The sequence below is a fragment of the Lytechinus variegatus genome, chromosome 14 (genome assembly GCF_018143015.1).
Source record: "Lytechinus variegatus isolate NC3 chromosome 14, Lvar_3.0, whole genome shotgun sequence".
Classification (NCBI taxonomy): domain Eukaryota; kingdom Metazoa; phylum Echinodermata; class Echinoidea; order Temnopleuroida; family Toxopneustidae; genus Lytechinus; species Lytechinus variegatus.
In genome coordinates this window covers 25732939-25805027 of record NC_054753.1, presented here as the reverse complement: position 1 = coordinate 25805027, position 72089 = coordinate 25732939, and the positions used below count along the sequence as shown (strand labels likewise).

General features: G+C 36.7%; 1 protein-coding gene and 1 long non-coding RNA gene across 3 annotated transcripts in view; both read right to left on the bottom strand.

The window, feature by feature from the left end:
* The window catches only part of LOC121428107 (D-glucuronyl C5-epimerase-like), a 14435-nt gene extending 8020 nt beyond the window's left edge, over positions 1-6415 (bottom strand). Inside the window, exon 1 of one of the 2 annotated variants that reach the window (XM_041624696.1) lies at positions 5828-6415. The gene's annotated coding sequence lies outside the window, so the exon portion shown is untranslated. Of the gene's footprint in view, positions 1-4977; positions 5328-5827 lie in introns of those variants that run through there. The other variant, XM_041624697.1, reaches the window with a different exon arrangement.
* Positions 6416-24715: 18300 nt separating this feature from the next.
* Positions 24716-55540, bottom strand: LOC121428106. The gene is made up of 2 exons (XR_005971735.1): positions 55060-55540; positions 24716-25084 (listed from the first exon to the last, which is right to left on the bottom strand). It is a non-coding gene; the product is annotated as an uncharacterized LOC121428106 (long non-coding RNA).
* Positions 55541-72089: the final 16549 nt, after the last annotated feature.

Here is a 72089-nt window from a genome sequence, read left to right as displayed (position 1 = left end):
TACAGTGAAGACCATTTTCAATTTTCTGAGAAAATGAAATTTCATTGATATTTTACCATTCGCTATGTAGGAATGCTGCTCGCATATGACGTCACAAATCAAATAATTGAAATTCTAATAACTTTTTAATTATTTGATGAATTTTTCTCAAACCTTCGGCAATATTTTTTATTATTTTTTCTGCTATTTTAACAATAAACTTTTTGTCAGGGTGAACTTCCCCTTTAAGAGTGGATTGCACCATTGGGTGTTAATAACAGTACACCAGGTGTTTGAGAACAACACCTGTCAGTGTGTAAGAGGACCCCACCCTAAAGGTGCTAATAATACACCATACAGTTTACATGAAACCTTAAAAATTCACCCAAAAAATAGGAGTCATACATTTTTATTGCATGTACAACCTGAGATGCGGATGACAATACAATTTTATCAAATTTCCCGGTCTCCAAATACGCCATGGGAATAACAAAAAATATTCCTGCTCTGAAACACAAAGCGATGTACTCAAACCATGGTCCATGGGTGGGGGTCATAACATTCTTTGATGATCTAAGTTTAGATACAAGCTATAAATAGAAGGCTCTCTTCTAACTAGTTTCCTCTCTGCATTTAAAGCAATAATCTAACGCAGTAACACAGTAAAATATAAGCCATGTCATTCTATATGCTATAAAAGCAAGTTACACAAATGTATTTCCTATAATCCAGGTGGTAAGTATCAACATAATTTCAAAAAGATAAAAGAAATGTGTATTAAAGTGACTGAAGTTGGCAATTGGCGTGTAAATTCCCAAACACCATTCAAAACAGTTTTACAGAGATTACAAGTATAAAACATGTTCATTTTAGGAATGATATCTTGATAATAATGTCAAATCATGGAATGTTCACCATAATTCATTTAAAAACCTTCATATTCCTGCTTCTCTATATGATCTATCCATCTCAACATACTCATCTGCCCCCCCCCAAAAAAAAAAAAAAAAAAAATGGTCAAATCAGTCAGTCGAGTTTCCTACTTCCTTTAACTTGATCCAGGGTGTTAGATTTTCCTTCTAAATGTCATTGCCAACTGCAAGTTTTATGGTATTGTTATTAGGACATGAAGAATGATCTATGAACTCCTCGCTCATAACTTTTCCTTTCTTTGCACCAGCGTGTTAAATCAGTCACCACACTGGGTCGTACTACCAGCACGGTGAGTGAACGGAACCTTGTGTGAGATAAATAAACAAGATATATTTCAACTTTTGCACTTGTGCTTGAGTGTAAATAAATAATTGCAGGTGCCTATCCTGGTGTTTGCTCTAGAATGGAAGTATGATTAGTTTTAAAGGAAAGAAATGTAAGTCAATCTTGGGCATTCTATAATACGCACATCGATGTAGGCCTACATTGACAGGAAAACATCAAATGATCATGAAAATCAATTTTCTCCATCACAATTCTATTTAATTACTTTTTAAAAGCTAGAGTGGAGAAAATCATTCTATTTACAATTATATCTAAAATTGCTCCACATCAATGTACATTCTTGTGATCATTTCATTTGTTTATCAATTAAAGTTTCATTTCCTTGAAGAGGTAGCATGCGTTGGTCATTTTGGAGATAAGAATTTCAAGCACAAATACTGCAGTAAATAAGAAAGGAAGCAGATGTAAAAAAAAGAGAGAATATACAGGCGTACCATATTAAGTGTGATTCTAATCATTTTCCATAATAATCTATTCACAGCATAATTGGTTTAAAACTGTCTGGGTAGGTTTACTTCCTAGATTTTTCATTTCACAAAATGCTTAGAAATTACCAAAGCAGGTCCTATTAAAATTATGCAGAGAAATTTATATTCTCGACTTGTGCAATGATGGATGTGAGTAATTTCTTATGTAAAACACTACTGAATTTGAATAGTCACATTAAAAATTATTTGAGACTAGGTTATGAATTACGTTTGAGGTATTTTTATTCTACAAGCTTGGTCACTGTAAAGTATTCATTGTAACTGAAATGAGTAACCTATCTTCGCATTTACCCTCTTTATTGAGATTAAAATTAGTTGTCTATCCTCCCATATTTACTCTTTGTAAGTTTGCATTTGGTGACATTGGTCTGATTGCGCACATCAAACCAGCAAATAAATACCACTTAAATCTCTCTCATTCGCTTGATAAATGAAAATTAGTTGGAAAGATCAAGAGGTCGAAGCCTTGGGACTGCGTTTCATTATCATTAATTTTCGATCGAGGAAATGTCAAATGAATCTTCATCATGCACTTCATGAAAGAGTGTATCTCCACATGATGGTTTAAGGTTTTTTGTTTTGTAAAATAGTTTTCGTTCCATTGCTTTGAATAGATTAAAGCAGTTAAATAGGTATTTTTGGTATAATAACATTTATTGGAAGAAGGTTCACATTAACTGATTAAAAATATGAAAATATTTCATAAATTCATAAAAAGCTTGTTCAATACGCAGAGGCCTATTTGAACAAGGTCATAAACATATTTTTATGTTCACTCATTTCATTAAAATTCTACTGAATTACAACACCCATAACAAGAAATTTGAACAATTCATAACAAAAAAAATTTACGTGCAATGGCTCTCACTCTTCAGTCATGCAATAATTGATTACATTTTTCATGGCAAATTAGTAAAATAAATCAGGGCTCACAAATTAAATTATTTCCATGGCAACCACCATTAACTTAGGATCAGAACGGTATCACATTACCTAATTGGAGGATGGCACAAGAGAGAAAGACCAAACTAATGATACCATCTGTATTGTATTAAACACATCGGTGTTCAGCCATTCTTCAAGGCTAGCTAATCAACCGCTACTGGTGCCTTTAATCTAATCGTTCTTTTCTTTCACGCTGGGAAAAGTTCTGGAAGGAATGAACGTCAGAATTTACAAGTGAACACCACATGACAGTTTCAAATTGCGTTACACTAATACAAGCCCAAATTAGAGATTTAACCTGAAGAATGCTTTTGCAACGCATGTCCAAGTTCAGGCTCAATCATATCTGGCAAAACATTTTTCAAATTCTGTTATTTTAATGATTTTCCTACCGTCGTTTCCAATCATTGTAAATTCACTACTGCTTTGTAAGTGGTATGCAGTTGCCACTACCACCATTACTTCTCCTGCTCCGATGACTGATTCTGCAACTAAATTACTATCATTACCTACTACTACTCCTGCTACTACTACTACTACTACTACTACTACTACTACTACTACTACTTCTACTCCAACTATAAGTGTTACTCCTGAAAAATATGACGAGGCTTGCAAAACATATGTCTCTGTAGCCTACTGATGCATCACATATTACACTCAAACACCTGTGGTATCCAGAAGCAAAGTTGCTCCAAATGAATCTTATTCACAATGAATTGAAAGTAACTTTTAAGACCCCTCCAAAAAGAAAACTATATCAGGATAATTAAACATTATTGAGGTCTTTGACCAACCCAGGGATTGTTCCTTTACCCTGATTTCAAAACCAGAATTCAAATCAATTTGCAAACCTAAAAATAATTGATGAAAATATGACCTCAAACCAATATCTCAGCAGTCATGGTCATCCTTAGTGGTCACTGACCTAACAGTCCTCTACAAATTCTAAACCTAAATTGGGGTTGATTTCTTTAAAAGTCATTACAGGGAAATAATGACAGTGGCATGTCTTAAGAAAAGCTGCAACCAAGAATTGCGGCACCCTTGATGACGAAGCATGAGCTAAAGTCACACCCCCTTTGAAGTCCAACTTCTGATCCTGCACGGGGACTCCTTTAATTGATCTGGGGCCTGTCACAGGAAGAGTTGCAATCAAACCTAACTCCAGAAATCACTCGTAACTTCATTTTCAACCAATGGAAAACATGCATTTGGATTTGCGCTTGATTTTTTTATTAAAGCCTTGTATATAAGCAACACTTTCAGCAACAGCCCACAATAATATGAATTAAACTTTTATGTTAATACCCCTCTATAACCCTGAAAATGGTGACCACGGAGAACGTCGTTCTGCCTCCTTCCAAGACAAGCCACTGAATAAAGATGTAATGCTAATCATCTTTAAAACCTTTAACTCAAATTACCGAACATTTAGTTCATATAGCCAATGGCCAATAAAACCTAGCATGAGCACATACAATGAACATCATAATGAACATCAACCTAATGGCCAATATAACCTAGCATCAGCAAATACTACAATAAACAACACAGATATATTAATACCTCGGTCACATTTGCCCTACAGCTGCAATACGGCAAGTCGAAAGCAGCCGTTTTATTCATTTATATTCCATTTCAAACCACCTAAACGTAGCTGGTACAAAAAATGTCAAGACGGCTGTTTCCTACTCGCCGTAAAGCAAATGTGACGAGGTATAATGGTCACATTAGCACTCCACATCACCACTATAAAATGTTTCAATGGTTTAACATGTGAAGACAAAGCATTGCATCAATCAAGACAATTAAACCTACTAAAAGTAATCAGAGCAAGCATCAATCAAATTGTCTAGAGAAACTAAATGAATTAGAAAGCCTACCAGAACCGTTAATATATCTGTATCAATCTATGCGAGCTAGTAATCAATGAAAGGGCAGATGTGTGAAATATGAATGCCCATTAAAAATACACAATCAATACAACTATTATAGACCCTTGTAATAATTAAGGCAACAATTTAGAGACAGACATTTCAGATCACTTTAATTTGGTGATGAAGAAATGTGAAGTCAGTTGTTAAACTGAAACAACCTACAAAATCTTGAATGAGTAAAGCAATAATTTCATTAGACATATCAAGTCAGTCTAATTTATCGACAAAGAAAAATGAAGTCAGTTGTTAAACTACAACCTTGAATAATTAGGACAACAATTTTAACACAGACATTTCAAGTTGGTCTATTTCTTAATGAAGAAAAATGAAGGCAGTTGCTCACTTACTTATAAAGGGGATAAAAGAATTTCTTAAAGAGCCTGCTGTGTAACGTACGGTGATGCGAAAGAACAGTTGAGACGATGCTCCGACAACTGGTCCGATATCCAAGACGGCCGATCCACGCTTAGCAAGAGGTGAATATCATTTTACACACAAGGCACCGGGCAGTGAAATAGATGCTAAGACCCTTGATAGGGCTGCAGAAAGGCATCCGAACCTTGTCATAAGGTCGTAGAGAGTCAGGAGAGATGTGTCTCTCAGATGACCTGACACTTTGAAGACTTTCTTACAAGTACCGAATGAACCCACTTTCTCAAGCTTACATGGGCCTTTAGGGGAGGGGTTTCATGTAAAGGTTTGTCAGTGATTTTTTTACTAACTTAGTGTTGTCAGCCAATCAGATGCAAGGATTTGTAGTAGCTTATAACAATAGTAAGAAAAGAAATCATTGACAATTGTTTCATGAAATGTTCCCCTAGCAATCTACTCTGTTAGATTGGAAAATAGGAAGCCTACAGGACAATAAAGTTGACTCAATGAGCTCCGAAAAAAATGTTTAGAAATAATGCAAAGATGGGTCATAACCTATCTTTTATCTTTGCATAATTCTAACTAAAAAAAAATCCAGAATGTAGAATGAACTAAAAATCTTTCCTTGATAGCGTTGAAAGGTGATATCATTATTTACACCCTTGACCCTTAAATGATGAAAAACATTTTCAAAAATTTTCTGAGTAAACATGAGGGTGACACTAAAGTAATACCATCAAATATTCAACTTTGAAATCAAACTGAATTTTGATGATGTTCACAAGTTTAAGAATATTATTTTGGGAGGTGAGAGTAGAAAAGTACCTGTGTATTTGAAATTGAAGACCGAGGATAAGAATCTTCACAGAGCAATATTCATCCGGAAAATGCGTTATTCATCCAGTTTCAGAGTTAAATGATACATCATTCTTCACAGTTAAGTGCTGGTTAGGTATCACATTCGGGACTTCTCTTTCCGTTCGATCAAAACACTTGACACAGGATCGTATACCAGCAATGTTCTTCAATGGGTTTCACCCAGAGGGCACCAAGAATTATAACTTCCAATCTCAGAAGAAACAAATTTTTTTTTTACTCAACTGATTTTAAAATGAAGATCAAAATCACACTTTACAGATGCTAGATATCCATCAACACAGACGAAAACAGATCTGGAATCCTTAAACCTGAGGTTTGTTATCAAGTCGGAAAGTAGTTCCACTCAATCGCAGCTTTTGGGATTGATATGGTGGTGTCAGGCTTGGATCCTCCTATTTATAAATAAATCAAGAGAGAAAGAACCTCCTCCAAGGTATATTCATGAGCGGTCCTAAAAGTTCTGGTGTCAAATCCTTAAAAGATGGACCGCAGAATGCACATGACATGCCTCTCCAGACCGCAAGAGGCGAACTGTTACCCCCTCTACACCGGGTGTCTCACCCTTCAACGAGCTTCAATACCAAGAGCAGTGGGATACGCTGGAACCAGTGGGGTAGTAATTGGAGGAGATTAGACTCCCTCCACAGCCTCTTTGTTGACAAAGTAAGCCAAGGGCCTGGGGGAGGTTTTTTTTTCTGTGTGATGAGAATGGGGATTAGACTCTTGCAACAGCCCCTAGGTGATAGGTTTGGATAGAGAGGAGGTAAACAGGAGGGTAGCGAGGACTATTTGAAAAGTGAGGTACGATAAAAAGAGGATGAAATGATTGGAGGAAATGGGGAATGAGGTAGAAATGCTATTGAAATGGGAATACATCACTGTGATAAAATTTAATCCAGCTTAATGTAACATAATTCATATACCATATTTTTTACTTCATTCAATTGTACATGGTGGTGGGTGGCGCTTTCAGTAAATTGATTCAGGACCTGCTGTATATGACTGAAAACTGAAAATTCTTAAAAATGATAGCCTATACTTGATTCTTCTACCAATTCTTCCTCTATCCCTCCCCCTTTTTTCCTCTTATCCCACTCATTATTTGACTTTCAATAGGCAGCAGCCCCCCTCCCCGGTCACCAATCTTGCATAATGAGGGTTGAATTGAGGGGGGGGGGGCATAAGCAGAGAAGATGGCACTCAGAGAAATGACCCCACCCCCTTATTTTCTTCAAAAGTCACATTCAGAAAGATATACTGAAAGAAGACCAAGAGAAATAAAGCGGAAGAACTAATAGGGAATAAGGAAAGCTGAGATCAAAATTTCAAAATAAATCCTGGCTGCGATGGGGAGTACTTGCACATTCCTAGCACATGCACTTCAGCTGTGACTCTTCTAACAATGCCTGGAGGAGGGGGATGAGAGCGCAGAGATAGGAAGATGAATCTCCAGGTAGCGAGCTATGCAACCAATCTAACCATGGCTCAGTACCGGATCAGAGTAGGGATAGACCGCTTACCATGAGTGATGCCGCTTTGACGCTTACATAGCATGTTCAGACATACTTAAATAGCACGTTCAAACATACTTAAATATTATGGTCAGACATACTTAAATAGCATGTTCAGACATACTTAAATGGCATGTTCAGATATACTTGGAAAGCATGATCAGACACATTTAATAAGCACATTAAGAATACTTAAATAGCATGTTCAGACATATTTAAAAAGCATGGTCAGACATAGTTAAATAGCCTGTTCAGCATACTTACATAACATGTCTACATATACATAAATAGCAACTTCAGTAATACTAAAATAGCACATTCAGGCATACTTAAAACGCATGGTCAAACATATTTAACTAGCAAGTTCAAAATACCTACATAGCATGTTAAGAATACTTAAATAACATGTTCATACAAAACTAAATAGCATGTGCAGATACTTGAAATAGCATGTCCAGACATACTTAGATAGCATGTTCAGACATACCTAAATAGCATGTCCAGATACTTGAAATAGCATGTCCGGAATACTTAAATAGCATGTCCAGACATACTTAAATAACATGTATAGACATAGAAATAAAGATGCTTCATGCATCATTTGTCTCTTTTCATAGTTGGACAATTTTCAAAAGAATATAATCGTTAACATCATGACTGATAAACGTTGATGCTTAAAAAGTTTTTCAGACATTTGCTGAGGATAATTTCCTTCCAGTAATGACCAAAACACCAATATTAGAGTAAGTTTTAAATGTTAGGATTGGGTTGGGGTTAGGATATGGATAAGACTTATGATAAGTATAAGAGCTTTTCAAAATCACTATGACTATGGCTCATCAGTATCCTCAGAGTAGGGATGGACTGCTTAAAGATAAATGCCAGTTTTGGTAAAGAATTTCAAAATGAGTTCATACAGAATCAAATATAATGACCACCAAAGTGTCTGTTTGTATAAATAAAGAATATGTGGCAAAGGATTCTGGAACAAATTGTGTAATTGCTGAGAAATTAGCAAATAAGCACAAGATTTGGGTCAAGCATCGGGCACGACATTCAGAGCAACAATACACTGTCCCAAATGCACTTAGCTGTGTTGGTGATCTTCAGTGTGAATATTTTTCAGCGTAGATTTCAAGATTTCACAAAGTTCAGTTTATGTGACTGTACCAGATCTAGATCCTCGATGATATACTGACAATTAAGCCTGGTTTTACAGAATTTCTCATGAAATCAGTGTTTACTGCAACTACTGGCATTTCTGTTTAACATGAGTGATGCGCTCTGACGATTAAATAGCATGTTCAGACATACCTCAGTATGTACTACCTGGTGAAAAGACTACCCTCCTTCATGATCACTTAATTTTCACCTTCGCCAGAAGGAGCTAGGGCAAACACCTTGAATACGAGACAACAAAGATGCTAGCAATGTTTGAGCACAAGAGGGTGGTGGTAGTCTCAATGAACAAACCCTTGTCATTCGATATTCATCAGAAAAGTGCCTGAACTCTCAGACTAAGCCAACCGCACCCAATAGATGCTGTACAATGGAGGAAGGAATAAATCTTTGAATTGCTGCAAGTGAATGACCACATTAGGCTACGCTCGATAATGCTTTTTTTTAACTTGGTCCAAAAAAAAGTCTGAAAACATAGGCTATCAGGTATAAGGGGCAAAATGGAAATGAGGGGGGGGGGGGGGGTTCTGAGCTATGAAGCTTAAACTTTTACCAAGAAATGCCTGCCCCATTGCCAGAGGTATCACTTACATGAATTCAAGTCCCATGGCACTCATCTCCACACTGTAACTTCTGATATTGAGGTGACTTCTTACGATTTACACAAAAAGGTATCAAAGATGAAATTTTGAAGGAATTTGATGGCAAAGTGAAGAAAACATGATCAAATGGGGAAAATAACCACTTATACAGTAATGGTCAGTTGTAGGTCCCTTGGAAAGGGTTAACTTTTGTAGCAATCATAGATTACAACTCAAATTAGCAAAAAATAAATCACAGACAAGGAGAAAAGATCAACCTTTTTTTAGCAGGTGGTGACAATGTGAAAGTTTTGAGAAAATAGTTCTCTTGATATTAATGTGTAACCTCCATTTTATATTAATGGATTTATCTTGTTTGTAGATTTATATAAGAAAACATACTCAAATGCTGCATTCTGGGTAAAGATCTAAGGTCTCTGTAGTATAGTTTTGGTCTTGAGATGGCGCTGTTCAAGATTCAGTGGTATACTTAAAAGAAAAATAAACTGCACATATGGATTAACATCCATTTCTTATGCAATCCCTACATGCACTAGTGTACAGGATCTCAGTGACATTTTTACATTCCGCGTTTGTTAAATTCTGCGTTGTTTGACTAGAAAGTGCATCTGTCATTTCGGGTTACCTCTGACCTTATTTTTTAAGTTGTCAGAAACGTTGTCCCTCCTGACAAGAAAAACAATATTTTCCAAACATACCACTGCCTACATACATTTACAACCTTCTTCCACTAAACACTTCAGTCAATGAACCCTTGGCTACAGGTATACCACCTTCTTCCACTAAACCCCGAAGTGGATGAACATAGCAATCTTCCGAAGATATGAAGTAATTATTCCTCTAATGACGCTCACAAGTCACAAGATCGCTTTCTCTTCTCAGAGAATTCTTAGTAATTACCCAGCGAGGCCTGATTGCTTTTCGAGAAGGTTCATGTACTTTGAATGCAAATTGTTTTTATAAAATAGTGGATGGATTAATATTTTGGAAGGGAATTGGCTGCTCTGTGGGCAGCGTACAGAGTGGATATCTCCTCAATGATTCTTTGATTATCGGATAAAAAGATGCATTGAATTCATTGATGAGGAATATTTTCTTTAGGATACTGTAAGTATATCATGATATGTAATATTAATGTCATTATGATACTTAGATGAAACAAAATGCAGAAGGAAATTGAGTCCACCTGGATGAATCAAAACATACACCTTTTTTTTTGGGGGGGGGGAATTGATAAAAAAAAGAATGAAAATAGACAGCCAAGAGATATAGCAAATTATTCGTAAGCATAGTGGAGAAAGAGAGAAAAGTAGAGAGGAGAAAGGAAAGAGGGCAAAAAGAGCGAGAGAATAAGGCAGAGAGAGCGAGAGAGAGAAAAGGAGGAAGAGGCTTCGACTGAGACCGACAAAAATAGACATGAACATATCCGATTTCCTCATGCGATTTGATTAGATGGGAAGAACAAGTCAGGTGTAAAAACATCCTCATGATGAATGCCCTTCAACAAAGTCATGATTGTCTATACTCCGTCTGTATGCAAGAATGACTAGATTAAGAAATATTCATATTCTAATCAAAGGTGTGAAGAATAGTGTGGTATTCAAGATTTCACAGTAGCATCAGTCAGTTTTTTGAAAAACAGTACCAGCTAATCAATACTTTGCGCATGACTTGTTTTTCTCCATTATTTTCATAATCAATTTAACACAGATGTTTGTAAGATGGATTCCAATCACAGGCCATAACTGGCATGATGCCTCCTCTTCTCTGCCTGTTTTTTTTTAACATTTCTATTCTTTGTCATTTATTTATTTATTTATTCATTCATTTATTCATTTATTATTAATTTATTTATCTATTTATTTATCTATTTACTTATTTATCTATTCATTCATGTATTCATTCATTCATTCATAATCATAATTGTTTAATTCATTGATTGATATCTCAGGGAGAGGGCGGTTGATTCTTTTTAAAGGTCAAGTCCACCTCAGAAAAATGTTGATTGAATCAATAGAGAAAAATCCGACAAGCACAATGCTGAAAATTTCATCAAAATCGGATGTAAAATAAGAAAGTTATGACATTTCAAAGTTTCGCTTATTTTCAACAAAATAGTTTTATGAACGAGCCAGTTACATCCAAATGAGAGAGTCAATGATGTCACTCACTCACTATTTCTTTTGTTTTTTGTTGTTTGAATTATACATTACTTCAATTTTTATGAATTTGATGATTAGGACCTACTTGCCTGAAGCACAAAATGTTAATATAATGGAATTCCACGTGTTCAGGAATGAATCTTCATTTCACATGACAATGACGAGAAAATCAAAATATTTCATATTTCATATAATAAAATACAAAAGAAATGGTGAGTGATGTCATCAGTTCCCTCACTTGCATACCGACCGAGATGTGCATATAACTATTTTGTGAAATGAAGCGACAATTTAAAATGCCATAACTTTCTTATTTTACATCCGATTTTGATGAAATTTTCAGTGTTATGCAGTATGCTTGTTGAATTTTTCTCCTTTTATTCAAACCAAGTTTTTGTTGGGGTGGACTTGTCCTTTAAGAATGAGAATACATTTTTTCTTAAACATTCCTCACTTGTAAGGAAATTCTAAAATTCCATGACTTTCTGTGCCCCCCTCCATCATTCAAGAAATCTTGGACCCACCCTTGAATCCTGCACATCATGCCCCTTCACTCCCTCTCAGTTCTCAGCAGACGATGATATCTCCTCCTAACGAAGAAAACGCATCGCCATCATTACCAACGGAAACAAACTTGGGAAGCTACACCTACTCATCGCTTCCCATCCTCGTCAACAAGTTGCCCAAAGTGGAAACCATAATGGTCGAAGCTCACCTCAGAATGGGATACCCCAGACCATTAATTGACAGTATGACAGACTGTCACCACTCATACATTCTTGTGTTCTCTCCAGCTTCACACATCACCCCCTGACCCCATTCTGGACGAGAGGGTATCCATTTGCCATCGTAATTGGAATGTTTGCCATTTTCTCCTTTTTTAGATTGAACTGGAGATTGCTGTCCCATCAGCCAATTTGCGGTTTCAATTTGTATTTGAGGGTCCGGCTTCCTTCTATTCAGATCATGTTAAGTATACTACAAGTGGAAAGTTCTTTCTCTTCATTGTTCTCTCAAACTTCTACTTTCTTAAATAAGACACATAAGAAGCTTTGACTTTATAACTAATATGGTTGACTCCATGATCTCCATCCCCCAAAATATAGCATTTACAAAATAGGTTTATCTAAATAAATCCCTCAGTTGAATTATGAAATACATCTGCTAAAAACATTTATCTAATTCTGTCCATATCATAACCATTGAAGGACACGTTCATACATATGTAATTTAGTACTGAACGAGAACAATGACGAACGTTTTCAAAGGATGCACAAAAACACATAAATGACTTTAAATGAAGATATCATATTCAGAGGAAGATGGGAATAATTCTTATTTACCCAAGGAAGCCATGGACTTGACCTGTTATAAACCATTCTCCTTGCAGGCCCTGCACAGTGAAATATTTTTTTACCCTTCTTCATTCTAATGTAAAATTCCAGATAAGAGGGCAGAAGGTCCCCTTTTTTTAGTCTTTGGTATGACTCGGCCGGGGGTTGAACCGATGACCTCCCGTTTCATGAGGCTGACATTCTACTACAAAGCCACCACCAAGGCATTTTTAACTTGACTAAATTTTCAGTATAGAGGTGCATTAGAATATTTTCCTCAATTTTAAGATGACTGATAGCTTTAACTGATGGAGGCATCTCCTTAAAGTCTTTGGTTTGCCTCAGCCAGGGAAAGAACCCATGACCTCCCGCTGACTCTCTATCCCAAAGCCACCATTGGGGGATTTTTAAAATCTATTCTAGACTAAATTTTTAGTAGATTAAACTAGAAAGTGAATGGGCAAGATGCATCGGAATATATTTTTCTCAATTTCAAGATGATTGATAGCGTTAACTGATGGAGGCATCTCCTCAAAACATCCATCTCTTCTCAGTGTAGGGTATCACTTACCAGAGATGACCTGTAAAGGAATGCACCATTAACTCAACAAGATTCTCAATAATACAGACCTACTTTAATTGAATGTTGGACTTCAGTCTTACCATGCAATCTTGATCACCAAGAGAATAAAGCGATATATTGACTTATGAAATTCTCCAATAAAAAAAAAACAATGACAATCGCAATAATAGAGACCTATTGTACATTTATTGAAGATTCAGTTTTTAGTTCTATCCAATGCCAATCTTTACATCAGACAGAATAAGATATACTGATTAATAATATCACCCATTTAAAATGAAACATCACATGTAATTTACTTTGGTAAAAATATTAAGCCCCCATTGACATCTTGCACAGATATGAACATACTGAACGTTGATATCATTCAAATTCCATTTCATGATCACTTTCATCAATGCTATAAACCAAAAAAAGGTGCATGCAAGTGAATTGTTCACATGCCATGAAAACGACACTATTTTTTTAAATGGTAAAAGAAGTTTGATTTCCTATTACAAAGAGAATATTACTGGTAGCTGTCCCTATGGAATATGAAGGCTCCTATTTACAAACTTTAGAAATTCAGCAGTGGTAAAATTAATGCTATAAAAGAAATAATAAGCACAAGGGGTCGTGACTTTACTTAAAACCTGATCTAAGTTTCTGATACAAATATAAATAAATACAATTCACAATTTTTTCTTAGGAAAACACTCACAATTTATGGAACTGGGTTTAATTTTCTTCAGAATACAAGTTTTAGCTGTGTGAATACTAAATTTGTTAGAATGGTGTTCAAATTTCCCAAACATTAAGTAAAAAGAGAGAGTGGGGGGGGGGGTGAACAGAAAAATTCTGATTATCATAAAGAATCAGTCAATAAACAGGGATAAAATAGTCAGTTGCTATCCCTTATGAATATTGGAAAGTCAAGACAATATAATTCATGTATTTTGATATAATCCACATTACGGGACATTTGTCAAAGCTTGAGGCATATCATGATGATACAGTTTACAAATACCTTACATTATAGCCTCAGAAAACACCTGACAGAAAGTCTTCTCTTCTTGGTGTCATAGACACCGTTCTCACTACCTTCCTTAAAGCCCCCTCATACCTGACCAAATGTAGGCGGTTGAAGGGTGACGAATGTGAAAATGGACGAAATGCACGCGAATTCAACGAAAATTTCCGTCAAATCATGCGAACTATTGTCAAATTTTATCAACAAACGATAAGCGAAGGATAAGCGTGTCACCCCAACGAGAGCATTTCCATAGCATCAAGATCACTTTACACAAGTTGATTTTGAAAACCACTTTCGTGTGATCAAATGGGAGCGCTAGCAAAACGATCTTCCATACTGGTTTCCTGAACCGGTTTCCAGTAGACTACTTTTAGAAAGCGTAACGAGAACGGCCTTAGAGCCAAGCTAACGACCTGGATATCTTTACAGTCACTCTCTAATAGGGCCTCATACCATCAACAGCTTTCGTCATTTCATCAATACACCACAAGATACTGTTTCTTTCTTTGATTTCAACTATGGCAAGGTGGACTACCAGGGAAAAAAATACACGGGGGCTCGGGCGATTTTGCCCCCAAAATGCCCTAAAGAGCCCTGGAAAACTAAAATGGAGCCCCTGAAATTCATATAGGGTCCAATGTAAACTTTAACACAAATTAGGATATTTGGGCTAGTGAGCTCAAAAATAGCCCCGGAAAATAAATTATTCATCTTTTCCCTGTGGACTACCCCCCTCACAAATGACTTGATGGCAATGGATGAACTCCCCCCCCCCCCTCCCATCATTGACTGGATGGCACAGCCCCCCCCCCCCTGAGCACTACATTCTCCAAGTTAAAGGCTGAAATATACACAATATTTCAATAGTTTTGCAAACAACAGTTTTCTTTTCCTCTTCTTCATGACCCATTTTTTGTTTATATTGTACCATTTTTTTCATGGGGGAGGGGTATTTAGACCCAGGTCAGGTTTTTACTAATTGCATGCCAAACTCATGAATCCTCCACAAATTTAATTCAATATATTTGAATTAGATCAAAACATTTGCTGCATCTATAAAAATTCAATTTCTCAATCAATGAAAATGTATCAATTTCAAAAAACTAGTATTACCATTTACAATTTAATTTCTTAATGATTTGAGGAGTGAAAGAGAATATCAAATGATATGTAATGACTGGAGTTGCAATTTCTTACTCTTTTCTGTTTCTCGATTCTCAAATTCTTCCAGCCATGAGAGAGTGACGGTGTTCGTGCAGCCGTTTGGCCCAATTTCAGTGCATTATGCTAACAATGATTGGGGTCAAAGATTCACCCTCAAGACATGCCGTCTGCACTCCGGTGTTTTCTTTCTTTGTCCTCATTACCCCGTATGTTATCAAATGAAATAATTAAAACAATACGATTTCTATCATTCTCTCTCTCTCCATCTCTATTCCCATCTGCCTCTCTCTCTCTTTCCAGGTGGTTTCAAACTGCCTCAATCATAAGAATCCTGGTTAAATTACGAGAACTTTTTTTGGCTAAAAAATACCCATGAATTATTCCTGTATTCACACCGCCCCGAAACATATCCTTCGGGATAAATTTCTGAAGTTAGGAGCATGCGCAGTATGGTCTGATAAGCAGGCAAGACATGAGATTCAAAACCACTAGCTCAGCAGCCACCCACAAAGCCCGCACCCAGCTACACATGCTGGGCTAAAAGTTCCTGTAAATTTGCTTTCACATTGCCAAAATACCTGCGACCTAGGAAAAATCCCCGCGAAAGTTCTCGTAATTTTGCCAAGTACCTACTATTTAGTGGGTACTTTCTTTCGGGGAGATTACATTACCTGGCAATTTTCCCTGGTAAATTTCCCGATCAGAATACCTGGAACTTCGAAGCGGTCTGAAACCATCTTCTGTATGCTTATTTCTTCCAACAATCAGCCTTTTCTCTACTACACACATTTTGTTTGTCACAAAGATCATGAAAATGAAGCCGCCTAAAAAAAAAAAAGTGATCCTATCTAATAGTCGATTCCTCCGAGTCTGTCTTCGAAATACAACATATGGTATTCTCGAGAGTAAAAATGCATTACGATTGGAATTTGGAAAATACTGCTTTCTATAGGCTTATACATGAACACATTTTCTCATTAAAAACATGCGGATGGACTACAAATTTGTCTTATTAATCTCATGAACAGATAAAATGAATGCATACCTCTCAACCAATCTGGTTACAGCATTTTTATCATTAAATATTTAATAAGCGTTGTTTAGCTTTTGTTTAAATCAAGAAGGAAGAAGCTATTATCTTATTCATTCTTTTTTTTTGGGGGGGGGGGCTGGGGCATTCGAGTTCATGCTAAAGGAACACTAACAAATCCATCTCTTTTTCAATTTATTTTCACCATTTATCGCAGCCTCTTCCATCCTCTTTTCAAATGACTCTCCTCCCTATAGCATCAAATTCATCTCATTCAATTTCCTTTTGTCTATTTCATCATATTACTTACATTTCATTTTGTCTTTTTGAAGGTGGAACCTCAGAATTTCTCACAGGAAACCAAAATTACACAGATGTCAGGAAATCGTGAAATATGAACCGCAATATTCATCCCAAATAGGAAAAAGTCCCAGGGTATATTAAGTCTTAATATTAGAAGCAATAAAGCCGGCATTCTGGCACACATGTATCACTTGACACCGAATGATAATGAAAACAGAAAGTAAAAAGGTGAAACTCCGGGTATGAGAACCGAAGGAAGGAAAATAGAAAACAAAAGTTGACTGAAATCCGATGACTTTTTATTCTTCATCATTTGGTTTTCATCAGAAAGGAAGGAAAGAGGATCTAAAAATTCCACAAAAAATATGAGTTGAGAGACGGCCCATAAAATGAGGATTAAGTTTCCTGTGAACATCCATTTGGAATTATTGATTTTTACAAAGAATGGTTTTAAGCATCATATTAGCTCAATCATGCCATAAATGAATAAACAAAGATGAGGAAAGATAGACAATTCAACATTTCATCAAGAATTAGATTTTGGAGAACATTACTTTGCTGAAGCAAGCCTCTTTCTCTTTCTTTCACTCTTTTAATAAGAAGATAGTTTGGAGCTTTTGTGCATACACAGTAAAAACGTTGTTTAAACTTTTATACAATGCTGTTAATATGAACTTAACAGTATTGTTTAACCATTTTAACTACCACGCTTAATTTGAGAATTAAATATAAAAAAATTAAACTTTGTTGTTTAAGATTTTCAACACTTGTTTAAATCTTTTTAAACAACTAAAATAAGTTTCAATCGAAATATCAAACACCGTAATATAATATTTTGAATGTTTAAAAAAGAACCATATAAACAACCATGCTTAATTTATTAAAAAATAAATAGTAAAAATGAACTTCGTTATCAAAGATGTTCAAAACTGGTTTAAATTGTTCAAACAACTACTATTTAAGGTTCACTTGGTAAAACAGCATTGTATAAAGATTTCACTGTGCCATGGTGTGTATTCCTTGTAATAAGATGCAGAGACGAGATACCTGTGAACTTTTAGGAAGAGGAAAAGGAGGCATCATTTTTAGATAGATCTCCATCAATGCCGTTGGCACGACTGGGACAGTATACCCCGAGTATAGGAGGCTAATGCAAAATACTAGAACTCCAGCATCTAGCAAACAAGTTCTTCCATTGAGTTAACCCCCTACACCCTGGAACTGGGTGATTGCTGTATGAAGCCTATAGAGCTCTATTAAAGCATGCCGTGTGTGACTCATAAGGGTTAAGATTCTACCGCATACAGGAAAAATTGAAAGAAACTGGCATGCATTCTAATGATGCGTTCAAGTTAACCAGTCCTTCTGGGGAGCAGAATAGGTATTTTGCAATGTGTGAGTAGCTTAAAACTCAGATGCATCTTTTCTAATATTTGTCTTATCCTAACAGGTAACAAATAAAAAGAGTAATTTTAACTGATTTTAGATTAAGGTTTGGTTCAAAATAGAGGAGAGCAAAGCAGCATCAAATAAACGAATCAATAACGTTTCACTGAAGTTCTCTCAAACACATGCCTGGTGGGGTTGTACTTTCATAAGTCGTATGTACTACCATAAACTGCCATTTTTTTCTTATCCATTATGCAATAGCACATAAGATTGTATTTTCCACTTATATTTGATATAATAATAAAATTTTGCGTTTTATGGAAAAAGGGAACAATTGAAATTTTCGTTGAATTTACCATGTGCTTTTCAATATACTCATTCTACTTTTAAACATAAGCACAACCATGTAGCCTTCAAATTATATATTTGAAACAGAAGTAGAGATTATAACTTCTTGCGATGTTTGAGGGATAATTTGGAAACATCACAAGAAAAAGATTGTAATCTCATGTCTTGCTTGTCAATCATTGTTTCATAATCATGAAAGAGAGCGAAATCAATGATCTATTTCACATTCTTGTCTGGGGCTGTGTAAATTTAACAAACCGACGCTTGTCAACACGTTTTAATCAAACACGATATTGGATTATTGTCTGCATACCGTCGTTCAATGTCGTCTAGTAGCCTTAATCAAGGGATTTCACGTTTCATTTTCAACATTCATCAGGTTGATCTGATATTCTCCTGTCTCAGACATTAAGAATATTTTAACCATTAAAAAAACTTTGGGGGTATTAACAGAAGAAAAGCAAAAGAATAACTTCTTTTATCATGAGATTTAATTTACAATTCCAACACTTTACACAAAGATTCCACATTTTGGTTTGCTTAACTCCTGCATAAACATTATTTAAAGTAGTTTTTTTTTGGGGGGGAGAATTTAACCATTTTAATAACTTTAATTTAGGAGGAACAAATCATTGGAGAAACAGAAAACATGAGATTTATGTTTCAAATCAATATCAAAACTTTTCTTATCACTTTGAGAAAGCTCTGTCCACAATTAATTTTTCTTCAATCAAAATTGACTCTTCAATTTTTTAAAGTGTTGTACAGAGGGAAGCGGGGAAAAAAGGGTAAGAGGTCAAAGCCAGGGCACTGCACCTGTCATCTTTTGTACTTGTTTAACTTCACTTGCCCACCCTTCTGCCAAATAATAAAAGTCAAATTAAATTTCTTATCTTTGATCCTTCGACTCCAATTTTCTTTTTTTGACATCCGTGAGGAATACAACACTCAAGAGATCTGAAATGGTGAAAATGAGATCGATTTAAGGCCCCTTAACTCAATAGACGAACTTGAGCCCAAACTGTGGATCCATGGAGAACGAATCAGGTTAAACAGCAAACTAAATATCTCGGTTTCAATCGGAACAGGTGGAAAGAGGTCAAAGGTCAGCAATGCAACAAATTACAAAGCATTGTGAGTTATTTGCCATTGTCACAGACGGTGACGACAGTCCCAGAGAACGCAAGAAACGATCCCTCTGTGGGTTGTGTTTTTTGTCTACCTGGTAATGAAACGTGTCCCGCACACTCCTCAGCTCCATGCGGATTTATTTCTGGATCCCGGCAACCAGATGCTGGGGTATCCCCTTGCATGGATGTGAGGAGAAAAAATACTGGCTCGGATCAAAGAGGCTTAACCAAATAAAACGAAAGGGTTTCTTTTCTCTCACCCTTTCAGTTCAAATGCTTCTTAAATCCGCTTGGTTTCTTCTCCGTTTCTTCTCAGTTCTCATCCTTCATTTGATGTCTTAGGATTCACAGGGAATTTGTCCCTGACTTATCCATGAATATGCGATTAGAGAAAGTCTTAAAGTTTTATAAATACGTGTATAAAAAAAAGTCTCTTAATTCCTTTGTACATGTATATCAGCATCCTTCTTTCATAGACTTAGCAGGGATCCAGCTTAGTGTCTTTCACATTGGTAATCACTGTATTCCACATATTGGTGGCCTTTGAACTATTTTCTTTCATATCTTTCTTCTTTTTTTTAGAAGGGTGCGGGGGGTAGGGGCTTGTGAGAACATTAAAAAAATGCTTCCATTAGTAGTGACCTCCCCCCCTTTTTATATAAATCCTGGGTCCACCCTGCTCCGCTAATAACCCATTTCTAAAAACTAAACTCAAATTCCAAATTCCTTCACGAGCTTTTCCTACCCCTTTTCAACTCAGTTTTCTACGTATACTTCATGTATCAATGATCCTTCTTACCCATCCCCTTTTCATCTCAGAAACTGTTTGTGTTTCTCTTCATAACAGTTTTTATTTCTTCAAGCGAATCGTTAAAACACAGTTATATTGCGCATTGCCAGAAGGGTGATGATAATTCTAAGGCACACATGTGCAGTGCTGAGAAAACATGATTCGCAAGTTATGAATATATATTGGAAATGCCTGGCATACTAACAAGTGCAAGAAGTATCTCAATGCTTAAAGATAAATACCAGATGTGGTAATGATCTCAAAATGAGTCTGAACAGAATCCAATGAAATTACCACCAAAAAAAGTGTTTGTATGTATGAATTAAAAATATGTGCCAAATATCTCTGGAAGAAAATGCATGATAGCTGAGAAAAGAGCAAAAATAAGCACGGAATTCCATCAAATGTCTGGCATTTTTCGAAGCAATATTAACACTGTCCCACATATGCTTTTCTGTGTTAGTGAATAACAGAATAATCGATTTTGAGCTAAGATTTCATGATTTTACAAAGATAAGTTTACATTATTGTACCAGATCTAGATGTATGATAATATTTTGACAATTAACCTTGATTAAAAGACTTTCTCATGAAGTAATTGTTTGCTGCAACAACTGTCTTTTACCTTTAAAACGTGTAGAAGGGCAATCCATAGTCTACGGTGCAAACCCATCACTCAAGTTAAATGGTCTGAATACAAAGCCTACAATGACTTGAAATCGCGGCGTAGAAATTCTACACAGTGTGTGGACTAGCAAGCTCAAATGTGCAAAGATTGCTTCCTGAAGAATGTTTCACTTATGCTAAAACCAGTTTAGCGAAGCAAAGTGATCTTGAAAACCACATCATGTGGTGGTTTTCCAAACCGGTTTGGAAGATCGCCTCCAAGACCACTTTGAGTTTGACCATTCTCATTACACGTTCTACTATACACTTTCCACTAAACTATTTTCCAGTAAACTAATTCTTAATAGGATGGTAATGAGAATTAGGTCTAACAGTAACAGTGTGAGGTCAACGCTCTGAATATTCACAAACAGATCTCAGTTTATTACTGATGCATGAATTATTGCAAATACATAGATTAGTCTACAAAAACACCATGTGAGGTACGCAGCATGTAACGCAATCAAACCCCTTTCCTATATAAAACTTAATATGCCCCCTAAAATTGAGATGTGAAATCATTTTGACAAGTTATAAGTTTTGCCCATCTAAAAGAGTGGGGGGGGGGGGTAAGTAGGTTGGCCAACCAGGACCAACTTAATTCCTGAGGGAGATTATGGCCGGCTCATATCCAAGTTCATGTATGCAAAGAATATCTTAATATTCTTTCTGAGGATGAAATTTTATTAATCTCTAATAATAGGTAAATCACCTGATTTTTATCCCTTTGTTATTTACATTCTTGCCTTTACTATACTATAGAGGATGAGGAATACTTCGAAAAAACAAAGTGGCTGCCTTTACTACATGTTAATCACTTATTATGTTGATAAGCTGTACTTTTTCTAATGTAAACTAATAATGTGTATGCTGCTTTTTTTCAAATTACTTGTATTGTTTATATGTGATTTGTTACACAAAATCATAAATACCCAATTAAAAAAAAAAAGTTCAGGTATGCATCATAGTGTTCAGGTATGCATCAAGGGTGTTTGGGCCGGACCAAATTTTTACAATATAACACCAGATTTTTGCTACGCCGAATGTTGGCATATTGTGTAAAACTGGCTAATGGTAAATTTTGGCCAGCCACAATAATTTTTTTTCTTTGGCAAACCAAATTTTGAGCTTGATGGGAAAGGGGTGTTCAACTTAAATCAAATCTCATCTGTATACAGATCATCCCTTCTTATGCTGTTATGATTGACTATTCACATGCATAAATTGATTTCATATGCTGATTGTTAACCACTAAATAGAAGGGTTTAGTATGCTTTTCGAACTTCAAAAGGTTATCATTTACCCAAGGGACATTTCAAAAGAAATTCAATTTAAAACCTGTTATTAGAATACTACAAATACTTTGGCCTCCCAATTTGCATGCTTTACTTCAAAAGTACCAGTACTACCAAATTGCCTAGTAATGGAGTACTTGTTTTAAAAACATACTCTAAAATGCTCAATTTTAGAGCCGTTGACAGCCCGGTTTCCCCCTATACAAAAGATCTGACAAGATAAAACATATCAATTCATTTAATTAATAAAATGTTTAGTTTGCTTGAGAAAAAGGTAAATCAGCCTTAACAGCTCTATAATAGCCTAATTAGCTAAATTATAATATTTGGGCAACTGGACAGCCCGGTACCCCCCTATACAAAAGATCTTACAAGACAAAACATTCATTAATTCATTAGATTAATAAAATGTTGTTCAGTCGGCTCTAGAAAAAGGTAAATCAGCCTTAACAGCTCTAGAAAAGACTAATTTGCTAAATGATAACATTTGGGCAACTGGACAGATATATTTGGGAACACTATGTCCTACCAAAATATTACTGAGAGGCAGGTGGGGGGGGGGGTCTCAGCATCATGTGGGCTAACATTGTTAAAATAAATAAGATAGAAGCAAAATATGTGAATCTTTGAGCATATCAAGTTGACTGATAAATCTAGAAGACTCGTTCATTAAAATATTCAATTCATTTCCTACATATTTCATACTACCGAGACTGTAATTCTTTTTCCAAAATGTCAAACAGAAGTGCAAAATTGTCACTAGCAATGTAGTCTTTTTTCATTTTAATCTACTTAATCTCTCGCAAATCATCTTCATTGTGCACAGTGAATAGCTCATTTATTCAATAAATGTTTAGTAAATGAAATGATTTAATCTTGATCATGTGAGAGATTATTTTGGGGGGAATTATGAGAGAAAAAGGGGAGAAATTCAAGAGAGATTCCAGGTAATTGGAAGATGAAATGTGTTACGCTTCAGGGTGATATCTAGTATTTTAGTGTTGCAATCGACAGCAAATTGGCAATTTGTTAGCGACCATCTCTACCTCCCCAGCCCGTTGCCTTTTCCTAATTCTCAAATGAAAGGAAATTTGATGATAAGTTCAATCTCGGAAATAATGTTGTAATTAAGGAGCTCTATACAAACACGGCTAACACAAATTTATATGCCTGGGGCTAAGGCAGGTGACACACTTGGATTACTATATGGGTTTTTACAATTTGACCTTCGTAACAGTATCCCCCAATCAATGAACTTGTCAAGTACACTACTTCTACAGTTTGACAGGCAAATTGCCAATTCGTCTACTGCCAACTCGTCCACTCATCACATGGTAAATATCTTCAGGTTGTATTTCCAAGCAATCATAATTATCATATATATTCATCCTTTTTTTTATTATCATTTTTTTTTTGGGGGGGGTATATACCAATACATTTGTATACAAATGTGCAAATGGACCTTTATATTGAGGGCATAACTCGCTATCTTAGATGCTGCCATTGAATTGCCTACTTTGGAGATCTGCAGCTGGCGTATCTCTGACAACTCCATTTACATGTATTCCTATATCCTCTGAGGGAGGGCGCTATGAGATTATGATCTCATATGCATCAAGTCTATAAAGGGGTCAGCTGCATTTGGTCATAGAAATGGTCGGAAAACATTACAGAAATGCACACTAAGAAGACATGATTGAGTACGATCATGTCTATTGAACATCAGATTATGAAATGATCCAAGTATTAAAAGCAGTCTTTCAGAGGAGCACGAACAGGTACGATGTACAAGGCACAGACAATGATCAAATTCAAATACATGTAACCACATAGAACGGCATCACATTCTGGATAACATCGGCTCCCCATTGACAAAAAAAAGGAAACATCTCGATTATCATTCGCAGTGTACACTGCAGATAAACATTGGTTGCCATAGAACTCACATGGTTTGGCCCTTCATTGATTTGCTTTGCAAATATTTGAAGTATTCATAAAAAGAATGTTTGCGTTAACAGGTTTTGCAAAAGCAGACTTTCAAGTGGTCTTAATCATTATAGGATTTGGTTTTGTTACATTAGAATTACAAGAATTATAAGAATAAGGATGGCATAGAGGAAGGGTGTAAGAAGTTAGAGGTAGGCCAATATTTTGAAGAAAAAAGAAAAATCACAAGTTTTCTTGTTGTCTACACAGTAAATCGCTGTTTAACATTTGAAGCAAGTTCTTCAGACCTGTCTCTTAACAAATATTGTTTAAAGTTTTAAACAAGTTTTTCAAACTTTAAGCAAACTGCTTTAAAGTCATAAACAACTTTTAATTTTTAATCACTCCTGCAACAATCTCCTGTGAATGCAAGGCCACTCGCATGAGCTTTGCATGAATAAATGAGAATTACTTTTTGCTTTTGTTGTACAATTGTTGCAGTTGCAGATAGATAGCAATTAATGCCTGTTGTAGCCTTTTGTGAGACCAAAAGGTCGCAAGTGGTCTCAGACCAATCGTGAAAGGGGCTTAAGACATGGCCCTGATATGAAAGCAGTATAGCGTTACGTAGAATGTGAATTTATGACATCACTGTCATGTACAATTATGAATATTTTTATTAATACAAACCACTTACCAGAATGTTTTTGTCTGAATTCTGTTGGCCATGATAACACTGCTGCATTGTGATCTGCTTCTTGCACACTGGCAGTTGCTACCTGATGAAAAAAGAATATAAAATATTAGAATTAAAGATACATGAAAGTAATTTTAGTAAAAAAAATGGTTTTGCATAAAGTCTGTAAAACAAGATTGTCATTATATACGATCGTGGATTGAGGTCTGGAACAGTTACATAAACTGATCTTTTGAAATCATGAAATATCATGAAATCTAAGCTGAAAAACAATCACACTGTAGATTACCAACACATGTAAGAACATGTGGCACGGTGCATTATTATTACATGAACCGTGTGCAAATGAGGGAATAGTAAAATCACAAAGTCACTATTTCATTATTATTTTTCTTAATATATGAACTTTGAATTCATTTTTTGCAGTTCTTATGTAAACCATATTTTGACTTTGGGGGAGAATTTAAATTTTTCCTCTAGATTGCACTGACTTCAGCTTCCTCAGCAAAACTGGAAAATATCCCAACAATGTACACAAAGTCCTGTGGCTAAAAGTGATACTTTGAAAGGCAACACCCTAAACTAAATACTTCTTTTTTCTTAAGGGTGCACTCAAACCACTTGCATAGTTGTAAGATGGCCCTTTGGGGAGGTTGAAATCACTAGGAAGCCAAGAATAAGATTCAGGATCAATTTCAAACCGCTAAACCAAGCACAGAATTCAAAAATATCTTTAAGAAAATCATTAAAATTGTTATTTACTTATTCAACATATTTATACAGGATTAAAAAGAAAAAAAAATGATTCAGCAAGGCTGTTTTTCATCGATGACCTGGTTACCAGCAGGAAGTAATTTCTCAAAAAGCTGTATGCACCGAATAGGTAGCCTAGCTTAGCTGGGTAATAATAATACCAGGGCCCGCTGCGAGAACAGTTTTCGAAACTGAAGTGGCTACCCTGGGTAAATATACAATTATTATTATCATCAAAACACATATATATGCCTACATATATAAAAATAATTTCCTTTTATAACAATAGAGATCTCAAAGATAGTAAAGTACAGTATGAACTAAAAAGCTGAAGTAGATTCAAAGAGGATTATGTAAGACCAGTATCAGATTAAAAAGAAGAAATTAGAATACGACAAGACACAAAGCACAGACAAAATATGCACTCTCTATGACACACACCGTCCCAAAATATTAAAAATAAACTGGTCTATGCATGGTTAAAGAGACATTCAACTTAATTGGAAAACCAAAAAATAAGTTTTTGGCCCTTGTATTTTTTTCACATTGCTTATTTGTTATTTACTCATACTTCCTCCCTGAACATGTGATATTACAACATTTTATGATAATGTTAAGTTGGTCCTTAATGTCAAATCGGCAAAACTTGAAATATTGTTTAATTTAAACAATAAAAAACAAAAGAAATAGTTATGATGGACATCATCAACTCTCTCATTTGTATATCCTTGAGTTGTGCATATAACTGTTTTGATAAATAAAGCAAAACTTTACAATTTTCTTACTTTACATTTCAATGAAATTTTCAGCATTATGCTCATTTGATTTTTTTCTATTGGTTCAAATCAACATTTTTCTGAGGTGGACTTGACCTTTAACATTTCAAACCTAAACCCAGTCATGAGTGAATTTCAAGGAAATGCCAGTATAAATGAAACAACATGTCACTTTCCGGGGAGGCACCATCCCACAGAACACACCCCCTGCAAGCTCTACACTTACCAAATATTGGCAAGAAATGACAAACATTAGCCGCCTTGATACATATCACATTCTTTTTATACACAAAGAATGCCAGAAAATGACACTTTGCACTGTCCCTATGGTATTCCGTTTTAAATAAATGATGCAATTAAGTAGGGAAAAAAAGTGGTTAGTTCAAAATAAAGTAAATATTAATGTAATTTTATGTAAACAGGGTACTTCGATTTCAGAAAATGTTTAATACACTGTCGGCATCAATGTTTAATGAAATTAAAAAAGAATTTTAATTACCCCAAGCCTAAGTGGATTGGCAATGATATTGCTTAGAAAGTAGGTATTTATGACATAAATATTTGCCAACAATAATTCGACCAATGATTTCACCCCAACCTGATGAAACGTTTTTCCTGTTACACCCCCTCCCCCCTCCCCCGATACGTACAGTGTACAGGCAATCAAAATATTTTTCTTAATACATATATATATATATATATATATATATTGAAAAATATATTATATAAATGATATGAGAGCAGAAAAAAAATCATCAAATCAAGTTGCCGTCCCCTCCCTCCTGAAATTGAAATAATAAGTTGTATGTTTTGTAGGTGTCATGGCCGAGTGGTCTAAGGCATCCGATTACACTATGAAAGTCTGGGGTCCGATTCCCAGCACCGTCCTTGACCAAGGCAAGTGCATCTACATTGCTATTTTACCTTGTATCAAATGAATGAAGATGCTTTATGCATTATTGATACCAAAGTGTGTACGGGTCGTGTGGTCCAGTGGTTAGAGCATTGGACACAAGGTTGTGAGTTTGAATCCCCAATCCCCATTAGGTGGTTTCAGACCGCCTCGAAGTTCGTCAGTTCCAGGTATTCTCTGATCGGGAAATTTACCCCGATCAGAAAATACCAGGTATTTTGGCAATGTGAAAGCAAATTACGCGTAATTTCCCCGAAAAGAAAATACCCGCTAAATAGTAGGTACTTGGCGAAATTACGAGAACTTTCGCAGGGATTTTTCCAAGGTCGCAGGTATTTTGGCAATGTGAAAGCAATTTACAGGAACTTTTAGCCCAGCGTGTCGTTGGGCGTTGTTGAGCGCGGGAGCTGTGGGTGGCTGCTGGGCTAGTGATTTTTAATCTTGCGCCTTGCCTGCTTATCAGACCATACTGCGCATGCTCATAACTTCAGGAACTTACCCCGAAGGGTATGTTTCCGGGCGGTGTGAATGCAGGAATAATGGGTATTTTTCAGCCTAAACATTTTCTCATAATTTAACGGGGATTCTTGTGATAGAGGCGGTTTGAAACCACCTTTTGTCTCCACTTTGATCCCGGGGGGCCACTTACATTGACGAGTGAAATCCATGCGCGACCAAAAAAACACGTAAAAAGGATGTCTTTTTCACGATAGGGCACGTACGTACGTAACGTGATAAGGGTGTCAAAAACGTAAATATAATGAAAAAGGGATATCAATTTCACTAGGAAAATTACGTGTTTAGGGTCGAATTTGCGGGGATGATGAGACAAAATGAAAATGTCTTATAAAGGATGTCCTTTTTGCCCCAACACTACGTGTTTAGAGTCCGATTTGCGCGAGGTGTAGGTGGGGTCGTACTAAATCAAATAAGGTAAAGCCGACGACCGAAGGACGTACCCGTAACAATAAAACATTCCTGTACTTGTTAAGGGTTCATTTCAGGGAATATTTGCCAAGAGTATCGTTTTGTTTCCAATACTTGTTAAGGGTAGGGTTTCACACGCCAATACTTGTTAAGGGGTGCATTTTCAGAATATGGAAATTACGTGTTTAGGGTGCTTTTCGAGACCCCATGGTCGCGCATGGTATCCACTCGTGAATGGAAGTGCCCCCCCCCCCCCCCCCGGACTTTGATGAAAGGCCCAAGAGTGATATCTGTCGTCTATAACGTCAGCCATTATGACTGATTAACACAGACGTAAAATGTTTCCTAAGTAATTGTTTTACATACCAGCTTGGCGTTTACCAGCAAAACGCTGTCCTCCGGAGTTCCTACTGGAGTTACCATAAACAGAAATATGTGTTTAAAAAAGGTGTATGTGCTAGTCCTTTGTAAAGATCCACTTGTTGATCAAAGTTTCAACCAAGGTCTGTGCCTGCAGACTATCTATCTACCGTGGATCTCATCATCTCCTTGTCTTACCATCCTAGTGACAGGTCTCGATAACCTCTCACATCCATCCCCATCATCTTAGAAGTCAAGACGCTACTCATTACATGATAACTCCAGCAGATAACCCAACTTTTAATTTCCTCTCATATTTCAAAACTCGTGAGACAAGAAGGCGTTCACACTGTCTTCATGTGACATATATATCTGTTTGTATTGCAGTTGTGGATCCAAGATTATATTTTCCAATATGGGTGCATTTTGTCTAAAAAAATGAAAAGCCCCCCCAACAAAAAAGAAGTAAAAAAAGGTTACACTCACAAAAAGAAAATAATGACAAGCAAAAAAGAAAAAAGAAAAGGTCATAATTCCTAAATGAAGGCATTTTGTGATCTTTTTTTGGGGGGGGGAAGGTGTTGAAATTTCCATCCCCCATCTGTACCTGTATTGGTATTGTAAAATGCTAGTCATGATCATCTTATGTGATATATGATGATCTTTATCCACTGAAGACAAATGATTCTTGCTCTATGATTTTTTTTGCAGGTTTGATTGACTTTCAAAAATTCTTCAGATTCAGTTGTGATATAATTTAGTCTAAAAGCTTGGCAGTTCTTGCATTCATTCAGTTTATAGTCAACGAGGATTGTGGATAGTTCGTGGTCTGCAGTTTAAGGTAGTGCTTTCTACAGACTGTTATGCATGTCTTGTAATCATTGCTTTGCAAGGCATTGGCCTTATTGCAAATCCCTCCCCAAAAATATAATATTGATTTTTATTCTATGAGAGCAATGAATTGAATAAAAACTGAAATACTGAACATAGAATTTCAGTATAAAGTATTTCAAAATGATGTGAATTCGGTGACTATGACCAGCAATTTCTCAAAAGTGGAAGGCCTGTAAGGCAGCCATAAATCACACTTCAACTTCAAGTACACTCGACATAAACTGATTCATGAAACTTTCACAAATAGTAAAATACACTTATTTAATAAATGTATGCAGTTTAACTAAATACATTTATTTCATCAAGGCTATTCCTATAAATAGAAACCATCAAATTATATCATCAGTGACAGAAGGTGGTTTCAAACCGCCTCGATCACAAGAATCCCCGTTAGATTACGAGAACTTTTTAAGGCTAAAAAATACCCGTTAATTATTCCTGCATTCACATCGCCCCGAAACACATCCTTCGGGATAAGTTCCCGAAGTTACGAGCATGCGCAGTATGGTCTGATAAGCAGGCAAGGCGCGAGATTCAAAATCACTAGCCCAGCAGCCACCCACGCCGCCGCGCCCAACAGCACGCTGGGTTAAAAGTTCCCGTAATTTGCTTTCACATTGCCAAAATACCTGCGACCTTGGAAAAATCCCCACGAAAGTTCTCGTAATTTCGCCAAGTACCTACTATTTAGCGGGTATTTTCTTTCGGGGAAATTACGTGTAGTTTGCTTTCACATTACCAAAATACCTGGTATTTTCTGATCGGGGTAAATTTCCCGATCAGAGAATACCTGGAACTGGCGAACTTCGAGGCGGTCTGAAACCACCTAGACAGGTATCAAATCCCGTCCAGTCACATAGGCTTTCATGTAATTCTTTCCCATATCATTAAAGGGGAAGTTCACCCTGAAGAAAATTTTCTTGCAAAAATAGCAGAAAAATAGTAAAAAAATATTGGTGAAGGTTTGAGGAAAATCCATTAAAGAGTAAGAAAGTTATTAGAGTTCAAAGTTTTGGATTGGTGACGTCATAAAGAGCAGCTGCCCCATGTGTTATGTAATATAAAATGTATGAATTTCAAATTTTGCATAGTTCCTGATGGCTTAATTTTGTTTTCTATTCATGATCGGGTGTGAAATAATTTGTCTATTGATATACAAAAGGTACAGTGAAAACCATTTTCAATTTTCTGAGAAAATAACATTTCATTGATTTTTTACCATTCGCTATGTAGGAATGCTGCTCGCATATGACGTCACAAATCAAATAATTTAAATTCTAATAACTTTTTAATTATTTGATGAATTTTTCTCAAACCTTCGGCAATGTTTTTTATTATTTTTTCTGCTATTTTTACAATAAAGTTTTTGTCAGGGTAAACTTCCCCATTAAAGGGGGAAGGTAGAGACAAAAGAAATCACAGGATTCTTCACAGAATTGGGACAGTTATAAACACAACATTGCCAACAACAATGCTGGAAAACATCAAAACCATGAAAATCATCTATCCGAGAGCCCGTTCTCATTATGAGCCTAAAAACTAGTTTACTGGAAACCGGTTCAGGAAACCAAGTTTGGAAGATAGCTCTGCTAGTGTTCCTATTTGATCACTTGAAAGGGGTTTTCCAAACTTCATGCAAAGCGGTCTATGGAAATGCTCTCATTGGGGTGACACGTTTCGCGCAAAATTCGGAACCGCAGCGTAGGCATTTTTCACCTGTCGTGTGGAGTAGCGCGCTCAAAATGTGCAAAGATCGCTTCCCGAAGAACGGTTGTAATCTCACAGCTAAAACCCGTTTAACAAGGCAAAGCGATTTTGAAAACAATGTGAAGTGGTTTTCCGAACCAGTTTGGAACATCGCTTCACGTTCTCATTACACGTTAAACTAGTTTCCAGTAAAGTAGTTAGAGGATGGTAATGGGAATGGGGTCCGAGATTCAGACTTGTCTCTCTCAAAGTTCTAACAAGTGGGAACCACCCAGAAACTGCCATTTCATCTTACTAATGAAACCACTCTGCTACCTTTCAAAGAAAAACTTGCCACCTATATTGGGTTCCAGATAAAAGAGCTGGATTGATAAATGATACTATTTGTGGAATTATAGAAAGATGGATTGGTTTTTCAAAGCAGTTATTTCTCTTTTGAAACCAAATGGTAATTGACTTCATCCATCAATGATGCTAATTTATCATAACAGAAATCATTTACAGCTCCTCATTCAAATCTCACGATCTAAATGTGCAAAATGAAGAATTTTTAAATCGATAATGTACAAGAAAAGGATGAAGAAAGAATCCTAAATTTCTTCTGTGAACAGTATTTTCAGTTATGACTAACTAGATTAAATCCTTAAATCGATCACATGCATATTAAATTCATCAGCTCCAATCTGTGAAATGATCAACTGAAAAAGGAGATTATTTTGTAAAAGTTAAACCTCTGTCCTTTTATCTACATTAGCTTCTATTTTTGATTCACTGACATACATTGGAATATCCCCTCAAATTCATGTAATTCTCTGTACCAGTTCAGCCCTTTTCAGTCACATCTAAATATATTCAATCTGAATTTTTTTCTCTTGCAGAGATTTCCCATTATTTCCCTAATTGCAATTTCATATTCATTTGTATCGCTTCTAGCCGGTCTCATCACCCCACTCCATCCCGCCACTTAGAATGGATCGCTACCACTCAACTCATTTCCTCAACATCAGCTCATCCTGGATAAAGGTAAGAATTTACTTCATTCAAGCCTCCATCTCCTCCTAATCTAACTAGGAGGCTGTTCTCACTACGTTCCTAAAACTAGTTTAATGGAAACTAGTTTAACGCATAGTGAGAACGGACAAAGCGGTCTTGGAAGCGATCTTCCAAACCAGTTTGGAAAACCACCTCGCGATGTAGTTTTCAAGATCGCTTTGCCTCGTTAAACTGGTTTTAGCGTAAGTGAGGACACAACCGTTCTTCGGGAAGCGATCTTCGCACATTTTGAGCGCGCTACTCCACACAACAGGTGTAGAATGCCTATGCTGCGATTTCGAATTTCGCGCGAAACGTCTCACCCCACTGAGAGCGTTTCCATAGCAACAAGAGCGCTTTACGTGAAGTGATTTTGAAAACCACTTTCGTGTGATCAAGTGAGAACGCTAGCAAAGCGATCTTCCAAAGTGGTTTCCTGAATCGGTTTCCAGTAAACTAGTTTTAGAAAGCGTAATGAGAACGGCCTCGATGACGTCCTCCTCCCCATCACCATCCTCCTTCTCCCACCCTCCTCCTCCTTCTCCTCCACCTCCTTGAGCCCATCCTCCTCTCCCCTCCTTCACATCCTCTTCCCTCTTCCTCCTCCCTTCTCCATCACATCCCCCTCTACCAATTAACCCCCTATTACCCCTCTGCATCCTGCTCATCCTTTCTTCACCTATTCCTCCTCTTCCTTTCACTCCTCCATCAATTCCTCTTCTGCCTATTCCTCCACCTTTTCTTCCTCCTCTCCCATCCCTCTCATACACCACTACCTCACATACTCCTTCACCAACTACCACTACTACCCCCTCTGATTCCTATTCATCCTTCTCTTATTCCTCCTTCATTAATAATCCTCTCTTTCCTCCTCCATTAATTTCCCCTCTGCATAATTCTCCCCCTCCTCCTCTTCCTTTCTCCTCCCCCAGCCCTCTCCTCTGCCCTCCTCTCTCCCCCCTCCTCCTGCTATTCCTCCAATTAACCTCCCCTCCCTCTCTGCTCCTCCTCCTCCTGCTATCCCCCAGCCCTTTCCTCTGTCCTCCCGAGTCCCCCCCCCCCCCAATCCTCCTCCTCCATTTCCTTACAACGTTTGTGGCTCAAATCCCTTGAATGCTGAACAAATAGCATGTCATGTAAGCAAAGAAGGTACAACTTGTACATATAATTATGAAGCACTGTGTTCACATCCGTGTAAAACGTTAAATATAAATCGCCTAACCAAAGTAGAGCATCCATGGCCCAACAAGGCTTCACGACTGAAATATATAATGAAAAGATGTTTAACACTCATGATTGATGTTTTCATTAATTCAAATATAAGATCACCTTATGAAGGGTCAAGTATCATCTTTTCTCGTATGAATATTAGAGAAGTCATAATATTTTCCTAAATGTTATGTAAAGGCATTTTTATGTCCCTTGATACTGTTTCTTGTAAATGTAGCACCTTGGGTAACGACTTACAGAAAGTATGCATTAAAAACACTTTCATTATTTTTATCATTAATATTAGTCCCTTCAAAATAAAATTGATATTAAAGTTGTCCCCTTCCTTGATATTCTCCAGACGAGATTTTTCTTTCTGGTAGGTCTCTCTCAGGTGAGCTCTCATACCCAAACAAGTCCTTAGCCATCAAGGTTAAGTGCAAAACATGCCTTTGGGAGCATTCTGGGGTCGTGACCTCTGACCCCAGCAGAAAAAGCATGGAGAACATTCTATCACAAAACATCAACACTGCTCATATGAGAGGACCAATCTCTTCAATAATCTCTGCTCAATCCTATATTCATAAATTTATACTTTGAAAAGATGATCTTTGATCAAAAATCAACAAAAAGGAGAAAAGGGGAGAGTTAGGAACTTAGGATAGAGGTCAGCTCATTAACTTGAATCATACTTTAAAAATAATGTGCAGAAGTGCTCTGAAAAAGAAACATTGCTGTTTCCTTGATTCAAACATATATTATTTATGAATTTCTTCATTTATAATCTTATTAATATTTATTCATATAGGAGAAATGTTGTACAGGTGTATAAAAGCAATATTGAGGAAACGCAAAAAATTTATACAAAAAGAATCAAGCAAGGAATGATTGTTTATCTTTGAACATGGGCTTAATTCTTCAGAGGAACATTCATTTTCTCACAGGATTGTGAAATCAAGTAAAAACAGAATACATTCAAACATCTGTAAATAGCACACATTACTTATGTATTCATGCTGCTGGCAAAATGAACCCTCGACCGTGCGCTCTTATGCCTTGACTCGCATCTTCAACAAGTGCCTAGTTTCAACAACCAGTTCATATCAGAATATTTCAGAATGCTATTCTGGAATAAATCAAGGATAACAATAGATAAAAACACCCCAAATTTGACAGTTTTCACAAAAACATTAAGACAAATTGTATATGCTATGGCTTTCAGTATTAGATTCTAACTTGTATGTATCACATTGAAAGGATGACTGAAAAATACACATGGGACATTATTTGATCACAGTCAGCTTACCCAAACCTAAAGCTCACGATTGTTAGCCATACGAGAATGCGATCATAATGGATCCTGAAAATAGCTGCCATTTCATCATACTTCACAAAAACACAAGTCTTTTCGAATCACATCACCGTTTCTTCTCCACTGCCCCGGTAAAACGTCTTTGAAAAATAATAGCTTAAAACCCAAGAAGTGAAGAGAGAGAGAGAAAGGGGGAGAGAGTGGGGGATCTTCAGCCAGCTGAACGATAACTACATGTAGGTCGTGAGAAATGACGCGTGTGCTGAGCGAAAAGTGTGTTGCTGTCTCCGCCGACGTGATGCGCATACGAGGAATCAATAATAAGAGAGAAACCAAGAAATAACGTCAAGGAGAGGTTACGCATCCGACGATACACAAACAGATGAGATTTGTTTTTCCTCGCTTCTCGACATTTCAATTTTATTTCAATATATCTGTTTCTTGCTTGAATTTCATAGAGAAAAACAACTGTGCAGGGATAACTATGCTCTATTCTTTGGGAGTGGAAGTATTTTTATGAAGCTTATACTAGACACAAGTTTTAGAAGCAAAAGTGGTGATTCAAATACTGTCTAAAAAACTTTCATTTTCTAATATAATGAGCACTCTTTATTGAATAAATATGAATTAACCTACATGCCAACATAAAGAAAACTGTCATAAAAAAAGCCTACTTAATATCAGTCCAGATGAAAATCATTACTGTAAAACCTTACATTACCATCGCCACCACCACCATCATCAACATCATCATCATCATCATCATCACCATCATCATCATCACCTTCATCATCATTATCATCATCCTCATCATCATCCCATCATCACCATCATCTTCATCATCATCATCACCACCACCATCATCATCATCACAATCATCATCACCATCACCTTCATCATCATCATCATCATCATCATCACCATCATCATCATCATCATCATCATCACCATCATCATCATCACCTTCATCATCATCATTATCATCATCCTCATCATCATCATCATCACCATCACACCACCATCATCATCATCATCCTCATCACCACCACCATCATCATCATCATCATCATCATCACCATCACCTTCATCATCATCATCATCATCACCACCACCACACCACCATCATCATCATCATCCTCATCACCACCACACCACCATCATCATCATCATCATCCTCATCACCACCACCATCATCATCATCATCATCATCATAATCATCATCATCATCACCGTCACCTTCATCATCATCATCATCATCATCCTCATCATCATCATCATCCCATCATCACCATCATCTTCATCATCATCACCACCACCATCATCATCATCACCATCATCATCACCATCACCTTCATCATCATCATCTTCATCATCATCACCACCATACCACCACCATCATCATAAACAGCAACAACACTACCAAAACCACTATCATCATCAGCAGCAGCAACGAACACTTTCATCACCATCACCTCCACCATCATCATTTTCATAACTCATTCTAAATACTTCTTACCTCTCTTTAAATCTCTCCTCCTTCCTTCCCTCCTTCCTGAAGTGTACCAAACACACAATTCTCATCTACATGAAAACAATCATTCCACTCCGGAATGCAATTAACATCCTAGTATACCTCCAGGAATTTTGAAATATACAACCAATTATTTAATTATCTCCAACACTCTGGCGGATATTAATATCCACTGCATGCAGCCGACAACGGCGTCTGCTACAGCTACGGTTCGATCTTTTCACATCAATAATCCCATACATCGATATTACGCGCTGTCCATTGTGGCTAACACTATGCTGAGAAGAGAAGTGAACACTAATTTGAGGATAGTGTACAAGTAATTACGCCTCATATGCAATTTTTTTGTTTACCGATATTCAGATGATGGAAGTGTAACTATATGATTTAAAGGGATATTTCCCTCGTTTCAGCATCTTTGTTTTGAAATGAGGAAGCCTATTTTTTTAATTTGACATGCAACATGTTTCCTAGACAAAAAGCATACACCTGAAGGCCGACATGCTAATCAAACTAGAATTTAAAACAGAAATAGGGACTAATTTTAATATTCTACAAGGTAAAGCAAGGAATTAGTCTCCTTTGATAAAAAAAAAAGAGGAACATTATATTTGAAGAAAAACATACCTGTAATATAAAATCATAATTGATGATAATGTTCCTTGGCTAACAAAAAAGATGTATATACATGGCTACATGTATATCTGTACACATCACAGAATCAATGTGTTAATGCTTTAACCTCATTTCCAAGTCCCCTGGATTGGATGTAGAGCCATTGGTCATGTAATTACATAGGAACGTGTTTGTATAAAAATACCTGTTCAGTAAAACCCAACACAAAGGAAAGCAACATTTATTGGAACTCCAAGAAATCTCTAAATGCCTCATTTCTAACTGTGCTGGTGTTACAGTCACATACTTTTATAAATTTCTAAAATAAATGAGCAATTTCGGTACTTCTTAGAACAAAATATTGGCTTGTAGGCTCATCAAATCTATCTCGCATGCACGTCACACTTTTTCCTCATCAGCATCACATTCAAAAGCCCCCATTATCACACTTCGAGGATAATTAAATTTGAATAATACATGGGTTTGAGGCAATATCAATATAGAGTAATTACCCTTTAAAAGGGAAATAAGTTCCATTAATATCTATTCCACAGAATGTTTCTATCTGGCTAGTGAAAAGGGAATAATGCAATAAATTTTAGATTTGACCATCAAACGAAAGGTGGTGTTGTCTTCACAGAAGAATCTATCAATTTTGAACACAGACACGAACCAGTACCCTGTAGTAGCATCCCCTCAATTCCTCAAATTCTCAAACCTGGCCCATTTTTTTACCCATAATGCAATATTCTGTGCAGCGTCATCTTGTAATAAAGGCCCATTTGAACGATAACATGCATGTTCATATCACAGAGGTTATGTTTGCAAGTAGCAAAACAATATATTCCTCTCAAAAGTATTATCCTTTCCCCATATATGTAAAAAAAATCATTTTCTTGCAAACCAATTTTTGATCCTCACCATATTAAGAATTTACCTTCAATTTAAAACCATTACAATAAGCTTTAACAGCAGATTTATATTTATTTCTAAGAAATTGCAGTGTTGTACATGCAACGTTACCTGCCAGTCCCACTTGGTCCTTTTGGTGTAGGGTTCTCCGCAGCCAGGTGAGTGACAGAACAGAAGCAGGCTAAGATATTCGAATACCAAGTACTGGCTGGTGTTAAATGGCCGACAGAATATTCGCTTTGGAATAAATTTGAGCAGAAAGGGTGAGGCACTTGAACTCCCGAGGATGCGGCAGGAGCGAAATAGATCTCGAAAACAAGGGTAAAGAGATTCCAGGTATACCTCACTGACGCTTTTAGCTCGCAACTGGGGCATCAGGATGAAAAAGCGGGATGATGGCCGATTAGTGTGAATAAATAGCAGCGGTCTGAATAGAGATCATGTACTGTAGTAAGTTAAACTATAAAGCTTTACTTCTTTCAGAGAGCTGGCTTGTGAGGAGTAAAATCTGTACTGGTTCAAGAAACACGGACAAAAGTTCAGGACTTCAAGACGATTTTCTAGAACTTAAAGCACAGCAAAATACATGCCTGTATATACCAGTTGATAGGGTGAAGGTTGAATGAAGATAGGAAGTGAATTCAAATAATATCACAAAATTTTACAAATTGAAAATAACCAGATATCATCATGCAGCTATAAAAATGCAATCCTTTCTCCAAGATTTGCTGCATTTTGTCCACATGACGCATTACGAATCGATTGAAGCAACATTCTTTTTTAAAGTAATGAATATAAATGTACCTACACTGTGTTCAAAGAATTTCAAATGAACTATTCAACACCTGTGGAGTAACTGGAGCATAAAACAACGGTGCTTTGCAAAATATGAAATGAATGAAATAGAAAAGGGGTAAATAGAAGGAAACTGTGATGTTTGTCAAGCAAGAACAAACAACATCATTCAACCCTCTAAAGCATTTCCTGTTCGTGCATTCGACGACGGGTTCTACTGAAGAATTCTAGTGACAATTTTTCTGCACCTTTTTGTTTGCCTATTTTGGTAGCTTTGTTTTGGGCAAGATTTCTTTTGAAAGGTGTGAAAATTTGCTCATTTTGTACATTCATGTAAATTCAACATTTACCCTTTGAATATTCATCCTCACTAATACCCCTTTCATAAACCCAATTATGCGGCTAATAGCAGCATAATTTGGTCGTAAAATTGGAGGAGGACCAGAGTTATCCGCATTATTTTGATGCTGCTCTTATCCGCATAATAGCAGCATTGGGACAAGATTTTGAGTTTATGAACACATTTCCAAATAATGCGGATAATTGCCATGGTGCGGTCACAAGGTCACCCTTTTCCAACACAACCGCATCGGAGGGGGCGTGTCCAGTTGTCATGGCGATTATCCGCCTTTTTCAGGACGGGCACTCGTAAAAATAATGCGGCTTATTTTCGGAGTTTGTGAACGCAATTTTTATTGAATTATCCGCATTACTCTTAGGCGGCTAATTGGAGGATAGGTTTATGAAAGGAGTATTAGTGTTTTTGATCCTAAATTGTCCTCTTTTACTGTAAATGTCTCAAGAGGTGGTTTCACATATCAATTACAGATTGAACTTTCTATTCCCTGTCTCAAATATAAACTCTTGGAACATATACTCCACTCTCAGATTAGCAATCATCTAGATGAGCATTAAATCTTGACCCCATTACATATGTTTTGTTTCTAAAGGTGGTTTCAGACTGCCTCGAAGTTCGTCAGTTCCAGGTATTCTCTGATCGGGAAATTTACCCCGATCAGAAAATACCAGGTATTTTGGTAATGTGAAAGCAAACTACGCGTAATTTCTCTGAAAGAAAATACCCGCTAAATAGTAGGTACTTGGCGAAATTACGAGAACTTTCGCGGGGATTGTTCCAAGGTCGCAGGTATTTTGGCAATGTGAAAGCAATTTACGGGAACTTTTAGCCCAGCGTGTCATTGGGCGTGGGTGCCTCGGGTGGCTGCTGGGCTAGTGATTTTGAATCTCGTGCCTTGCCTGCTTATACAGACCATACTGCGCATGCTTGTAACTTCAGGAACTTATCCTGAAGGGTATGTTTCGGGGCGGTGTGATTGCAAGAATAATTAATGGGTATTTTTCAGCCTAAAAAAAGTTCTTGCAATTTAACAGGGATTCTTATGATCGAGGCGGTTTGAAACCACCTATTTATCTGAAACTCGAGTGTCTTGATTACTCTTGACCTTTCGTTATTTTTCATAAAATAAATGCAGGTACATAGGCCAACACCGAAAAAAAATGATGGCTCTACAAAGATGTTATTCACAGATTAAAAGTTCATCTGATTTTCTATGGTGTTATATATAGTGTTGGCTTTTCAAAGATGAAAAGCTTTACTCAGTGTTGGGTGTTTCCAACTTTACTGCCTTAAATTTGACAGATATGCAAAAAAAAAAAGAATTGCTGGGAAAGATTACAAACAAACCAACATTGCAGTAAAAGAATATGATGACCCAAGCAGAAGAGTGAATACCTGAAGTGTCAGTCAACTTCAAAGCCAAATATATAAGCTAAATTGTCGATAATCTAGATTATTTGAAGACCCCCTTCAGCCATCTTGAACTATTATTAAGACACCCAGATTCCAACCCCCTAACAGGGAAGCACCCGGGCACACTGCGCATTCAAATCAATGATTAAACCAAATAATCACTAAAACTGACAACGAGGAGGGAAGTCGAGCGTTTCAGCCATCAATCATCCAGCCTTTCATCTTTCCCAATTATTTTTCTGGATTGATCCGTCCATCTGGCGCATCACACCGAGATAAAACTCTCTTTCACACTGTGCCCAGCGTCAATGACAACAGAGGAGGAACCACGTCGTCAAAGATGGAACGACAGGACACTTGGCATGAATGCCACTCTTCCTGGTTCTCAATGTCAAGAGCCCAATCAATGGTAATCTTCTGAGAGCAAATTCCTTACAGGAAGGGGAGGGGTGTCCCAATGCCATGGTAGTGGTGGTGGTAGTGCTAGTGGGGTGAGGTCTAGGGGGTCAGTAGAGTTCACTTCACTTTCTCTTAATCAAACAGAAATTATACTCAAATTAGCCAAAAAATGCCAATGAATGTGCCAACTATCACAAACATTGATCATTCGCTCAACAACGAAGTGGTTTTATCCACAAAGGTTTTTACATCTTTTAGAAAAAAAACGAGATTACCAAGTTACAATATCATTAAAGAAACAAATATTGAACAAGATGTTGTGCACACTGTCAGCTGCACTGTCATCCAAAGGCCAAATTTTCTGGAATTTGTTTTGTTAACTTTTAATATACAGTATAAGTACCAGGTTCTCACTTTTTGAAGACAGGAAAATAATGATTGGTGTCATAATTCAGCTTCATAACTCGACTTCCTATAAGGTATATATTCAACCGAACAAGGTTGAAGACTCCTGAGATAGATAGATAGATAGATAAAATGGTTTATTAAAAGATCATCGCAGCCATAGGCCGAATTGTGATCAATTTTACAAACATGCAAGTTACATATAAAGTTCTCATACAAAGTATCGTAATATTTTCTTAAAATGATACACGAACCTATTATGTATACTATGTGATCTTAGAGAAGAAAAAAAGTCAGTGGAGAAAAAAGAAAAATGCAGTGGTAGGTGAGCGAAAAGAAAGAAGGAAACTAGAAAAATGTAAATGGAAGTTGTGAAGGTGTAAGGGAATAAATGGAGAGAATGGAAAAGAGAGGAGACAGAAAAAGGAGGAGAAACCAGGAGGAAAAGAGGAGAAAAGATTACATCACGTTCATCACATCTTGACATGTACACACCATATCCTATCGCAGATGGTATACAGTAAGAAAATTGTAGTGAGATTTAAATAAAAAATAAACGATAAAAACGTTCAATATATTAACATAGTAAAAAGGTAACATGATAACAAACGATGTAATTGAACTGTGGAATCGTCAAAATACAAAGTAAAACAAAATTAGATTGATTACATGTTATTTAAAAGATTAACAAAGTATGGAAGAGAACTACATTGGAAACGTTTAGTTTTGCATTTATATTGTTGATATTTCAATTGTGATCTTAAAAATAATTACATTGCTGCCTAAGAGGTAAACTATTTGTAAATTGTGGATGTTTGGCAAGAGAACTGGCAAAGTCAAAACATAACTGTTTTCGTCTTGCCTCTAACGAAGAAATATTGCACGTTTCCAATGCGTTAGCATAGTCTTCATACTGGAATCCAAGCATTATCTTGCAAGCACGTTTCTGGATATTTTCCAAGGCAAGTATATGGCTTTTAGATAGGTTACCATTGTAAACCGGTACTCCGTAGTCTAAAATTGGGCGAATGTATCCTTTATATATTAAAATAAGGTCATCCAAAGGGAGTCTATACTTTTTAAGGCAACGAAGCATGTACAATTTTCTATTACATCTTTTTATAAGATCTGATACCTGGCTATCCCACTTAAGATTAGATTGTATAAGAATACCTAGTATTTTTGCTTCGTGAACAAAATTTAAATTATTATTTCCAATGAAAAATTGACTTTCTTCAACATAATTTTTCATAAATGTTATAACCATAGAAAAACATTTAGATGGGTTTAAGGTCATGTTATTTTTCAAAGACCATTGATACAAGTCGTTGATTGCATTTTGTATATTAGACTGAGATGAAACTTTACGGCTTTCAACAATAGTCAGATCATCAACATATTTATAATAAGGTAATTCAAAATTATTGCAAGCATCGTTAATCATGACGACAAAAAGGATCGGGCCAAGTCTGGTTACCACCAAAGAAAGATCCTACCAAATTTACAACTAGCTTAAAAAATGAAACTCACTCTGCATACCATTATCTGTTTCTACTGAGAGTAAATGCCTTCCATAAGTAACCTATTAGGATAAGTGAAGGGGAGGAACGATTGGCTTTTAAAATGTGATGAGCGATGACAGTTGATGTCTTCATAATATCAGGAATGTCCGTTGAGATGCACGGGAGTAGTACTCTAGCACCATTCACTTCCAACCACAGCGACCCCGTTCACATTCACAATTCAAATCAGTTCATGTTGAACCGAGTCAGGGAATCCATTCGTAATGTAAGGTCTCTTTTACCTTCACTGTAGTCATTCTATCAGAGAGCTTTTTACACATGAAATTCATGATATTTCAAAAGGATTTTCACTTTTTTTGAAATCCTCTTTCTTCAATTCAACTTGATAGAGTTCAATTTTAAATGCACAGCAAAATTAAAGTTGAAAGAATTTGAATGAATGTGAAAGAGAATATGTAAAGGACCTCAATTATTCACATGGTGAAATTGTTCAACCAACTTCTAATAAAATAAAGCTGAATTTTGAAGAATATTTGACAAAATATGCAAAAATATTCTCTTAACGAAAAAGTATTAATGCATTTTAAGGTCATGATACAAGTTCTGTCTCTGGCTGAAAATTTGACCCAAAAAATCTATTGATTCTTTGGAGTCTGGACTAAAGAGTCTGAAGCGGTTAGGCGTTAGCTATCAAAGAATCATTACTCTGAATTCCTTTGCATCTATCCTCCCTAATACATGTATCAATGATTCAAAATTACACCCCCACTGAAGTAGGTTTGTTCTTTCAAAGACACCGTTCTCACTACCTTCCTAAGACTAGTTTACTGGAAACTAGTTTAGTGTTTAACGTGTAGCGAGTAGAGTCGAAGCGATCTTCCAAACCGGTTCAGAAAATCACCTCACAATATAGTTTTCAAGATCATTTTAGTGTAAGTAAGGACACAACCATTTTCCGAGAAGCAATCTTTGCACATTTTGAGTGCGCTACTCAAAACAACAGGTGTAGAATGCCTACGCTGCGATTTCGAATTTCGCATTTCCATAGCAACAAGATCGCTTTATGTAAAGTGATTTCGTGTGATCAAGTGGGAACGCTAGCAAAGCGATCTTCCAAACTGGTTTCCTGAACCAGTTTCCAGTAAACTTGTTTGAGAAAACGTAATGAGAATGGCCTCAAATACACCTAGGTAAGGCTCACTTCTGCTCAGTTGAACGTGTTCACTGATCACACCAGCAGGCAATTTCACCCTTATGACAGCCCTAGTTGCCCCCGAAATTTGCATTTAATGGAATGATTTGGGGCAACTATCTTTTCTAAAATTTCCCAAGATCTGCAACAAACAATATTCAAGAAAATTTAAGAAAATCAATATCATACATACAGCAAAATAATGGGAAATGCTTCTAATACCCCTTTCATAAACCTATCCTCCAATTAGCCACCTAAGAGTAATGCGGATAATTCAATAAAAATTGCGTTCATGAACTCCGAAAATAATCCGCATTTTTTTAAGAGCGCCCGCAAACACCCCCTCCGATGCGGTTGCATTGGAAAAGGGTGACCTTGTGACCGCACCATGGCAATGGTTTATAAATGCATTTATAAAGTCAAAATTTGCTCCCGATGCTGCTATTATGCCGATAATTGCAGCATCAAAATAATGCGGATAACTCTGGTCCTCCTCTGATTTTACAACCAAATTATGCTGCTATTAGCCGCATAATTGGGTTTATGAAAGGGGTATAAGACATAATTCCTCAATGAGCAAAATCGTTGCCCTTGAAATGAAAGAAATAGCCCCTAAAGTTAAACCTGTCCTGTTCCACACTCCGTTCACACTTAACCCTATCTAGGCCGGGGGAGGGGGGCCTCGGAGGCCCCCCTCAACAAATCGCGCGATATTTTCGCTGTGCGAAATTTTTTGACCACGCCGCTCTTTGACTTTTTACTTTCAAGTCTTCGCAACTTTTGAGACCAATTTTGCATCACCTGGGTACGTGGTTCCGAAATTACGCAACATTATGTAAGTGCATGTCAGACCAAAAATTGCTCAAAAACATGATTTTGTGTACAAAGTCAATGCAAATTGTGTTTTCAACCAAAATCCATAAATGTATAATTATTTTTAGTTTTGCTGGTCTAAATGTATTTATTTTATGCTTTTTATGATCAGAAGAGTCCCCAACAAATTTCATTGAAAAAACAATGAAAAACAAAAGGTCAGAAAAACAGAGAAATACATAAGAAAATGCAAAAAACAATATAATACATAAGTTAATGTTTTGATATCGCATTTTTTTCATTTACACTTGCTAAGAACACCACATAGAGTTTCTATGCTAAAAATTAGTACATTTGGAGCTTTATTTAGGGAGTTAGAGGAAAAAGTATGATTTCGCATACTAATTACGTATAAATTAGCATAATCACTTAATAGCGATTCACATGAAATAAATTACTATACAATCTTGTAGATTATGTCCCAGGCAACCCACATGCCAATTTTCGGCGCGATCGTGCAGTCGACTGCCGAGATCTTACGGGGGGTCTGGGAGGCCCCCCCCCCCTCCCCGGCCATATGAACTCCAAAAATACCCTGGCCTAGATAGGGTTAAGATGGAATCATAAAAGGTCAACATGTAAAGGCCTATTTAAGTAGGCCATTTATTCTCAACTGTGCTCTATGTTACAATGAATCATTACCCCAACTGCAGTCGAGCCAAGCGCTATACACATACATGTTGGCCTATAGGGTCTAAATCATTCAAGAAATATGTATTGATCTATAGCCGAGTAGGCCGTCTTGGAGAAAATCTTTGAAGCTCCTGCTGATGTATTTGAGTTGGACATTTAAGGTACAGTGTAAATTAAAATTGTTGCATTTTATTCAGTAAAATCTGGATTAAGAAAAAAAAACTTGAATGCCAATTGGGCTAATAAAGTTTTATTTACCCAGGGCAGCCACTTCAATAGGACACCGCTCTACCAGCGGGCCCTGCATAACATATTAATATGTCATTATTAACCTTCTCCAATGTAAAAGCTGAGTGCTGAGCAAGAAGGCAGAAGGTCCCATTTTCTTTGGTATGATCATGGAACTTGTAGGTCCATGGTATGATTCAGCCGAGGATGGAACCCAAGACCTCCCGTTCATGAGGTGGACGCTCTACCACTGAGCCTCCATTGCCCCCCCCCCGCTACGAAAGGTCAAGACACGATGATCGATCTTATTGTTACAGCTCTATCAAAACAGGCTATCAAAGTCTTGCATCAAACATGTCAAAATGATTCTTCCCAAATGTTTACAAAAAAATACCTTACACAACAAACTCCATGCTTCTTTTCAAACTACAAATACGATAAAGACTTTGTTCATTTCCTGTCCAATCCCGTTCCATTCGCACCTGAAATAGAAAAATCAAGCCGATATCACAACTTTTTTGTTGCACAAATTTGCCTCTAAGCCCACACAGGAACTTATTGTAGATGGCACGGTCGATGTCAGGTTCTCGGGGAGCGAGCCTTTGTCGTATTGAAATTGATGCATGGGTCTGGACCATGCACTGACATTGCATTCAACTGTTTCAATGGCTTGGAAGGGTCTATGGGAAAACTTCTAGATGCATGCCTGCAAACTAGAGTGCCATGACCGCAATCTTTTCCCCTTCAACTTGATATTTTAAGAGCAGGCATGATGAAAAAAAGGACATAAATTCAATCTGTATATGACTTAAACACCTGCCTGAATCTATATAATTGGTCGATTCAAGAGTAACTCCTTAGTATTAAAAGATCAAAGCCAAACATTAATACTGATCAATAAACCTCTTGGCCTATTGGAAATAGGGAACTGGATAGTCCATGTATAAGTTGTATAGCAAAGTTAGGAATGAAAATCAAATATGAAAAAGTACTTTTTATGCAAGCTACAACAGTAAAATATCATTATTTTACTGTAACTGGAGAATATGTCATCTCAATTTAAATAATTTTTTGTTTAATATTTATTTCTAATAAGAAGAAATAAACATCACCTATTTCAATGTCTTGCTCATGTATTAAACATTCAACTTTCTTCCAGCATTGTAATGTCTATTGCCACAGCACTCATTTACAAGCTCATGCATGTTAAGTCCCGGAGGTGCCAAACATGTACTCTAACTCATAAATAACCTTTGGATTAAGTTTTTAAAAAGTGAATAATAATGAATGGTGCATTGTATGTAATACCTAGCAGCCAATTAAGTCAATGGGACAGTTATTGAACTTTTTTCATTTATTCAATATTTGCACTGTACCTTACTGCCAGGAGTGTCATTCTTCACGAGACATTAGACACAGCGTGTAATTGGTTGTTCATTGTTACGGCTCATCAAGTACCCATTTTGATGGTTTTGTGGCGGGCTGCCGGTGTAAGCTAAAAAGTCAACACCTTCCCTTTACGCAGCTGTCACTCAGGGGTCTACATCCTGATACATCAAATCTTCTTCTTTTTTCTTCAAGAGTTTCGTTAAAAAAAAAGGTTTAGAAGTCGGATAGTACAAGGATGGATCCGCCGCTTTCAAACAGCTTCTTACGATCTGTTCATTGCATGTCTGTTGACTAACAGACATTTTAAAAGTTATCAGACACCCCAAATTTGATGAAAATAGTGTCCAAAAGTTAAAGAAAATAGCAAAATTGCGTTCAATTAAACTTCAATACACAACAAAGTCTATAATAAACCAATTTGCTAATGATGTGTTCCTTTTTTTTGTCTACTTTTGAACAAAGGTTTATCTTGGACACCCCAAAGCTTGCCCGAGGCGGGCAGTAGGGCCAATTCGAGGAGGCAGTCCACCACAGACTGACCAATGCTGTCGGAGATGAATATTTCTTTCAATCTTTTCGGCCTCCGTACATGTATAAGAAATTTCACATGATACTGTATGTGTATTCAACCAAATATTATTTAAGGAAATGATAATATAGAATAGAGCATGATTTCTCAATATTCTTGCTTGAGTTATTAAAGTGGTCCATAAGAATCCGGGTGCATGTCCAATATCTCATATTAGGGGTCTGAAGACAAAGAAATGCAGAAAGAAAAAAAAACAGGAAGGGAGAGAAGAAAATAGATTTGAATACAGTCATGTTCTCACAGAGAATGCAAGAAACCATCTCAATGACAAATAAGCTCTGCGGTTCATTTGAAACACATTAGATGTTTGAACTGAAAGATACAAAGGATTTTCAGGGCCAAATCTACTACAGAGAGTGATGACAAAGCTGATACAATGAGAGAGAGAGAATGAAAAAGAATGACTTTTGAAAGTTTTATCGCATTAAAATGTCTGACATATGTGTAATACTTTATACTTTTCAATACATTAGTACATGTTCTATCGGATACAATCATTATGGTTAAACCAGAAAAATAAGCCACTTTCGACAGTTTACTTAGCTTCTTGGGCTTAAAGGTAAATGCTAGTTTTGGTAACGATATCAAAATGAGTTCGTACAGAATCCAATGAAATGACCACCAAAGTGTCTGTTTGTATAAATAAAACGTATGTGCTAAAGGATTCTGGAAGAAATTGTGTAATTGCTGAGGAATCAGCAAAGAAGCACAGGATTCGGGTAGAGCGTCGGGCCCGACATTCAAAGCAATAATTATACACTGTCCCATGTGCGCTTATCTGTGTTGGGGACCTTCAGTCTGAACATTTTTCAGCGTATATTTCAAGATTTCACAAAGTTCAGTTTATGTACATGTAACTGTACCAGATCTAGATCCTCGATGATATACTGACAATTAAGCCTGGTTTTACAGACTTTCTCATGAAATCAGCGTTTACTGCAACTACTGGCATTTCTCTTTAACATGCATGAGCTTGTAAACGAAGGATGTGGCAATGGACATTATATGTTGGAAGAAATTTGAAAGTTTAATACATGAGCAAGACATTGAAATAGGTGATGTTTATTTCTTCTTTTTAGAAATAAATATTTATTTATTCAAATTGAGATGACAGATTCTCCAGTTGCAGTAAAATAATGATATTTTTCTGTTTGTTGCTTGCATGAAAAGTATATGAAATCAGTGTTTACTGCAACTACTAGAATTTCTCTTTAATAATGTAGGTGAAAGTGGCATGTTTTCATCTTAACTGAAAGAAACTGACTGGTCACCAATCTGCAATACCGTCAAGATTACTAAATGCCATACCACATCATCATTACTATCATTTTTGCCATTAACACGATCATTATTAATGTGGTCAAAATTTATCCTCATGATTATTTGATCAAAATCATCAAGGAATTCATTAGTAAATTATTCATTTCATATTACAATACTCAATATGTTAATGACAGAGTAGAACCTAGTTATCACATTTTCAGCCTTTTTTTTCTATTCATAAATGACACGATATACAAAGTACTACTGATGGATGAACAAGCGTCCAAAATACAGTTGGCTTATATTAACAGTTGCTAGGTTGGGCAAGAGCTTGAGATTGTGAAGTTGAAAATATGTTTAAAAGTATACATCATGAACTAAGGACGAGAGCACTATTCTGGTGCACACATGAAGGGTGCCTGAGGGGCAACAGATCAGGGGGGTGAGGGTTTCGTTAATACTTCAAAGTTATCAAAACATACATGGATCAAGAATTTAAGCTTGGTTAAGATTTCAATGTTGATGACACCATCGGTGCCAAGGCACCATCGGAAAAGTGGCGCAAAGTTACCATCTTATTGGAATTTTGGTTTATTTGAATATTTATCATTTGTATTTTCTGATGTTTTATTTTATTTATTGTAATTATTGCTTCTTAATTTTGTAGGAAAAATTGAATAAAAAATGATTTTTTTTCATGATCAGTTCCCCCCCAACTTTCAGCTCAATTCTCCCAACCCTGCATCCCCTGTTACCCCCTGAATATACTGGAATATATTGCCCAATTTTGTGTGAAAAGATATACTCTGAAAAGAAATTAGCATGCCAAGATAATCATAATCCAAAAACCTTGGGAAGGATTACCCCTTATTAAACAACTAATCTGAAAATGTCTTTCACTACTTATAGATACTACTACAAGCCATCTTTTTTACTGACTATTCATGAAAACGAGAGTCAAATTACACCACTAATGACTGCAATCACCAAGATAGTAAGGCTAAAACTAAGTTTTATTACAGGGCGCTTCTTGCATGGCCACTCAAAGCAAAAGCCATTCTAGCTACATACATGTTCATGTAATAGGCTACTTAAAAATATTTCACTAATCCCATTACATCGTAAGTCTCATTGCATAAGAAATTCCATAGTGATGAGATGAAGTCTGCATGACCCGTCCTAAATTTGAATTAAAGGCATTGGCAAACTTTGATTTGACTTTTTAAAAATCTGAGCTGCGAGCCACTTGTCACCCGTGTCTGTGATATGTTACAATGATGAAGCCCAGAAAAAAAATTGCATCCGAAAATCATTATTTAGTGCTGAAACACAATTAAATATAAAGTAACCAGAAACACCAAATAGCAGAAAATAATATTAATAAAAATTGGCGAAGGTTTAGGGATACTCCATTAATAGTTTGAGAAAGGTTTAAGAATTTTAAGTTTTGGATTTGTGACATATTTTTCTCAAATCTTCGACAATTTTTTCCTGCTATTTTTACAATCTACCTTTTGTCAGGGTGAACGTCCCCTTTAAGGGGGTGAAGGCATGTATAGTGTACATGAATGTATAGGTAGGAGGAATAGGATTAACAAGATTAACATAGAAATTGCCCCTCTTCTTTGAATGCCATCCAAAGTGATTCTACAGGATTAGAATCGCACACTCGATCTAATATGTAGGCCCATCTCCAGCGGCCCAAATTTTCTAATTATCCTTAAATTTCTGGTCCAGCATATTGTCCTCATCAAAACCATTTGTAGATTATTTGTAATAAAAATCTATGCAATTAGTGGGCTATTTTATGGGACTCATTGAGAGATGACAAGCCCGAGTCAACAAGATTTTTGCAAAATAGTGCGCTATTAGGTGAATCATACACCTTATTCACGATTGCTTTCAGAGCATTATCTAACTACATCAAGTGAAAATAGACTGTTTCGGGGCTCTAGATTTTTTAATCCATGGTAACATGTACCACTGTATTGCTTTATAACGTAAATGCCAGTTGTTGTATTGATACCTAAACATGAGTGAACAAAATCAAATAAAATGACCACCAAAGTGATGTAGGCCTATGTATATTTGCATGAAATTATTCCGGTCGCATGGTATTCCATCCACATGGGTGTGTCGTGGTCTAGTGGTTCTGACTCTCGCCTTTCAGAGGGTCATGGATGTTGTGTTTTCCTTCAGCAAGAAATTTATCCGCACGCTGCACTCGACCCACGCGAGGTGAATTGGTACCCAGCAGTATTAATTTCTTTGATGCACTGAGCACCAGAGATGATAGCTCGAGCTATAGCTAGGGTAAAAAGCACTTCCTAAATCCAGCTACATTATTAGTAGCAGTTGTAGAATTTTTTTTTTCAAGCAATAACTGCCCCACATTTGCTTTAGCTGTGTTTGTTATCTTCAGTGTGGTTATTTTTTTCAGCATGGATCTCATAATTTCACAACATGTTTATTTAAATAAACCAGGGGCCCCGTTTCATAAAGGACTTGCAACAGTTGTAACTTTGCCATAATGGCAACTACCATGGTAACAGGGCTCAACAGCCAATCATAATCAAGGTTTCCATGGTAGTTGTCATAATGGCAAAGTTACAACAGTTGCAAGTCCTTTATGAAACAGGACCTAGATCTACATCTACCATGATATGGTGACAATTTACTTTTAACTCAAAGACTTTCTCATGAATTCATATATACTGTAACTACAGATAGTTCTCCTTAAACAAGGATGCCAAATTGTAATGCTCTCGATAATGTTCTATAGAAAACATATAATTCTACCGAATGGGAAATGGGGTTCATCAGACTCAACATTAATGTCAGTGAGATTAAAGAAACCTGGGTTGATGTTGAACTCTTCTATTTCTTGGAAAAGAAATAATTTACTAATTCATTGAATTTCTAAAACTGTTTATAGATTCTAAAGACAAGTATTGATTCTCTCTGTTATGTTATAAATGCAAGAACTGGCAATGTACTGTACATGTACAGTACTTGGAACTGATCATGAAATACTCTAGGTAGGATAGTAGCAATTGTCATTTTTAATAAATAACCAGTAATGAAAATAATATGAAGGTCGACAGGGTATTGTGAATATACAGGACCATCAGTGTCCCATTCTTGCTAATATAAATAATTTATTCTACAAATCAAAACAAATAATATCACCTTCATTATGAAGTCCAAACTAGTGTGAAAGGCATACATGTAAAGGGCATATTGACACCTCCCCTAATGCAAAAAGTATCCATTATTCTTTAATTACAATCGCTTGTTCAGGGCTCAGTAACACAGAGGTTTACAAGTGATTGTAAAACAAACGTTCACAATTAATTGAATTTACCACAATGTACAATCAATCATGAACACAAAGCAAATGATCAATCACTATATGTAGGTTTTGTGACACCAGACCCAAGCCTAATAATGTTTTGAGCGCATTCACACAAGTATGCTTTAACAAGGTAGAATTGACAACACAGCAGCTTCACCTAAAAGTTGTTTGATACAGGCCTACCCTTTGTTAGGCAATATCTTTTACTACTGATTGGGATGGAATAGCAGATCGGAAAACACCAGATACTTTCCTTCGGTTGGCAGGTGTAAAAGTACCTTCCAAGATAAAATGTATCAATGTATGGTTGGATTGATAGATATAGCATGGAGATAGAAGGATGGTGGGTATAGATAGGGAACAAAGGAGATATAATTAGAAACATAGTTTCACATCCATTATGACCTAAAAAGGGATAGAACAAGAGGATAAAGAGTATGTAGGCCTACCATTTGAGTTAAAGGGATGGTCCGGGCTGAAAGTATTTATAGTTAAATAAATAGAGTAGAATTCACTAAGCAAAATGCCGAAAATTTCATCAAAATCGGATAACAAATAACAAAGTTATTGAATTTTAAAGTTTAGCAATATTTTGTGAAAACAGTCGTCATGAATATTCATTAGGTGGGCTGATGATGTCACATCTCCACTTGTTCTTTTGAATCTTATTATATTAAAATACGTTTATTCAAATTTTTTCCTCCAAGAACTAGAAAAATTGGATTGACATCTAATTTAGTTCATTAGATATTTATTGCTGCAACTTATTTCATTATAAGGGATGTTATCCCATTTTGATGAAATTTTCAGCGTTTTGCTCAGTGAATTCTACTCTATGTATTAAAATATAAATATTTTCAGCCCGGACCATCCCTTTAATTAAAAAAAATAAAGACATAAAAGACAGAAAAGACTTAGGAAATAAATAGGCACACAGAAGTACAAAATAATATCAATAATATTAGAGTGCAGAAACTATTCACTAAAGTATATGTTCTACTGAGCTGCGCAATATAAGACTCAAAACGCTTGTTATTTATAGATGTGTTTTAGTTTTGATTTAGATTTGTTTGCGGATGGTGCTTTCCAGACTTCCAGGGGTAAGCTATTCCAGGGTTTTCGGGCTAACTTGTAGGCAAATGTTCGATTCCTAGATTCACTTCTGTTTAGAAAGATGTTTTGAAAAATCTGACATAATGCATAACATCTATTCACCTTATATAATTCACATACTACAATTATTTATGTATATATAGTAAAATAATTTTGTACAATGAGGCATATAGGCTACATGGTATTTGAGTAGGAGCAATATCGACCATAAACTCTGATAAGCAGAAATGCAACAAGAAATAAATTTTCCAGTTCAAATATCTAAAGGCAATTACAATTCCTACCTAAATTGAGACAAACTCAATATAAAAAGTGGCCTATAACTGATATTACATTTTTCTGTGACCACTTTACCAGCTGCCTATAGATGCACAACAAGCCAAGATTAATTGAATATATACATGTACAGGGCCTGCTCAAGAAAAGGGAGCCTTTATGAAATTTTTCATTTCACCCATTTTTCAAAATTTAGAGCACAAGTACAGGTCAATTTAGAGGGAAAATAACAAATATAATATCCAGCAGTACAAGAATGGTTGGATGGTGAATAGCAGTTTCATTTATTTTCCTCTATTCAAGTTTAATGAAAGCAGATGTCCTCTTGTGCCCTTCCATGGCAAACTCCCCCTCTCTCTTTCGTCTGTTTTGTGCATCTATGGAGCTCCATATCAAGAGTAAATACTCGAAATGAAATCAACTTGTTTGTCGATGCAAGATCAACATTTGTGGAGTGGTTACAGATTTCTTTCAGTGCTGTATACTGACCTAATAATGTTTTTTTTCTTTTCTGGTTTGAAAAGGAGGTTGTATTTAAGGGGGTGGTGTACCAGGAGTTGGGTTTTGAGTGAACTACTCAGAGCAAACACACTGAAGATGAGAGGCTTGTAAGGTTTGCTGAGAACCAGAATTGATATTGTGTCATATATATGTTCCTGAGTTCAGCAACAAGCAATAAAGGCATACCCAATAAAGCAATGCTTCTTCGTTGAATGATAGGGTAAATTGCCAATTTGTCTACTCCCAACTCGTCCACTCACCACATGGTCTACTTTCATTTAGTCTAATGCCATTCTGTCCATCAACCTTTCGTCTAACAACCATTTGGTCCAATAACCAGTTCGTCCAATCATCACTTCTTTTAATCCCCATTTTGTCTATGAACATTTCGTCTCATAACCAGTTGGTCTAATATCCCCTTCATTTTTATTCAATTTGCACAATTGAGGAGGAGGAAAGGTACATTTTTACAAGAAGAAAATAATCTGTCGAAAGGTCCAGAAAATTAGTGTTATCAAGCATTAGCCAAAAATATGTTAAGATTTCAGCCTCTATCTGTATGTTGTAGGTGTACCAAATTGCAATGGGAGTTGGATCTAAAGATGTCATTATGGCTTCCTTGTCATGCAATTCAAGCAAAAGACACTCTTAGAAGAGAACGTTTATCAGTCTCGTGCGCACATCAACTGCATTGCGCATCGTTAATTAATCATGCTTGCATAATATTCACATTTATAAGCCTAACTAAAAGTTTAGGGTATGATAAGAAATTGAGAACATAAACAAAAAAGAGATTAATTCATGAACTTACCAACACATATCAAGGCCTGCATGCACTTCTCTTGCTTCGGGACTAGCACAAATGACAGCATCAACTCCACAAAAACCACACATCACCGGCACGCAATCCGATGCATGTTGCTCAATTTCAAAGTCCAAGATCACGAAAATTAATTCCTCTCAGTAATTCTCCAATTCCATTCCATCAATCCTTGAGGAAACTTAAAAATGAAGCCCTCACCGACTTCCCTCAAACTGCCATATGAGCTTGCCGACTCTGACTCGGGATGCTTGAGTGTGTCAATTGTCCTGAGCGAAGTGTGGCGAGCACATTGTCAGGGATGGGTCTATGACATCTAGGTGAAGTCGAAGGCTTTGTCGTGCGGATTAGACGACCTCTTTTCTCCGTTCTTCCCTCTGACAGCTCCGAACAATGAAGATCCTCTGTGATTTATGTTCCATTAACCTGCGAAATAAAGATAAATCAATGAACAGGTTTGCTTTATGGCGAGGAGCAGCAAAACAAACAAAATCACACAAATATATTGCTACAGTCACAAATATTTGTGTTCATATTTGTAAGTCTGGCAATATGACAAACTGGTCAAAAATGTCAGAGATATCATCATTCTATAGACAAAGCATTTCTTGCTATGACTACCCCTGGACAGGTATATGTTCAAGAAATATAGAATACATGCGAAATAAAATTCATATCCATAATCTCAAACCATTCACAATGTCCTGTCAATCTTATACTATTTTTCAAATGAAAGAAGCTTCTTTCATAAAAATACTTATTCTATGCAAGTTTTGAAGAAAAAAAGATTCTAAATAATAATAGAAAACATTGTTAAGTTTTGCTGGAGGTATAAAAGACAATGCATCGTCTGATCCATGGTGAAACAAGTTCTTCAAGTGAGAAACCAGTGCAAATTGACAGCACAAAATTACTTATTAAATTTTTCCGTACATTTCCTTGTTATTCTGCAAAACTCACTGTGTACTATGCAGTATAAAAAGGAAACTGTAAAAAAACCAAAAAGGTAGTTTCTCACTATCTGCTGTATTTCATCTAAAGTCTCAGTCATGGGCCCGTTTCATAAAGAGTTGCAACTGTTTCAACGTTGCCATTATGAACGCTACCATGGTAAACCTCGATTTTGATTGGCTGCTGAGCCCTGTTGCATTGGTAGTTGCCATAATTGCAAAGTTACAACAGTTGTAACTCTTTTTAAAACGGACCCTGATCTCAAGGGAATTTCCGTCAAAATTTCTGACTACTTTCAGTCCATTTACGCCACTTCAAACTACTGTTTTTGTCCTCCACTAGTTAAAATGATCTCTCACCTGCCGGTGGACAAAAGACAAAGCTTGGGAACTTACCCCGAAACGGTGCGCTTAGGGGCAGCATGCATGCGCAAAATAATTGGGTATTTTTTAGCCCAAACAAGTTCTCATAATTTAACGGGTACTCTGGTGTTAGAGGCGCTCTGAAAGTCTATTGCCCGTACTCTGAAGTCATGTTTAACTTAGACCATGGTCTAACTCTGTGCTAAAATTATGGGAAGCCAAAAGTGTCAAAATTTTTATTAAGTTGTATGTTTCTTATATTTACTGTGCTCTTTCCTGATTCATCGATGTTGAAGACGATCATCTATTTATATTTCCTAGACAATTATGAATGATTTGAGGGCCAAATGAGCTGAAATATGATACCTCTATTGTTAGTGATTTATGTAACAATTGGCTATCCATACTTAAACCACAACTTTAAACCTGAGTTTAAGTTAAACCCAACTTCAGGATACGGGCCTTAGAAAATATGATATGAACAGCAGAACATGGAATTTTGATGTGTCCAAGAACCTCACAGTATCTTAAATCCCGTTATTGAATTCAAAGATGAGGTCAAATGCGGAATCAATGCAGATCGAGTCCACCTATAATACCTGAACTGAAAAATGATTTGATATGGTATTCTGTGACATGATATGAACACAACATGGGCATCCAGTATGCACAAGAAATAACTGCCCAATCTTTCATCTGCAAACAGCAAAAGGAATCCCCTCTGGCGCAATGAAAACCACCTCTCTAGAGACACATAAAAAAGTATGTCTGGACGAGATAATGCAAGACCGGAGCAAACGAACTTGGTGGTATTGGGGGAAATCATGGAAAGAAAGATCTATTAACCAAACATTCATTTTCATTTTCAAGCTGACACAGAAAGTAATAGAATGGGACTGAACCCCTTTCAACAGCCCTCTTTGAAATGAAGCAAAGATTTGCAGCAAAAATGGAAATTAATCATTGCACCGTGGCTGTGCCTCGGGGCTCCAACCAGCGAAATAGCCTACACATTTGTCAAACTCGGGTATTCCATCTTCTCTGTGGAAATTCGCAGATCTTGGGCTTCGACTCGATCAGATTATTCCGCGACACAATAGCAAACCTAAAATTTCAAAGGATTCTCTTTACCTGTGAAAATATTGTAGATAAGCGGCAGGGAAATTAGACCCGCGGGGGAATCTCATTAAAGGTGAAGTCCGCAATCATCACAGATTTGAAATGAAATTAAACTTGACCTGCAAACCATAGTAAAGAAACTTTTCCAAAATAGAAGCTCGAGAGTAGAATCCGACATCTATTAAATCACACCTTTTTTAAAAAAAGGCTCCCAACGCCTTGATTGATCTTGTTGCTAAACTTCACAGTTGATGCCAATACAATTCCTTCACTGAACAAAAGGAACTCTTGTAAAAACATTTGAAAAGGCATGGACTGTGTACATTGAAAGGACAGCTAGAAACTGACCCCCTTTGTAAACTCCGCATTTCGCCACTGACCTTCCAAACGGACAAAGTCCGATGGGAAAGGATGGATAATACCTGCATCTGATATTATTTTCCTCTCTATTTTCTTTACGAAATTGGGTCAATTGGCCCCCAGATAATACCTACTCTGTACATTGACTCAGGATTCAATGAACTTTTGCCTTTTTTAAGAAGTCAAAAGAATGACCATCCTGATAATCAGCTTATCAAAAAATATTTGAGACTATTTCTTTCATAGAATGTTTTTAATATCATTCTTATAATCCGTTTTTTATATATCTGATAATGAATGACCTGATTTTGACCGAGATACCAAGGGTCATGACCTCAAATGTGTGTGAAACAAAGACTCAAAGAACAAAATTAAAGTTTTACTCACCATGGGTTCCTAACTTCCCAATTTATTCAAATGTTGTTACAATTCCAAAGTAGAATGACATAAATTATATCAGGGATTTTTTTTCTACCACAAGATTTCAATTCAGATCATGCAAATTAATATAAATTGTCACCATTTTCGTAAAGTGTTAAAGAAGATAAATTCTACGAAATATCAAAATAATTTTTTTGATTAATACTGAACGGTTGGGTGTTTCATAAAGCTGTTCATAAGTTAAGAATGACTTTAAGAGCGACTGGTGATCCTTTCTTACGGTAAATGCTAGATTCATTGGGGGATGATTTAGCGTGTAAGAAAGGATCACCAGTCGTTCTTGACTTACGAACAGCTTTATGAAACGGCCCCCTGGACTGTTAGTTCTTTAAGACGCTTTTTTATTTTTTTAATTTTCCAGGGCTCTTATTAATAGGCATTTCAGCAATGAATTTACACTCAACCCTATGTTTTTTTTTCTCTGTTGCAGAATATTCATTTGTGGCATAAATAAAGAGCCCCAGAATTGGAAAAGTGGGGGCTGAGTCTAACAGAAACAAAAAAATCACAATTTGATGGCAACTTTCATGTTTTTGTCCATATTTACTGAAAAAGGGAAGTGAAGTCCCCCCCCCCCCTCACTTTTACAGAGATACATGTATGTAAAGCACATAAAAAATAATAAATGAATTATATATATATTTTTTTAAATGCACTTTGTATTGGGTTTTATTGAAATTGGGAAAGATACACATACATGTAGGCCTATATCCTTTTAGCAAACAATGTTTCAAAAGGTTAATTTTGGCCAAATCATAGTTGAGTATGAACGCACCTAGGTTGACTGGGGGCTTTCTCAAATAGCAGACATCTCACTTAAAATCTAGAACAAATGATAAAAAGGGTTGGGAAAAAGAAGGGAAATTGGGTTAACTTATACAACCAGGACACGTTGAATCGTACATTGTCAGCTATATTGAGGACACTGACTTGCAATGATGTTTTAAAGGAGGGTTAATTCGACAGAGACAACAATTTATCTCCAATAGTGGACGTACACTTTCTGAATTTTACAAGTTGTTCAACTCCAATTTAGGATTCTGTTAATAGCCATAGCATAGACAAAGAGTGGAAATAAACATGGCAAAAGGGTTAATACATGTATGTACATGTATTGTATATAGCCCTTCGCAATTTAGAGCATTTTCACACTTGGCAACTTAAACACTCTGTCAATAATACTTGTATTTGTCCATAAATCTAGTGATTTTGTAGCCTTCAATGTACAAAAAAAGTAAATACAGAAAGATTTACACATTTCCTTTTTTATTATAAAAAATACTTAATTCGAGATTTCTTGCATCCCCTCCCACATCTCTGTATCTATGCATTGATTAAACTCTGGTACAAATGATTTAAAAAATGGTTAAGTGATTTACAGATGGTTTTAATCAAATTAAAACATCAACAGAAATTACATGTATTGCAGTAGTTAAATGACCATGGAATATGGTATGCATATACCAAAGGTCACTATTAAGTGCCATGACCTCGAATGCCTTTTTGATTGACCTTGATGACCCCCTCATTGGCCTTGGACATCTATAGCGCCCTTTCACATTTTTGTTTTCCATTCTTTCTATAGTATAAAATTGCACATGGTAGAAAACGTAGCCTCGCCCTAAAAGTCAGGGGGATTACAAAGGGGCAATTTAGCCCCTAAAATGCTAAAAAGAGCCCTGGAAATAAAAAAAAAGGAAATTTCCATCCATCACAATGTTAAAGCTAATCTAATGTTGCATATTTATACCCTTTTCATAAACCCATCCTCCAATTAGCCGCCTAAGAGTAATGCGGATAATTCAATAAAAATTGCGTTCACAAACTCCGAAAATAAGCCGCATTATTTTTACGAGCGCCCGTCCTGAAAAAGGCGGATAATCGTCATGACAACTGGACACGCCCCCTCCGATGCGGTTGTGTTGGAAAAGGGTGACCTTGTGACCGCACCATGGCAATCATCCGCATTATTTGGAAATGCGTTCATAAACTCAAAATCTTGTCCCGATGCTGCTATTATGCGGATAATAGCAGCATCAAAATAATGCGGATAACTCTGGTCCTCCTCCAATTTTACGACCAAATTATGCTGCTATTAGCCGCATAATTGGGTTAATGAAAGGGGTATTAGGTAGTAAGTTGTGAAAAAGAAGCCCCTGAAAATGAAAAATATATATATATATTTGCCTGATAGAAATAAGGTCTGATTGTAAGGGAATCGAATCAAAATCACTACATCACACAGCACGAATACGTGATTTTAATGTTTTCCTCACATGAAAAGTCAAAACCATTTTACGAGAGATAATCAATCATGCCCTTGACACGAACATAACAGCATCCAAATGTCATTGCCACCATTAGATTTCCTTTCAACTTATTTGATGTTTCCTCGTGAATGCAACATACCAGCATATATTCACTAATCAATTTATACATATGTTTGAGGAATTACTGCTTTGCAAGCAAACAACACAGACCCCCCCCCCCAAACAAGAAAATATTCTACAATAATTCTTTTTTTTTATAATCATCTTAAATTAATTTTGATATATTGTGTTTTGGTTACATATATGAAAATCTCATATTGGACATTTTGAAAGTGGAAGTGCATGTTTATAAGATTACGCAGTCTACTTAATACACAGTACACTATCCAGGGTTTTATTTCAAGCAAGAAAGGCCTATGTAACTCGTACATGTAGAGAGCAGCCTTGTGTCACTCAACTTCAAATTATTTTGAACTTCTCAAATTGCTCTCACGGCCCAAAAATATAATTTCAAGGAGAAACCATACAGGTGACCTTGGAAAGGGTGAAATTTATTAAAAATTATATAAGGGAAAATAGAAGAAGAAAGAATCTCTTATTCCGAGCAGAATAAAACTTTTTTTTTTATTTCTATCGAATGCTACAGATCAACCCCCATAACGACATCAATTTTCCTGCTAGATGACCCTAAATACTCACAAAACAAAATACTCACAAAGAGAAGAAAGGTTTATCTTTATCAATCTGATTCTTTTCAATCAGAAAAGAGAATTTTTGTTGCCAATCGGGACAGCTCTCCCACATTTTCTTTTTTACTGAGGGATGGTTTAATCTTAATGCCTCATTTGTACATCAATCATATACAAAAGACATATTGATGTGGTATCGTCAACTGAGGTAATTAAATCTGACTGAACGCTATCACAAATCTGCATTCAATAATGCCTTTCAAGCAATGTGGTTTTATGGTGAAACAAAAAACTACAAAAAGATTGCGTTAATAAAAACTGAACTTCCAGTCATAAACTTGGGAGTAAAATCTAGAAATAATTTCATGGAGACATGAATTATAGAACATTGTCATAAAGGATTAAACAAATATATGTTTTGGAAGGCATACATTCTGCCTGTAGTTGTAAGTTTTGCTTTAAAAATAATTGATGATTGCTAAATAATCTATTTTCTATAAACATTTTGATATTGTGCTAAATATAAAGACATGTATCAATAAATAGAAATATATCTAGACCAACTATTTTGAAATTGATTTCACCTTTAAAACAAGAAATGGCATCTTTTAAAAAATGAATACAAGTTTATGCTGCTTATTGCCAAGCATGTAAGAAAAGGTGTATTAAAAGCAGATAAAAACCATATTGAAGTGACAAAAAACAGGTCAACAAGTTGTATTTAAGTAGAGAATATCAGAAATAAATTAAATAAAAGCACTAAATGCCATGGAAGTAAGTGCCCTTTCAACTGAACATCTGCTAGCATGCTCTTCGATAGACCAGAAATGCAATATCTGTAGGGCACCGTCAAATTCACCGCAATTTCGATATCCGCAGAAGCAGAAAATTGAGAACGTCTGAAGGTATTTGACAATTTTGGAATGCATGGTAAGAATACACATTGCATGAAATAGCTTTAAAATTAATGTGAAAAAGATTTTATTATAAATTTTGAATTACAATTACAATTTATGAATTTTGTGTTCTTCCTATGATCTAGATCCCCCTTTTCATCAATAATTATATGTTGTTCTACTTCAGTGGTGAATCTTTAGAGGATGTTCAAGGTAAATGCCAGTTTTGGTAATGATATAAAAATGAGTTCATACAGAATCCAATGAAATGACCATCAAAGTGTCTGTTTGTATAAATAAAACGTATGTGCCAAAGGATTCTGGAAGAAATTGTGTAATTGCTGAGAAATTAGCAAATAAGCACAGGATTCGGGTCAAGCGTCGAGCCGACATTCAAGGCAATAATAATACACTGTCCCATGTGCGCTTATCTGTGTTGGTGATCTTCAGTGTGAATATTTTTCAGCGTAGATTTCAAGATTTAACAAAATTCAGTTTATGTGACTGTACCAGATCTAGATCCTCGATGATATACTGACGATTAAGCCTGGTTTTACAGACTTTCTCATGAAATCAGTTTTTACTTCAACTACTGGCATTTCTCTTTAATAAAATATACATTATGTAATAAATGAAAATGAAATAAGAGACTTCAGCACTACAGAATATTTTTTACATTTTGTTCCTCTTGATGTTGATATGAATGGGAGTCCGAGAGTCCTTGTTGACGATTGTAAAAGGTAATCTACGGAAACGAAAGTGGATGGGATATATGTACCTTTAGGTCCACCCTATTAAGCCAATTTGATCTAATTGACTTGACCTAATAGATTGAGAGATTCCAGTTGGCAGTATCAAACATACCCAATATTCCAACACTGAGAAACAAAAAGTAGCAAATACTTTGGTTGTGTACATTTCTACATTCCTACAAAAGGATTGGTTAAAATGAAACCAATGTGTTTGTGAATAAATGGTCAAAATCCACCAATTTATTGTTTAAAATCTACCAGAATTTGGTTGATATTGACCTTTTTTATTGGTCGGACACATGCTCACCAACAGATTTGTTACTTAGACCAACCCTTTTTAAGAGTGTAGTTATCTGATCCCAATTAATATTTCTCTTCATGTGGTCTCTTGCCTCTCCCAACTACTCCTCTCTTCTCCCCCCACCCCCCCCCCCCCCCTTAGTGCAAAATGGTACTGGAGCAAAAATGCATAGTTTGTGAAAAATCCTACAGGGTCTATATTTGCAATTTTTATATAGCATGTGGTTTGGTAATTAGTCCTAATTAGTCCTAACTGTATCCTTTGAAAACTGCTGGGTTTCAACCTTTGATGCATAGCGGACCCAGGATGTAAAGGCTTATTAGAATTTTAGAATTCAGTAGTTGATCGGTAAACGATATCGTTGCTGTCAAAATGAGGGATAAAGGTAGATTACTATGGCAATTAAATACTTCACAACAAGCATACAAAAATTAAAGTTACTGAGTTTTATCGCTCCCAATGTTTTTTTTGTTTTTTTTAACTTACCGGGTATTCCACCAGGTCCACATCTGTTGTTTTTTTAAATAATATCGTGTCATGTTAGGTTATATGTCACATTATGCCATGTTGCCAGTGAAACTGCTACAAATAGGATTCCTGCCACCACCAAGGGTGTATAACCATGACTTTAAAAAAAATCAATCAAATCCACACATTATAAAAACCATGAAAATACCAAAACACCTGTGCATACGGAATAGCTTCTGTACACAATTTACGAGTTTCCTAATTTCTGCTGGTATCACAGAGCATCTGCACGTGTTTTGGCTCTCCCGATGACTGACAAAATATAACCATACAGAGATTGCATGAAATAAAGGTTGTTCTAATTGCAAGCATGTACATGTATGTCCCCCCATTTCATCTGTTTCCCTTGGGTGTGTTTCTTTGCCTTCATCTTTCATAAACTGTGCGTGTGTTGTTCATAAACTTTGATCGCAGTCTCCGAAGATCTCCCAAAGGAAATTAAAAACAAATGATTTGACTACCCTGATATGCAGGATGGCACCAATTTGGGGACAACTAGACAAGGTGTGGATCTTGCAGGGTTTGGGGTAGCCAGGGGTCAAGCCAAAGTGCTTGGTAAAGGATTTGACCATTAAATGTGAATAGACAAAATAATTTCAGCTATATACTCATTAAAAAAACACTAGTCAGAGATTATTTTTTTCTTGTTACAATTAAAAAAATGGATAATGTAAGGTTCACTGTCTGTTGCCATCCCTATCTTCAACTAGTCTGCTGGGCAAACCCTTCACACGAATTGATGGTCTGAATGTGCGGCCTATTATTCCTTGTAAACCGAAGGCCTGAATAGAAACAGCAGGTTTTACATGTGCTAGCCTTTGGGTGTTAATCAAGGTTTCAATCATGGTCTGTGCCTGCAGACTAATCTTCAACACCTCAGAAGACTTTAAGGCCTGGTCACACCGCCCGAGCGTTGTTGGAGCGGTCATGGACCGGAGAGAAAAAATCATCACCGCTCGCTACCGTTCACTATTTTCGATTTCGATTGTTTTTTTGTTTTGTTTTCGATCTTTTCCCCAATTTTGTGAGCAAAATTCGACCCTCTCTCCCTACCGCTCCACGACCGCTCCAACAACGCTCGGGCAGTGTGACCAGGGCTTTCCAACAACAAAAATCAAAATCTGATGATACGATTACAAATCACACTATTTCAGAGCTTTTCTTTCAGAATCTATGCTTACTTTGACTATTTGGCCCGTATCCTGTCAGGTTTAACTTAAACTCAGGTTGAAGTTGTGGTTTAAGTATGGATAGCCAAATGTTATGTAAATCACTAAATGGTAGAGATATCATATTTCAGCTCATTTGGCTCTCAAATCATTCATAATTATCTAGGAAGTATAAATAGATGATTGTCTTCACCATCGATGAATCAGGAAAGAGGACAGTATACATCAGAAACATACAACTTAATAAAAATTTTGACACTTTTGGCTTCCCATAATTTTAGCATAGTTAGACCATGGTCTAAGTTAAACCCGACTTCAGAATACGGGCCTCTGAGTTAAGCTTTTACAAAAGAGATACCATAGCGCAAAGGATACAAGATTGTTACACTAACCAACGGTGACACACCTAATTATTCTCAAGCTCTTCATGTACAGTATGTTCCAGGTTGACAGGTTTTTCAGCCGATGGTGTGTGCTGTTCATAGATAACATACCGCAACATACTCTGTTCAACATCAAGCAAAAGAGACAGTCTCTACCAGTCTGAGCTCTTTCAGGGCAACGTCTTATAAAGAGTTTTATACAACTCCCAAGAATGTTCTGTAATCTTATTGGTCCAAATCGGATCACATGATAGTCAGCAAATTGCACTATTGCATCCAAAATGCACTATTCAGACCGACTCAATCACCGGAGTACCCATTAAAATGAGAAATTATTTGGGCCTTAAACTACCCGATGGTTATTTTCCGCAATCCACAAAGGCCTGAAGCAGACCCTTTCGGGGTAAGTTATAAAAATTACGAGCAGGAAATATTTCTCATTGGGGTGGATCAGGGTAAATTTACTGATCAGAAAATACCTGGAATTCTCAAACTTCTGAGGTGCATATCATGTAGGAGACGGAGCCATGGGGTGCGATCTCTCTTTTTCTTTCTCGATCTCTTTCTGTCTTATCTTCATAAATACACCCATGGGGGGGGAATTCCTCCATCCTGCCCCATTGGGTATGCAAGTGTGCCCCTTACATCTTATTGAACCTACCTGAGTGATGCTGCTCCTAATGATGTAACAAAGGCATGTGTTAAGACTCAAATCCATTTTTGAACACGTTACTGTAGGCCACTAAAATCATGAGAGATTTCATATAGCCAACAGACCTCAACAAGTGGAATGCCTCTGGCCGTCTCACCTGCATCACGCGGTTCAATATAGCAGTAGTGCTGACTTTGAATACTACTCTAACTCGCACAAGATGTTCAGTGATACATGGTTACTCTTATGTCCACTTTTTATGAACTAGACCAATAAACTTACAGAGATATGATGGTTATTCAACAAAAAACCCCAACATGGCCAAAGTTCATTGACCTTACATGACCTTTGACCTTGATCATGTGACCTGAAACTCGCACAGGATGTTCAGTGATACTTGATTACTCTTATGTACAAGTTTAATGAATCAGATCCATAAACTTTCAAAGTTTTGATGGTAATTCAACTGATACACCCAATTCGGCCAAAGTTCATTGACCTTTGACCTTGGTCATGTGACCTGAAATGCGCACAGGATGTTCAGTGATATTTGATTACTCATATGTCCAAGTTTAATGAACTAGACTAATAAAGTTTCAAAGTTATGATGGTAATTCAACAGATACCCCCGATTCGGCCAAAGTTCATTGACCCTAAATGACCTTTGACCTTAATCATTAGGCCTGAAACTTGCACAAAATATTCAGTGATGCTTGATTACTATTATGTCCAAGTTTCATGAATCAGATCCATAAACTTTCAAAGTTATGATGGGAATTCAACAGATATCCCCAATTCGGCCAAAGTTCATTGACCCTAAATGACCTTTGACCTTGGTCATGTGACGTGAAACTCATGCAGGATGTACAGTGATACTTGATTGACCTTATGTCCAAGTTTCATGAACTAGGTCCATATATTTTCTAAGTTATGATGACATTTCAAAAACTTAACCTCAGGTTAAGATTTCAATGTTGATTCCTCCAACATGGTCTAAGTTCATTGACCCTAAATGACCTTTGACCTTGGTCATGTGACATGAAACTTTAATAGGATGTTCAGTAATACTTGATTAACTTTATGGCCAAGTTTCATGAACTAGGTCCATATACTTTCTAAGTTATGATGTCATTTCAAAAACTTAACCTCAGGTTAAGATTTGATGTTGACGCCGCCGCCGCCGTCGGAAAAGCGGCGCCTATAGTCTCACTCTGCTTCGCAGGTGAGACAAAAACCACTTACAGTGTTGACTGAACTTGACACTAAATTTCACACTCCTTTTGAACAGTCTGGTCATCCAAACCATGGCTTGACACTAGATCCTCAACAGAGCAAAACTAAGCAAACAGATTAAACAGAGAAAGACCCTAGTTGATTAATGGTGCGTGGCTACTACTTGTTCGGACTGTAATTGGGAGTGGAGGATAGTTTCTCCCAATTTTATATTTCAAAAATATGATTGTCCATTGACTTCATTCACACTTGCGGTCATGCCCAGGTAGAAACTCTGACAAACAAATTGGTATTCACATGAGACTAGCACAACAAATATAACTTGCTGTAAACTGCCAGGATCTTAGGCTGCATATTCAGACTACTTTTCCTCACAGACAGATTTGCACTTTAATTGTAAACTGCTTTGTGACTAAGAATCACTGTCTAATACCCCTTTCATAAACCCAATTATGCGGCTAATAGCAGCATAATTTGGTCGTAAAATTGGAGGAGGACCAGAGTTATCCGCATTATTTTGATGCTGCTATTATCCGCATAATAGCAGCATCGGGACAAGATTTTGAGTTTATGAACGTATTTCCAAATAATGCAGATAATTGCCATGGTGCGGTCACAAGGTCACCCTTTTCCAACACAACCGCATCGGAGGGGGCGTGTCCAGTTGTCATGACGAATAGCCGCCTTTTTCAGGACGGGCGCTCGTAAAAATAATGCGAACACAATTTTTATTGAATTATCCGCATTACTCTTAGGCGGCTAATTGGAGGATGGGTTTATGAAAAAGGTATTAGCTACAGACAGAATGCAAATCATGTGTCAGGGAATTGTGCCATGTTGTCATGGCTTTGAATGGCATGCAATCCTTGCAACATATTCTACTCACATGCACAGTTGAAGAAAACAGCTGCACCCCATCAAATAAGCACCAATATTACTCTCTCCTCCAAATGTCACAACCTAACTTCAACATGCAAATTGAGATGGATAGTACTCAGCCAGAAAGCTTGAAAAAACACTTGCAACAGTTTCAAATATCTCTATTTCATCAAAGCCCTGTAATTCGAAAAAATTATGGCTACTCTACCACATTTTCATAAACTAAAGGTTTGTGCTTGCAAGCTACAAATCCTGGAGAAACTTCCCATCAACCATTCAGAGGACAACATTGGAGAATGCTCTGAGGCACTGGGAATCCCCTCCCCTTGGTCAATTACCTGAACGCAGAGCCCAGAGGTTACTGACTCCTACTAGCAGGTGCTTCAGAGAGATAGCACCTTCCACTCCAGTAGGTATGGCAGAAACAACTACAGATTCTCCTCCTTCATTACACACGCTGAAAAGCATGGCTTCCCCATTGATCTTTCCACCTGGTTGCACCTCACTGCTTGTCAATGGACAGAGTCTGCAGGCCTGGCGGGCCGTGTAAACGGGGCCTACGAGCGGGCTGTACTATCAACCTATTCTGCATGACCCCTTTTGCATCAAACAGGGTTTCGATCATATTATTACTACAACCAACAGGTAGGTGTAGGTCCAGGAAGGGGGGGGGCACTGCCATTAGACAGAGGACAACATCTGCAAGAATAACAAATGCAGAAAAGGGGTTGTGTTTCTCGCAAAGGCCTGCACGGAACCAGAGAGAAACAGTTTTTAGCTTTGTTAAACAGTATATGTATACAATACCGATTCTCAAGGTAAAGTGGAGGCATGCACCCCTGCCTAAATCTGCCTCTGCAGCAACCCCAATCTCCCCCCCCCCCCCCCCGAAAAAAAAAGATATTCAAGTCAGAATGTGAGACCATTGCTGCCAATTTTGCATCAACTAAGGCAAATTCAGACAGGGCATTTTCATACAATCTACGCTAGAGTAGAGCCGATAGAATGGAATTTCATTGTCATGATTGTTGAATTCATCATTATCGAATCAATTGAGACAATATTTTCACTCCATTAACCATGCATGGGATAGGCCTAATGTCATTAGGGTAAAGTTACAAAGTTCAAATGGAAATCAATCTTTTTTTTCTTAGTAAAATATTCTGGATACACCATGTAACATATCCAATAATTAAATACTATTTAGGAAGGAATAAACCAAATAGATTCCCCCACCAAAAAAAACTTTTCTGTGAACAGTAGTTCCCCCCCCCCCTAATTCTGCACCAGTGACTTCAACAACGCAACCGTAGGCAATGTTCAATTCCAGTACAAATACCTGTAAGCACCTGAAATTCAGACATACAACATAGAAAAGGATTTTCGAAATGCAATTCTGCAAAACCATGGTAATCAATACCTACTTGAACGCAACAGAGATCTTTCAATGTTTCAATAAAGAATTCTAATTCACATTCATGCTAACGAGAGGTTTTAAAGACGCATCGACTTCCTTGATAGGTGGCCCACAGGACGGCCTGCATATGCCTGCATGCCGTACATATACGCCGTGTCTATAGAGGTGAAATTGAACAGGTTCCCTCGCATCCACATGAATTGCACAGAATCTGCTGGAACGAGCTTAAATTGGGATTTTTCTTTATTAACACAAAGTATGACAAACATTCTTCAATTGGACATGGTGTCCAAGTGTTACATTTTGATTTGTGAATCACGTATGTGATTCGACATTCATGCCTTTCTAGCAAAAAAAAATGAACTCGCCTCAATATACATCTGTTTTATGTGGTGTGAACAGGTCAAAAGTACTGAATAGAAATCAATGGGGAGCCCAGTAGAGAGTAGTAATCAACAGACAATACTTTAAGACTATTCATATCAACAAGTATAATGCTAGTTTTACACAGAGAATGAATGAATCCATGCATGTACACACTACATGTATACGAAAAGACAGATATTGATTATTAATTGTAAGGAACAAAAACGTTTTTCATTAAGACAAGGTCGGTGTCTGCAAGTCTCATCTTAAAAAAAGGAAAATCTTGCAAGAAACAAATTTAATTCCTCATTCAAGAAATTGGTCTCATCAGACTTCAAGGACAGTATATGCTTAAGAGGGTAGAATAATACCCTTTTCATAAACCTATCCTCCAATTAGCCGCCTAAGAGTAATGCGGATAATTCAATAAAAATTGCATTCATAAACTCCGAAAATAAGCCGCATTATTTTTACGAGCGCCCGTCCTGAAAAAGGCGGATAATCGCCATGACAACTGGACACGCCCCCTCCGATGCGGTTGTGTTGGAAAAGGGTGACCTTGTGACCGCACCATGGCAATTATCCGCATTATTTGGAAATGCGTTCATAAACTCAAAATCTTATCCCGATGCCGCTATTATGCGGATAATAGCAGCATCAGAGTAATGCAGATAACTCTTGTCCTCCAATTTTACGACCAAATTATGCTGCTATTAGCCGCCTAATTCATTTTAATTGGTTTATGTAAGGAGTATAAGCCACAAAAAATATTGGACTTACTCTAAGCAATCTCCTTGCTCTAAGAAGCTGCAAGTAAAATTGACCTAATGCAGACTTAAAAATACATTTAGACACAATCAGTCCGAGTTTCACGAGTTAGAATATCACTGGTCAACATAAACATAATTTCTATTGTACTTGAGCTCTGATGTATGAATGCAAACTTTGCAACTACATATTGTGAATATGTTGTTTTTAGTTAAAATATGAAACAATCAATTTTGGTTATGAATGTTGCATATGATCCTATGACCAAGAAGAGGGCAACTTATAAAATCTATTTCAATCAAAATTTTCAACCACAAAACCTGTCAACTTAGGTCAAAGATGCTTAAGTACCACAAACCAATGGCAGCAAAAATCCCATTATGCTAAGGTTTGTCGAACCACGGTCCTGTTTCGTAAAGACTAAATAATATTAAATGCACAATTTCTCTACAGCCAGCCAATCAAATCAAATGATTTCAGTAGTATAGTACCTAAAACCTGTAATTGGTTTATTGCAAGTCTATTATTATAACACGTTTTATGAAACAGGCACCATGTCTGAATGAGCCTTTGCTCATCATATCCTGTGAAGAGCGCTCTCAATCAACCCGATTAATGTCATCCTAACTCCTCCCCTCTTTCATCACTTTCTCAGTCAATCTCAATCCAACTCGTTCCTCATCTTCCTCCCCCTTCCTCATCCATTTCACTCAATCTATTCGACACATTCAATCAAGTTTTATTTCCATCCAATCCTCCTTATCTGACCTCCAGTTTCCCTCTGAACATTATTCACTGACACGTTTGAATGCAAACCTCAATTTAAATCCCATTCCCTCCCCCTTCTTCCTTTATTCGTCCCTCCTCTCTCCTCTTGCCTTCCTCCCTCTCCTCCTTCCCCTCCCTCCTCTCCCCTTCCTCCCTCTCCTCCTTCCCTCCCCCCCCTCTTTCCTCATTCCCCCTCAATCCCTTTTCACCTTTCTAACTCTCTCCCTTGCCTCCCTTTCCCTTCTCTTTCTCTCTCCCTCTCTTTCCTCGTCCCCTCCTTCCTACCCCTCTTCCTTCCCTACTTCCTTTCCACTTTCCCAATTTCTTTCTTTCCTCCTTCCCCCTTCACTCCCTCTTTCCTCATCCCATCCATCCCTTTCCTCCATCCCACCTGTCTTCCTTCATACCTTTCCCGTCCTGCCTTCCTTTCCCCTCCCTCTCTTTCCTCCTTTCCCTCCTCCTTTGTCCCTCCCTTTCCCCTTCCCTCCTTTCATTTTATCTTATTTCCTTCTAATCTCTATTTTATCATATTTATGGAAAACATATCTGAATTAAATGTACCTCCTATTCTCCATCCCGCCCCCCCCCCCCCCCCGCATCATTCAATTCCAATCATCCTCTATCTTCTCTTCACTCCCCTCATTATTCCCCCTCCTCCCTCTCCCCTTCCTCTACTCACTCCCCCTTCCTCTCCCCATCTCTTTCTCCTTCTCTCAG